This window comes from Anopheles ziemanni, chromosome 2, assembly GCF_943734765.1.
Source record: "Anopheles ziemanni chromosome 2, idAnoZiCoDA_A2_x.2, whole genome shotgun sequence".
Taxonomy (NCBI): Eukaryota; Metazoa; Arthropoda; class Insecta; order Diptera; family Culicidae; genus Anopheles; species Anopheles ziemanni.
In genome coordinates this window covers 87,990,735-88,057,348 of record NC_080705.1, presented here as the reverse complement: position 1 = coordinate 88,057,348, position 66,614 = coordinate 87,990,735, and the positions used below count along the sequence as shown (strand labels likewise).

Here is a 66,614-nt window from a genome sequence, read left to right as displayed (position 1 = left end):
TTTATCAGTTTTAATTAAAATTACAGGTTGAAAGTATTCCAATTCGTTTTTCCACATCATTCATAGTTAATACGATGCTTTAATTCATATGTTTCAAATAAAATGTACAAATGATCTTTAACAATCGAAAGTAATTTGTTCTAGAATAATTGAGTAGGCTTTTCACTGGTTCTGCACTAACACGATTACTTGCATAAATGGAATTCTCTCTTTTCAGGTAGGACAAAGCATTTACAACACATATTTGAAATGAAATCCAAATGCTACTGGAAGGAAATATTTATTCCATTCATGTTTATTCAACAACTAATAAAAATGTTCACCTTTTCGCTCTGCGAAACATGTGAAGCTAGGTACTTTTTCATTCCTGTTACAAGCAGCAAGCCTTTTGCCTTTCCATTGATCCCAAGTATGAGGCCACGATAAATTTTCACTACTGAATGCCTTTTTCCCTCCAGAGCACGAAAACCATACCACAAATGGAAGGCGGCACAATGCAATGCTCGGTTTGTGTACATTCGATCATTAAATTACGCACGGTGGCGGAAATTGGCCGCAAATCAAACATCGGCAATGGCCAATTTTCCGTCGAATTTTCCGTCGGAAGGGTCGGTGAAATCTACTAGAAACGGTTTTCGACGTTGTGATGCAATGGGGTACGGCTCGATTGCAATATTCGGTGAAATTACAATTGTCCCGCACAAACGCCACGGGTGCGACGTTACGTTTCGTTCGTTGTGTACCAGGACCAGAACAAAACAATCCCATGCGCACGACTCCGAAGGTCACAAGGGGGGAGGGGGTTGAGTGGTTCGGTACAATAATGAATAGAACATTAGGGGAAATTCAGCATGAATATTCAACGGAAATGAATTTTAACACCACGCGACGGATGCTGTTTGGTTTCTTCCCGCTTTCCAATGTTGCCCTCCCGCTCGGTTTACAAAGCAGACTCACAGTTGCCAGTTGGCTTCCCTTCTTTCGTTACACGAACTTCATGATAATTTCGTCATTGCGATGAACGAAATCCTCACGCCCAAACCGTTTCCGATGCATGAAAGCGGAACTACTTCGTTGATCCCGTCGTCCGGAATCATGTGACAAATCGAATTTCGCGACGCTGTGCAAGCTCACCGTACACAGACCCCTTTTGGAGTGTCGAAGCAAAATGCTCGGATGCCCGCGGGTGGGAAAAAGCGATTCAATTATTCCACCCTGTGGTTCACATCTGTAGACCCACACACATACACACACGCACAACGCAGCACAACGCAGCACAACGAGCGAGCAAATTTGCATTCCAATTCATCCCAAACTGATTGATATCGATTCACAACAGGAAAACAAACTCATTATCGCCTAATTCAGAGCCTTTTCCGCCCTCCCGTGGCCCCGTGTACGAAAACATGCCAGCGAAGAGTCTGTAGCACGTGTTGCGCATTATTTTTTCCCTGCTCGATTGGCGTGATCGAAAACATACGATGTTTCGGCACGTAACGGTGTGTCGGTATATTTGTTTTCCCCGCCATTAGTACCTCGACAACGCACGATGATGAGAGGTGGCTCGGAAAGGTGGTACCGGGAAGGATATTATATCAATTTATGGTAGCGCATATCCCGTTGGGCCTCCCAAACACCCACAATTCTTTTTCGGCTCGATTCCTCCTTATTAATCTGTACCGTCATGCTTCATGTACAATTAGCAGCTCATAATGCTTCGTAAATAGAATTTCCTGTGACGTGTGAAAAGATTTTTGCCGATGCCGAAAGAAACAAAAAGTTGTGTTACTTACAAAGCTCGCAGAAGAAATTTCGTACTGAAAATGGACATCAAAAATAATTACTTTTTAGTACGTAAAAAAAAATTACCTCAAACAAGTTTGAAGTGAATTTGTAAATATTATGTTTTTAACGCATAACTTAATTTGTAATATTTTCTAGAAGAACTTGATATAAAATTCCTAGTCCAGCCTTTAAGAAAATCAAACTTGTACCTGATTGAAATGAAATTTATCACCGGGGCAAATACATCCTTAATTTGACTTTATTTTGTGATCACAAGTCAAAAACATTCCCACCAACCAAAGTCAATCCAACAATCATTCATGCTGGTGTTTCACAGTGGATAATAATGCAATAAAAAAAAACCTTGGAACTAAATATAACTCACTGGCCATCCGCGTGTGGAATCATCAACCGCCTGGCGTGGTGTAGCTGACCCAGATCAATCATTTGCCGATCGCAAACATGCAAGCGTGTCATGTTAACGCCGTTTTAATTTCATATTTGCCATTCACACCCGAGCTAACCGACCAGTGGACAACCAGTGGAGAGAAAGAAGCAGCGACAAAAAGGAAGGAAAAAAAGTTAGATAAGGTTCGTATCGCTCTGTCAATATTGGTCAAATAAAAACCCGCGGAAACAGAAGGACGGACCCAATGAGGAAACAAGCGAGGGAGACAAAAGGCTCATTGTCAACAGGGGAAACCGTTAGCTTTTTGTTTGCTGCTGGGGTAAATAAAAATACAATATTTACCTAAGAGTGTTATTCTAGAACTGGAAGTTAATTACATGTCTTGCGCTCTCAGAAAACACCATATACCTATTTACAATCTCACAAACGAACCGAATATATACACACATTTATGAAACGAACACATTGTGAAACGAAACTGATCATCATTATAACAATTGTTCCAGGAACTGATTAAATTTATCTTTAAGCCACCTAGGGGTCAACTGAACATTAATCAATTGGCGTAATCCTTTTTTTTAATTTTCGCAAATGATATTTGAACTATATCGTTTCAAATTCCTTTCATCATTAATAATACATTCAATTAATTTTTTACCAAAATATTGCTTTCGCTTTTGTAGTACCTTGTATTGAATTGGACTCAACAACAGAAAATTAAAACAATAAATTGTATGTGATCCGATTGACCAGCTGTACAAGAAATTCATTTAAAACAAGAAGTGCAAACATAAATTACGAGCCCTATCGTAAAAATATTTTATTTTAATCTTTCACCAGTGCTGTTACAAAATTCAAAATTTTCTCAAAGATAACCAAAAAGCTGACAAATGAGGCTGCAATGCTTTGAAAGATGGGACTTTTTTATCTAGAATATTTAGGTTTCTAGGGTTTTTTTATTTTTCACTGAAAAGAACATCTACCGCAAGGAGTAAAAAACCGCCATGTTGAGCCTTTTTGTGTCGTCTTTCGATGTAATACTTAGCGACTTTTAGAAGCAGCAGCTTTTCGTTTCCACCTTTGCTATCAGATGAAAGGCTCAATTCGAGCCTTCATAATGCGCTTCTTTCTACTGCTGTTATCTTTTCCAGCCGGACTGTCTCATAATGTGTCCAGCGGGATGTTAGGAAAGGAACGTGGGAAAAAAAAAGTAAAAACCCACGGATAAAAGCTATTCGAATCGGAAAAGCCCCACTGAAATGGAATTCCCATTTTTGTTCACACAGAACAAAAAAAACTCCGTAACTGCCTCTTGCCGATTGGTCCGTTTCCGGGTGTCGGGTCCGACGAAAAGGACGCTTTTGTTGCTTCAAATCGTTTTACCAGCCCAACCGTCTTGTCCGGGAAAGCATGTTCCTTTTGTTTCTTTGTTGGACCAATCCCGAGAAAGGGACGCTGAGGTCAGGATAGGTTACGCGGGAGCGAAGACAAAACGGAACCTGTGTAACTTCGTTCGATATCGCAAGCTCTTTCCGATTTTGCGTCCGAAGAATGCGGAACCTTAGATACCACCGGAAGTGGGTGCAAAAATATCTGCCAGTAAACATCGCGATGAAAACGATGATGAAGATGATGACGGCGATATGACGATTGTGTGTCTGATTGTGCGATGGATACTGATAGCACGGGCAGCATCTTTTCCGCTTTCCGTACCAAGAACGAACGGGAAAACTGTTGAAATCATATCGAATGATAGCGTGATTTTGTTTTGTTTGAAGGAGTTTCTTTTTTCTGGCCGCCGGAACACAAAAGAGGAAGGAAAAAAGTAAATTCACTTTACCACCTTTGCTCTTTTGTGGTTTCGTTGCTCTTTTTTCTATCTACGATGTTCTTTCTTAGATTTTTTGCTTTCGAATCCATGGGGTTTCTTTATTCAATATTGCAATGTCCATTGAAGCTTTTATTATTTGACCTTATGCCGCGTGTCACAATATTACTTCATCTTTTGTGTACAAACAACCTTTTTCTTACCAACAGAACGAGATGATAAAAGGAACTGTTGTTTTCTTTCTTTCACTCGTTAGTTTAACAAGTTAACTGTTTCTCTTTCCACGACTAAAGTTGATTCCTAGTTCTTTTTCTTCTTACCATGTGCTTTCCCCAAGACTCCCGACAGGTTTCAACCTTCGAGCAATCCTTCGTTCAGCAAGCGTAACCGTTACCTTTAATGGTGTACTTTACGAAACCCTCACGCGAGGAAGATAACTGTAGTTCCAAGAAAACCCTTCTCTATTTGTTGAAACTTGTTGCCGCAAGGCATAAACAGATGGAAACGGTACCAGGTTACCCAAAGTAATTTTTCGAGCACTTAACATAGGTACAGGTGCTTGCTTGTAAAGCCGTTTTTAACAGGAGGTAAAATCGTCCACTTGCTGTAAAGTAATGTATGCTTGTAAGTTTATACTTTCACTTTCTTTCACGGTGGGGAGATCTCCTACTCTTTATTATCTCATTATGACTTACTCTTTTCAGAAGTTTCATAAGTATTGTAAATTAATTGTTTATTATAATAAACTTACTAAACTATTTATATCTATAAAGAAATATGCCATAAAATAGTTTTGCTGCCCCTATAAAATGCGGCTTCGTATATAATATGCCATAAGTATTTCACCCTATTGTTTTGTACGAAAAATTGAAAAGATTGTTTTTAATTCTAACGAAGCGTAGAACATGTTTGTTGGCCTTAATTTCCCTTCAATTGAAACCCTCCCGTGAAGCACTTTCCTTTCTTACCGGTGATGCGGAACGGTTTGGAAAAACTCTTTGCTGCGCCGTTTTCGATTTGTCACCTGATTGTGGCTGCTGGTTTTAATCACCTCGCCCATCCTTTCGCCTTTTACGCATACCTGCACGGGGGGGGGGGGAAGTGTTTAACCCTTTTTGTCCGGTTTTGTGCCCCTCAAAAGAATCCGGTGTCGATGAACGTAACCAGTACCTTCTCGGCTGTAGGCAAATACTTCCCGAGAAGTGAAAGGGCAAGGCTTAGTTCACTTCTTCCCCGCTCGAGTACGGGGATCCGAAAAGGGACCCCGAACGGAAGCCAAATGGTGCCGGAGAGCCACTTTTCGACCCATTATTCATGACACTTATGCTCATCGAAGCCGCAAACCATCCGGCACCGTGGTTTCCTTCGGCCGACCCGATGGAAAGTGAGGGCCACCTAATGTCCTCTTGCTCGACCGCAAGCGACCGGGTGAAGGAGAGAAGCGGAAGCTACCGTTATCGAATGAAAGAAAGAACGGAAAGGGTAATATTGAACCTAAAAAGGTCCTCCTAACGGCTCTAACATTTATATAAAAAATCCAGCCAACCCACCAACGTTAGATGGGCCCAAAAGTAATGGCAATAGCACGACAACGAAGGGTCGTACGTAAAACAGCGCCCGATGCCTTTTCCCCGGGCGAGAGTGGCAGGGGATGGGAGGTAGGGACGATGGCAAAAGAGAACCAATTTCGAGTGCTGCATCATATCGAGAACTCGTTTCATTAGAATGCCATGTTCACAGTTTTATGTCGCTCATTTTCATTCACTTTTCGCCCAACTGTTTTCCCACAGCGCTCTTTAAGCGGCCGAACATGGTGAAAAGCTTGCCAAGTTGTGTTTTCCATGCCTTTGGAATTTTTGCGATGGCGTAGAGTCGAGCGTTGTAGAAAACCAGGTCACATTTCCATGTGTTGTAACGGTTCCCTTTGACATCTTCGGTTTGTCGGTTCAACCGCCTTGCCATATGTTCATTTAAAAAGATTATTTTTGATGACATTTGGTGAAATATATAAAAACTCCAGGACTCTTCTCGATAAAATCCGGAGGTAACAACCTAACATATATTCTAACATTCGATTATCCTTAAAAATAAGATAGTTTACGTAAAACCCCAGTACAGATGTCTTCCAAGATGAACAGAGTAATTTTAACATAATAACAAAATTTCTAAAATAAATGCAAAATACAATTACATGCGTTAGTGCCAAACATTTTTTTATTTAAAATACTTCTCATCATACTGCAAAAGCATGGTTTGATTTCGCCACATTGAAAACGAAAAAGATCAGTCATTTTGTTAGAGCACTATTTTGTATTAAATCAAACGAATGAAAGATTTCCCCGAAACTGGAATTTAACATTTTCTCGTTGATTACATTGTAAGTTCATAGCTTTCATCAGCGTTTCTAAGATGCTTGGGCAGATTGGGGCCAAATATTTACAAATCCATTTCGCCAGGAATGGAGGAATTAATTTGATTAATGAAGTGCAATCTAATCGACAGGGAAGAGCGAAGGAGATTGGCTGGTTAGCAGAAGCTCTGACTTATGGAATTTAAGTCCACCAAATTCCAAAATGATCAAAAAGAGCAATCCTCATCGTCAAGCCTTAAGCTGGGTATACATACTACACCTACACTTGAATGTGTTTCTTCATCTTGAATGTGTTTATTTTTGCGTAAATAATGTTAAATAAAAGCACATGCATGTTTATCACACACGCTATTCTGAGCAATTCTTGGAACATCAAAACACTTTTTGGTCTTACATACTTTCTGAAAAGCGCCATAGAAACCCCAAATGCTGCCGGTGACGGGTTTAATCTGTTTATCGAGACGACAGCCGTGCGTTGGCGAACGATGGATTTGGCGGTATCCACCAGTGCGTTGTTTAGCAAACATTATTCCAACGTTGAGCGAAGCAATTTACACGGCCCATACAAACATGACATCAAAGAGCATCTCATCGACGTGGAGCGCTATTGATGAGAAATTAATTTAGCTTCGACTTGAAAGGCATAATGCAACGATGTACCGGGTCATTAAAAGACATCTGAAGTAATCCCACGCTGCTCCAAATCAGTCATGGAAAGGAAAATTCAACTTTACGTAAGCAACGAGGGTTCTAGTGTTGTACCGGTTTGAGATATTTTTCAAACTGCTCGCTTCACTGTACAGTGGAAAACTTTTTCGAACTGCACTTGAATGAATAAAATGAAACACAAACTGTGCTGGAAAAGTAATTGAAAACAACCGTACACCACGATTTTAACCACAGGCAGCCAGAGTGGCTTCATTAATTATCTTCCGATTTGTGTGCTCGCTTTTCGATTTGTCTTTATCTCATTCCATTAATAAATGTGTTGTTGCGAGCGAAAAGGCAATATTCAATTTCATCGATGTGAAAACATGATTGAAGGGCATCCTACGATTCCGTGACCGCAGCGGAGGCGAAGGAGGAGCAGAAGAGGGAGGGATTCTGCAACCGAATAGTAGACCCGATACTTCATCATTTTTTCCCCCTGATGTCAATCGTGAATCCTCACAGGATAATTATTTTATTTCACAAACGTCCGCAGTATCGCTGATTGGAAAATGTAATTTCCCTTCGAATGATTTAATAACATTCGATAGTAAACAAGTTTTGTCCCAGGATGGGTAAGGTAGAGGGAAAAAATATGGCAATAACACGCTGCGGAAAGAAAAGCCCATTTATTGGCGAGTCGATTGTGAGCGAATTGGCTTTTGAATGCTGATAAAGCAATTTAGAAGGCTCCCGATTTAAATGATTTAATTAATTTATGACAATTTTGTACCATACGTGTATTGTTCATCACAACGATAAAAATAAATCTACAATTTTATAAATTTGATGTATCGCATCGCATGAAAATTGCAAAAAGGGTGACGTGAAGTTATACGAATTAAATTTAAAACTGACAAACCACAGGACCCAGATTCTGATAAAAATACGCCTTTAAACTTGGTGTTTGGTGCCAGTACTACTCTTCCAACACGCATTCGATTAAGCTGCAGTTTTCCCACGTAGATTAACGAACAAAACAAACTCACAGAAAAGCGCTTGACGACAGAAGCCACCGTTCCACGTTTTCCCTACGTACTTCCAGCAGTAACTTCTTGCTACAAAAAAAGACAACACAAACTTTGTGCTTTCTCTTTGCCTTTTTAAATTTATAAATCTCTTCCGCGAAACGGACACCGTACGACCGGTCGGTCCCAACGGTCATTGCTTTTAATAAATCTCTTTAAGCACCCATTCCCCAACCCCCCCCCCCTCCCCCTCCCCCTGGGGGTGAAAAACAGGAAAAAGTTGCACGAATCCACGCCAGCGCCAAAACGTTTACACGCTTTTAACGCGCGTCCCCCTCCCCTTTTGCAAACCCACAGGAAAAAAACCCCATCTACCGCCCGGGAAAACTTCCCACGGCTTACGGCTGGAGCTGATTCAAGCCCTCGAAAAGTTGACGTCGGCTGATGGTCGCCTGGTGGCTGCCGCTGACGGTCGGTCGCTGCAACCGGTGTTGTTGCTTTCCTTGCGGCACGCGGAAAACTTGGCAGAAAAGATAAAAATGGGACGACTCTTTTTTGCTCCCTTTCCATTGCCTACTGGAGTGTTTGGGCAAGTGTTATGTTCCCGCCACGCGTCAAACATGTACTTCACACATTCCCCCCAGCAAGGAGGCGGTCGGGGAGGGGAATGTTTATTTTGGTTACTTCAACATTAACCATTTGCGATGACTAGAAACTCAGCAACACACACAATGTGGCTCATATTCGAGTTCTTAAGAGTACTACTTTAGAGGATCACATAGATAAATTTTAATACAATTCGAAGAAAATGAATAATTGACTGGTTAAAATATAAAATGTTAGCAAAGTGGTGAACAGTAGCAGAAAAACATGTTTTTATAGTGTGTAATAATTACAATCTAATATTTAATCTAATACTTTTTACCTTTTTCATTGTCACTCTAAGCGTCTTTATGATTTACTCTCCATCGTTCCCTCTGTATTAGAGAAAACATCATAATTGAATCTAGCAAGAAAGTTTGTCGCTAAGCTCTTCTTCCGGAAGCACGTACAATGTAACGTAAAATGTAGCTCAAGAAAGTAGATCAACTGCGTAATGGTGCTCGTTATACTTCCTTTTTTTCGTTTTCGCTACATTCCCATAACGAGCAAAGGAACAGGACGAAACAATGATAATGATTTTCCACAAATGGTGCTGCTCCAAGTTGGGGAAAAGTCTGCAGGAAAAGACCGTAAATTCAATGCAAACGTTACATCATTCCTACATTTGTCGCCTCGTGTACGAACTTCCGGGCTATTGCGATCCGACGTGTTAAGCATATCTTCAGCCCTCCGTTTCGGGCGCAAGTGCTTCAAAGTGCAATTCTATCAATCGCTTTTTCGGGACGTGCCGGGAAACAGAAAAAGCATTGATTGCAGTGTTCGCTTTTGCGGCCCACGGAGAACAATTCCGAGCGCAACAAATCTCCGTTTTATGTGCCGTTGTAAAACCCAATGCCGACACTACGGCTTGTTTTGCACGTTTAACTTGTTTATTCTGCACAATAATCATGATATTGAAATAATGTCGAACGGAATCCACCGTCGAAGCGCAAAGATCTCCTCGCGGACGTGTGCACCCACCATGAAAACGTGCCAACATTCGACACCTTCGGCATGGTGTGTTAAACAATTTCCAAAAAAAACCCCGTACCTGCATGCTCCTAATCTCGTTTACGTGCTCGTTGGCGCTATCTATCGCGATCCGTAGTGATTGCGGACGGACTAAACGCGTCCCCAGCCCACTTCGTCATCAGCACGCCAAAGGGAGGGAAAAGCGGGCGCTCTCTTCAGATCTCCACCCCTGTCGCATGTCAACACGCTTTGAATGCGAACTGCAACGTGCAACTTACACGCGCCTGCATCGCAACCCTGCTCTGCGAGTGGTCTTTTACGGGTCGATCGTCGTATTTACCTGGCATACACGGTACGGTGCGGTGTTCGTGTTTCAGTTTTTCCATTTTGTGCCGCTGCTGGGTTGATTTTCCAAAATACCTTGAACGCTGGCTGTGGAGTGCAAAAATTTATGCAAATTGAAGCAATTCACCCTGGCGACCGCGGTGACGATGGGTGTGGGGCTGCGCAGCGAAGCAGTTTACCAAATTGGACAAACTCCGGTCAAACGAAGGGTGCTGGCCCGCATCGTCACCGGATGTCCTTTTTTTTTTGCTGCGGTGAGGCCAAGTGGGCTAACAAGTGGCCCGGGCAGGGTGAACTTTTGCATCCCATCGGCCGACCTTGACCGTCACCAGCTTTCGACGCATTACAGTTGAATGATGGACCAGAAAAACGGAACACAGAGCACACTTCAATGAAGCGTGAGGAGTTTTCATTTTCCGACGAATGGAAGAGTTTTCGGTGATGTGTGAAATGGAAATATGAACCACAATTTGTGGAAAGGTAATGCAACGCAAGAGCTAGCAAACGATGTGTACGGTCAAGAACTATTTTAATTTGATTTACGTCTCTTCCAGACCGCAAAAGGGAAATTAACTGACCTGTAAAAAAGATTACAGAGTGTTTGCTTTAAAACAACTTTATGTGGAATAAACCATCGGGAATGTACTTTTAAACCTACTTGTTCTTTTTTAAAAAGTTTAATTTTACTTAAAAATAAAACCTTATTTGTGTGAATTCCCTATCGTAAAGCCTTTCTTTAACTTTTGATTATTCAATAAACGTATTGATCTTTTGAATGATCATTTTTATTATCATTTATCACGTTTTGAGCGTTTTTTTGTCAAAAAGATTACCTGAAAAACTTTCTCGTCATAATAATGCGTTATTTTCTTTAATTTTATGTGAACGAAAATCGTTTGAAACTATTAAATCTATTTCGTTATCAACTCTCTTTTTTATTTTACTGTATTTTCTGTCATGATTCGAAATTTGTTCCATATTTGAACAGCTTTACACGAAGTGTTTTAATTGAAATTTCATCTTCGGTTCGGTAAGAAGAAAATAGTGGTTTACGTACTTGGTATGAATTAGAACACCTGTTCCTTGATGAAAAAACAAGCGATTCAATTGCCCAGATAGTTATTTATAGCAGTTTATTATTCTTCAAACAACACCACAAATAACACCTTCTAGATTGTCTTCTGGCGTACATATTCTGAATTGTTTCCTGCCAGTTTCTCCTTTCGGGGTCATCACGCAAGCCATATGACACATGTTTCAATTATAAACCTTCAGCCAATGAAATCCTCCAGCAATCAGAAGGCCAAAACGAAGCTGATTGGGAACGGCTATAATTCCTCTGGAATAAATAACAAGCCCCAGCTCAAATGTGCTCATCTTCGCCACAAACACTCGGTCGGACGGAATCGGAAACGAAAGAAAGCTAAAGGTTCCGGTCCTCGCACGTGCGATGTGCGGTGTGGGTTCATTTTCCGATTGTCAGGGGGAGAGAGATAATGATTCTTGCGGCAATGCGGATGAAAAATAAATTAATTTGCTATTGCGACCAAGACATGCCGATCAATAAGTAAAAACAACACCGTCTGTACGAGGACGATTCCATTGCTTCTCCGCTTGATTGCATTCAGGTTCAGGGTGAGGCGGCGTAGGTGAGGACTATTTTACTTTTTTAGATTATTTTCTTCGTGCCAAGATAGAAACAAGTCAACCGAGACAATCCTATCTATTTATCGCTTTTTGCGGAGCGACACGGAGCGATCCACAATCTCATTATTTGGTGTTAGTAGGGAGACTAGTGATGGTGTACGGAGGATGTGATGGGGATAATCAATTAAATTGCATCCTCCGGTAAAAGCCCTCATCAGCGACCAGGACAACAACACCGCGGAGCAATATATTGTGGTTAAAATATATATATTTAACAAACCCTCCGCAAAGCTTCACCACTCCTTGCTTCGGTCCAACCGAAATCAAGGGGGTTTTGTTCTTCATCGTTCCACCCTTGCAAGATAATGTTGCATCCGGTTCGGTCGACGAAAACGGCTCCCTATATGATGAACAATCACCGTTTGCAAATGGGTCGTTTTTTCCTCCCGAGCCTTCCACGCATTCTCCTCGCCAAAATGGCCAACCAGCTGCAAGCGACATCATTATCGTCATTTGTATTCGTTCAACGTTCGAGTGCCATGAATTATGGGTTGCTCCACACACATTCTTCCTCCTTCCGTTCCAACATACACCCCTCCACACAGGACGGCGAAAATTGGAAACTCAATAAATGCAGAGCTCTTCACCATCGGAGTGCACTTGATTGTGGGAACAATTTGGCATAATTAATGTCGAGCGTAAAGTGTAGGCCATTCCCGGGCGCTTGGGCAGGAACTGAGATGGGTGGGAGTGAAGAAAGAAATCGGATGCAGATGCAATCATGGACCACCACGACCCATTTCAGGTGCCCCGCCCCAGCCCCACGCCGTGCGCTGCTTAAACCGGGAAGTGCTCGAGAGGAGAGAAAGTTGTTGATCAAATTGAAAATTAATCCATTCTGTCGATATACCGCGCGGTGAACGGTTGGCCAGCCAGTTTGGATTGCTCGCATCGGAGTGCTCTCGTGAAATTTTGATAGGTAAACTGCAAGCAAAATGAGCACCTCCCAAATGGGGTTCATTTAATTTCACCACATTCCCGTGCCGCACTCAAATTGTCCGAATTGTTTGATGAATTAGCCTACAAGCAATTAAAAATGTGTTTTTATTTCGGCACGCGGTTTTACAGATGATGCACATTGTGGCATGAAGTGATGGTTGACTTATTTTTGGGTAAATATTTCGCTGGCATGCAACCATTATTTTCATTTTTTATCATTCGTTTTATTTCTCTTTACGCGGTCAATACAAATTACAAATGGCATTTTGTTGATCGTCGCATGTGAAAAAAATAACACACCTCAGATTAAGTAAGAAAATACCCACGTTTTTATTTTTTAAACTCATAATGAATAAGTTGCTATACTATGGTATATCACGAAAAATATTTGATAGAAAGTGTATATGGGTCACATACGAATTTCTTAAACTATTTTGCCTTCTTTTAAACGAAACAAACGAGTCACATAAAATCCAATTCTTTTTGCATCGCTAATAGGCAGTAGCTGCTGAGACTCGGTGACGAGAGGACGCAAAACACGAGCAAATCGTATACGGTCAAGCGATAAATTGAGATAAAAGAAACGATACTAAAAGTGACGAGTACAGATAGTGCACACTACCACATAGGACCCACTATGGGTCTAGCAAAAGTTCAAATGACGACGCGCAAACGCAATGCGAGCGTTGCACGTCAAAAAAATCTAGTGACAGGAAAAAACATTGATGCATCTACAGAAAAAAGAATGCAGTTCGAATCTCCAAACCCATTTGAACTGTTAAAAATGGATTGTACTGTCGCACCAAATGTGCAGAAAAAAAGTGAGGTTGAACCAAGAAAAGAAGCGGCTGCAAAGCCACCACCACCAATAACAGTAGCTAGTTCCAACGTAGGTGATATACACCGAAAAGTTATTGATGCCGGAGTGATCAGATACACCACTACGGCTACAAAGATGGGGATTGTCGTACGTGTAACGAACACAAGTGATTTCAAAAAAGTAATGAACTATTTTAAATCTAAAAACGTGGAATTCCACTCTTATCAACTAGAGGAGGACAAAACGACTAAAATCGTATTATCAGGTCTCATGGACATGCCGATTGAAGATTTAATAAGTGCGCTTAAAGACGAACAGTTGGACCCTGTTTCAGTGAAGAAACTTACAATAAAAAACAGAAAATTCCAAGAGCAGGCACTCTATTTAGTGCACTTTAAAAAAGGTGCAGTGTCACTAAACTTTCTAAGAACAATCAAGGCAGTGAACCACCAAATAGTGCAATGGAGATACTATTCCACTAAAGAAGGCCCGATGCAATGCAAAAATTGCCAACGATACGGGCACGGAGCAGCAAATTGTAACCACCCAGAAAAGTGCATCAAATGTGCTGGCAATCACATATCTGCGAAGTGCCCAGCAGCAGCTGCTAGCGACGAGGGTATCATACCCTCACATAAACTCAAATGCGCAAACTGTGATGGCAATCACACGGCAAATTTCTCCGGTTGTCCAAACCGACCAGAAACAAAACCGAAACAGACATCCAAACCAAAGGTAGAAAAGAGCAAAACTATTAGGCATTTTTCAGCCAGTGAGTTCCCCCTCCTACCATCCCAACTCGATCCTCCTCCAGCACCACACACTCCCCGGAATAACAACAATCCATTCAGAGGCGATAACCTTTTTAACACAGCAGAGCTCGGGGATATTATAAAAGATACTTTTCTCCACCTGCAAAACTGTAGTTCAAAACAAGACCAAATCATGGTCGTATTTAAAATTGTTAGTAAATACTGTTTTCCGTGATGACTCTCTCAAAACAACCAAAGATTGCATACTGGAATGCCAATGGCATTTCAATTAAAAGAACTGAAGTACAAATGTTTCTTAAAAAGCATGAAATTGACTGTATGGCCGTCACTGAGACATTTCTGAAGCCAGACCAAGCTTTTTCGATGCCAGACTACTTTACGTACAGACTGGACAGAACAACGCACACTAAAGGAGGAGTTCTTCTGATCATCAAAAAAAAATGTCAAACACGAACTGATGAAATCTTTCAATTTGAAGATCATAGAAGCAATAGGTGTAAAAATTTACACAAACAATAACCACTTTTCCTTAGTTGCAGCATATCACCCTGGAGGCAATACACAAATTGATCTATTCAAAAGAGATATTACCAAATTAACTCTAAGAAATGATAACTTTTTCGTGTGTGGCGATTTCAACGCCAAGCACAGGTCATGGAACTGTGTATCCTCAAATCAGGCAGGTAGATGCCTATTTGAGGAATCACAAAAAGGGCTATTTTCAATCCACCATCCCAACTCTCACACATATATACCGTCGAACGCTTCACGCAACCCATCAACGCTAGATCTAACGATAACCAACAATAATATATCTTTCTCTGAACTTTTAACGCTAACCGAACTAACATCAGATCACTTACCGGTGATATTTGAAATCACCAACACAGAAATAAACCATAGAAACCAGAGGGCCATATACGATTACAACAGGGCAAACTGGAATGAATTTAGAAACTGCATAAATAGCTCCTTGGATTTATCTGTAGTTAATCTGGGCATGATAACAAACACCAGTGATATCGATCTCATGTTAGACACGCTTACCACTGTAATTGTGACAGCCCATGAAAATAGCGTCTCATTAACCATACCTGATAGCTACAACATTATTCTTTCGGAGTCTACTCTCCAACTTATTAAAATTCGTAATAAGTACAGGAAGAAATGGCAAAGACATCGAGAGAATACTAACTTTAAGCAAACATATTATTTTCTCAAGGCAGTTATCGAAAATTCCATATCGAATGAAAGAAACTTTGCTTGGTCCAGAAACTTAATTGAAATGAATGCTCAACAAAATAATAGCAAGTTATGGAAATTTGTTGGCATCATGAAAAAAAAGAAAAAAACAATACCTGTACTCAAAGTTGGCAATGCACAGCTTATAACAAATGTAGAAAAATGCCATGCAATCAAAGAACATTTTGAAAAGGCCCACACCGGCACGTACCACTACCGAAGCGCACTGGATAATAGAATTTCAGCTTCAAACACCAACGCTAGTAGCCATTTTCAGCCAGAGACGACAACTGACAATAATTTTCCCTTATGTAGGCCGAAAGATTTGACAAAAATTATCAAACGGCTAAAATCGAAAAAGTCCACGGGCTTAGACAGAATTAATTACACCACCATAAAAAGACTTCCTACTAAGGCTATCATTTATTTAAACACTATCATTAATGGTTGCTTCAAGTTAGGATACTTTCCAGACGTATGGAAGAAAGCTAAAGTTGTTGCGATCCCAAAACCGGGTAAAGATCATTCCCTTCCAGAAAACTATAGACCAATAAGCCTATTAAGCTGCTTAGGAAAAATATTTGAGAAGGTTATCGCCTTTCGACTAAATCAGCATACAGATACTAACAATATTATCCCAGACTCCCAATTTGGTTTTTCGTCCCCACCTTTCCACCACCCACCAACTACATCGGCTGAAAAACAACATTGTTACAAATAGAAGGGCAAAAAAATCAACTGGTTTAGTTCTACTTGACACAGAAAAAGCCTTCGATACAGTATGGCACAAAGGCTTAATATACAAACTCACGAACTACAGATACCCTACATACATTATTGAGATAATAAATTCTTTCATCACTAACAGAATAAATAAAGTACACATAGGACATCAAGAATCTGAACCTTACAGCCCAATAGCAGGAGTGCCTCAAGGAAGTGTACTATCTCCACTCTTATTCAATATTTACATATCTGATATGCCAGAGACAAGAAACTGTACAAATTACGTGTACGCAGACGACGTAGCCATATCTTGTTCCGCGAAAAACCCGAAAAGCATAATCAAAAACCTAAACACATCACTAAAGACATATGCAAATTATTGTAAAAAATGGAAACTCAAAACCAATAGTTCAAAATCTGAAGCCATTTATTTCACCAGAAATAGATGCAGAAGAAAATTACCTCAAAGTAATTTAAAAATAGATTCCGACTCAATAGAATGGAAAAATGACATAAAATATCTTGGGATGAACTTCGAGAAACAGATAACGTTTAAAACTCAAATTATCAACACTATAAATAGGATTGATAAACTGATAAAAGTACTTTATCCCTTTATAAACAGGAGTTCGAAACTAAATCAGAAAAACAAAATTCTGCTTTACAAAACATGCTTTCGTCCCATTATTAGTTACGCCTTTCCAGTTTGGAATAATTGCGCACGAACTTTCATTAAGAAACTACAAACAAAACAGAACAAGATTCTCAAAATAATTCTCAATCTGCCACCATGGTACAGCACACGGTCATTACATGAAAGAACTAATTTACCTATGATAAGTGACTTCCTAGAAAATCTGAACTGCAACTATTATAACAAGTGTGAAATGAGTAGCATGGACTTTATAAATCAACTTGTTCTGCATAGGAGATAAGTAAATAAGTTAGACTAGGTTAAGATTTAGGTTAAGTTAAATATTATAAATTTTTTTTTTTCTTTTGTCTGAGGGTTTTTTCCTAATTTTTTCCCGCGTTACGGAGTTCAATTATTATCAATTTCAAAATGGCAATGCCAAAAAATATTCAAATTCAACGAGGAATACAACAAGTGAACCCGGTACAACTGTATTAAAAATGATGTAAATCACCAACATATTAATTCAAAAATAAACCATATACTACTACTACATACTTTGCATCGCTAATTGTTTGTCAGTGATCCACTAGAATTACGGTGCGTCATTAAAATCATGACGCCTTCGGTACAACCACTGAGTTTATGTTATCATACCTCCAGCATCCGACATGCGGAAAGATAACTTCCCAAGAATACACCAAGATATTCTCACACTAGCAAACACTCTCGGGGGAAAAAGTGCATAAACGGTCTCGCTAGTGGATCCACATCCGCTGGAAAAGCTGGTGCGAGTAAATCATGCCAAGCAGTCGCTTAGCACCGGCTCGAGATAACGATCATGGCGATAACGTACCCGTAGTTTACAAAGAAAATTACGGTGACTGGGCGGAACCCAACGTGCGGGCGAAAGCACACTCAAAAATCAAAATTAAATGCACACCCATACCGTTAGCAGTTGATGCAGTTAACAAACATACCAACATCCCGCTCTGGTACCGTTTTCCGGCGCACACTTGGCGTATGATTTCGGTGGACATAAACAAATAACAGAAAACCGGTTGGGCGTTATTTTTCCGGATGTGGAAAAACCCCCCCGTGTACAGAACCAAAGGAACACGCAGAAGCACGAAGGCGATCGCAAAGAAACAAATAAAAACTGGCTACGCTAGGGCGAGCATAAATCTGACGCTATTGTTCCGGGCACCCTTGCTTTTCCGTTTGCGATGCACCGTGCAGGGCGTTGGAAAAGTGGTTGAATGCACAAACAAACAAAGTCGAAAGTGAGCTAAAAGTTCTTCACGGCGTAAACGACTCCCAGCTTTGCCAAACAAATCCGGCCGGCTCGCCGAAGGCTGCCCCGAAAACAACCATTCATTTCCTTGAGTCCACCCGTTGAATGCTCCGCTGGGAAGGAAAATTTCTGCGCGATCCATCCCAGTTTTCCCTTGCTTCTTGCGAGGGGCATTCCGGGCATACTGATTTTCACACCCCCGGACGCGCATGCAGCTGGCATGCTGGCATTCGGAAAACTGCAGCACCGAATCTTGCATCGGAAAATCACCAAGCCAGGTTCCGCGCGAACCTTCCCCACCGCATCTGGAACGTTGTGTTTTCCCTTTGAATGCCCAAAGTGCGCTTTCCAGCGTACGTTGTATCGAACCTCGGCACTGGGAAAAGACGGTTCCCGAGAAAAGCCAGCGAGCGCCCCGGAAGCGTTTATTCTCTGCTGCACTGTTTCAAAGCCCCTACCCCACGGAACCGACCCAACCGGAGGGTTGCCTATCCGGATCCCGAATGTTACGGTCTGGTTAGTGAATTGCTTTGAAATTATTGCATCTCGACGAGGAGATTCCCGGGAAATGCTGGTTGCACCAACTATTGCACCCCGTGTCCTATCGAGGGTTTCGCGTATCGAGCTGATAAGATGCTACTTTCTTTCCCTCTTGGGAAAATATATCCTCATAGTTTCAAAAGGAAACAAGGTTTTCGAAGGAAATGGAACAAAAATTTAAAAAGTTTCTATAGTCACAGATTTTCCGTTTAGAAAAATGTATTTCGTGAAAAACTTAACACGCTGAAGCTGCAGCATCTCGAACCACGAGCGTACAATCGATTGAAACCCAGTTTTCCCTTTTGTTCCCCCCCTAGCTATCGGACGCAGTTTCGACATTGGAAAAGTTAAATTAAATACGTCATCCTTTGCCTCGGTGAAGCGTGGCTCATCCTTTTCTGCACTTTTCCCGGCCACTTCCAGTCAGGCAGGCAAGCACGCAGCATGGGGGCACAATTTTGACAAACTTTTCAAAGAAAAGTATAATAAAATTTGCATCCACGTCGTCGTCGTTTGGCGGAATGGCGGGGCCCGCGAGCGCCAATTGCAAAATGTCATCCATCGGGCGTTGAGTAATGAGAGTTTGGATGAAAGTTCAAATTAGCGTTTCAATTGGATCGTTTATTTGACTTCCAATTACGTTTGCTGGTGGAAGTTTTCCAATAAAGGGTGAAATCTGCGAGATAATGTTTAACAAAATGTGTTCTCCTTGCACCAGGATGTGCTAACGGAATTTGATGTTGTATGTGAATATGTGAAGATTATTTATTTGACATTAATACTATATTTTACAACAGTTTTGTTCGATTCGATGATTCCTGCAGTTATTTTTTGAATGAAAATAAATTAATTATTTTATTTGGTTGGATAACTTTGCAAGACTATTTGCTGAAAACTGGGTTTTAAATGGTTTATCTAATGTTGGGGGAACAGTTCATAATCTCATTATAACTTTACACAACTGGAGACTAACCGTTAGCGCACTTCTTGAATATGCTGTTTGTGATTATATGGCTGTATCTCATTCATTCCATCAATGCGAACGATTCCTCATCAGAATACGTCAAGTCTTAACATGCATTAGGGCAAAATCATCATCTTATCATATTGACGGGTATCGAAGCAACTACCTCGGGGTATACAATACTAACCTATCCTTGTAAGCTGCTCGCACAAGGATATTTGCTGATCGTACGGTCTATGATGGTTCCCAACGGCTAAGGCAAGGATTGATTTAAGCGTCAATCAGACAAACAAATCTGTTAACCAGGTTGTTTGTTTTAGCGGACGGTTCGAACCACACCGGAACGAAACGGACACAATGATACACGAGCCTGTGGAATATCAGGGCATTTGGCTTTCCAGAGCCGTTGACGCGCGATGCGATGATGAATAAATAAGCCCCGGCGGAGGGTCGGTGCTTCATTTGCATAATTGATTCGTTAATAGATATGCATTGGCAGGTTTCGAGGTAAGAAAATTATGCCGGACGGACCGCAGACATGGTTCGGAGTGAGTCTCGATTGAAAGCCGAACCAACAAATGGGTGTTAAAATACGATAAGACCTCGCGAAGCATTATGCCTTGGCATCTGGCTCTTAAAGCTATTACAAACTTTCCTCCTCCAAAGGAATTTCCACCCCTAGGATTGCGCAATACTTGCACGAACAATTTTACAAACCCTCTATCCAACCGTGCGGCGTCCCTTTCGCCTACTTTTAATTTCACCCATTCAATGCGCGTCCATGGATGGGAGCTGCGTAATGAGCCGAGGGAAAATCGTGGCTCGAGAGTAACCGCAAACAAGTGCACGAATGGAAAAGCCGCTAATTACAAAATCATCCTAATGAGACATGCTGGTGGAGTGGAAAAAAAAAAAGGAAACATCCCACACCGACCGTCGAGAGTTACGGCTGAAGGGTTTGTTTTTGCAGAATTGCTCCGACATGGAAATGAATTCATCGTTCTTAGCGGCATAACCCATGGGCTCCTCCGAATGCACGGGTGTTGGAGGAAGTCGAGAAGCAAAAAAGAGGCAACCACGCTCGTGACAGAAGACCTATGCCACAAGTTACCGGTGTCGTCAACAAAACCAACGTAATCCCGAACCAAGTGCGCGGATGAATTCAAAAGTTCTCCGGACACGTGATATACATTGCGCTGCTTTACACACGACACGTTCGTCTCGTCCTCCGGAAAGCTTACCTTATCCTGAGGGCACAATTTTGCTGTTTGAAAAAAGAATTACTGGAACACATTAATATCTCCCCACATGAACATGGTCTGAACCGGTTGTTGGAAAAGTGGGCGGAATTAATTTGCCATCGTGAAGGCTCACTCGAAGAGAACACAAGAACGCCAGACGTTTTGTAAGGATGATATTTGAAAAGCCAGAGCCTCCGGGAAAAAGATAACATTAAACGATGCCAATGGATGATTCATGATGTGCCGCCCGGTAATTATTATCATTTGCACATGATGAGCGTCTTATACCAACAAACAGGGGTTAGAGAACGGTTTCATTCGCTTCCTTCATTCACGTAATTAGTGGCATTGGGTGCTGGGATAAACGCTTTAAATTACACCACAGGCAAACAGAGTACGACGCCCCTTGGTGCAAATTCTCATTGAGCTCTGGTTTAATTTTATGCTGCATATGCTCCTCATTACCATTCACAAGGAGCAGAACGGCGGAAAAGATAAAACTGTCGAACGGAGGTCAGATGTGGCTGGTAATATATTCTCCAACAGTTCAATCGATAATTAGCCCAATGCATTGAAAGTCCTCTTAATTACACGCATTAATTTATGCCACCACTAAATGCCGACCGTCTGCTCACTTATCCTGCCGCAAGTTCGTCAGCTCCAGGTCCTTCAGCGTGATGCCATACTTTACCAGCTTGCCTTCGATCAGCGACAGGAGATCGTCGTACATCTTACTCACCCGCGCCAGGTCGTACCGAAGAGCTTGGATTTTATCGTTCTTTTGAACCAGCAGCTTTTCGATCCGGACGCTCAGCGATTGAGGCTCGATGCCGGCCAGCGATAGGACTTCACCGAGAATGGCCTCCCGCTGCTCGGTCTGCTTCTCGATGTACTCCAGCTTGCGCTCGAGCAGCGAGTTCTTCAGGCCAGACTTTTGCTGAAGCTCCAGCATTGATTTCTCAAACAGCCGCTTCAGCTGATCCCGCTCCTCGACGAGCTTTTCGCAACGCATCTGGAGCACGTCCTGCTCTAGTTTGAGGCTGGACAGCTGCTTCTGGGTGCTGTTGAGTCTCGTCTTCACCCGGTTGAGGGTGGCCTTGTCGCGGTCGTAGTACTGGAGCTTCTTCCGTAGCTCCACCAGCTCAGCTTGAGCGCTCTTGAGCGGTTCCGTGAGTCGTTTGTTCTCCGCCATTACCTCGGTGAAGCTCTTCAGGTCCTTGTCCGACTGTAGGCGCATCTCCTCCATCTCCTCCTTCATGCTGTTGATCAGCGCTAGGTTGTTCTGTGTGATCGCGTTGTAGTAGCTCTTCATCTCCCGGTACGCCTGTTCGTTGGTGCTTATCAGTTCAGCGATCTGCCCATTCTTCCGCTCCTCGACCTCCGACAGCTCCATTTCGTGGCGCACCTCTGCCTCCTCCTTGTAGCTGGCGAGCCGCTGCTCGAACAGCTTCGTCATGGCCTCAATCTCGTCCTGGAATTTGGCCCGCTCCACGCTGAGCAGTTCGCTGTGCTTCAGCTTCAGCTGTTGGATCTCCAGCTCGGCATTCTCCTCCTTTTCGCGCAGCAGCCGCTTCAGGTCCCGCTTGTCGTTCAGCAGCTCCCGTTCCTGCAGCGTATGGTCCTCTTGGGCCATCTTCAGCTGCGTCATCATCTCCGCCCGCAGCTCTCCGATGTGCGACTGGTGCTCGTACTGCAGGTGCTTCATCTCCTGCATCACGTTCTTAGTGTCCTGCTCGGCCAGCTCCTGCGCTACCTCAACGTCCCGCTCCTTCCCGCGGATGACCGCCTTGGCCTCCTCCAGCTGCTTGCGCGTAATCTCCCAGTACGTACGCAGCTTGTCGCGCTCGAGCTGGAAAAAATTGCGCTCTTCACGCTCGCGCTCCATCTCGTTCCGCAGCTTGAGGGCGAACTGCTCCAGCTGCTCCCGGGACATGCTGGACGTGTCGACGCCATCGATGACAGCTGCCATAACCGAAACGGTGCAACGATATGGTTACTACTGCTACGTGTTGGAGCTACATTATAAAACTGATACTCACTGCTTCCTTTTGCCTTTTTCGGACCCTTTGGCCGTGGATAACATGGGAATTGGATTGAAATGGAACGGTTTAGAACGGCTATATCAATATGGAGTTAACACTCAAACAAAAAATTGGAGTGTCAACAGATAAAGTCAAACATACCATTTTGCTAGACCTGCCGACAGTTGTGTCAACTCTACTACTCTATTTCGATGTGCGATTTGCTGAACAGTATTCGTAACGGATTCGAGCGCTGTATCGTCCGGATTTTCCCAGAGCTACATCTGGAAGAAGAAAAAAAAGCTGCGGTAGTGTTTCTTTCACCCTCGATACGACGAGCAGCCTAAATCAACAATCAGGGAAACAAATCTCGCCTAGGATCGTTGAGCAAACAGTGCGAACGGAACATTTTTTACACCCTCCGAAGGACGGCCTTCCCGTCCGAGGCTCTTCAACGTGCATCGGGGCTTTACTTACCAAACATCAGCAGGCCCAAAATCCGACGTTTTAACCGGCACCGTCATCCGTGTCGAACGGAAGGCAAATGGTTTGGAAAATAAACTCAGTAACACCGCTCGCACGTTTGCGCAATCCTTTTATCGAACCTGTTGTCAGCACCGGCTTTTTGGCTTGAGCGTATATCGAACAAACAGGTGCAGGCATCAGAGCCTTCGGTGCTCCCCATGGTTACCAGGGACGCGGCTGCGTAGCGTGTACTTACCTGTGCGTTGGTTGCTACGTTAAAGTTGTTGATGTTTATAGCAGTGGTCGAGTGATAGCACAACAACGATGGCATGGCAAATGCATTGAAAAGCCACTGAACGTTGTGGAAAATTTCAGTCATAAAAACACGTTACGTATTTCTATTCGTTTGAAGATTTTCCTTAAAAACCAGTCAATAAAAACGAAACGAACCAGCTCACTTCGGCTTACTGCACGTGCAAAGAAAAACGATTGAATAGCCACTCTCTTGGAAAGGGCGCCATTTAAACACATGAGGATGCCTGATTGAATCCGAAAGTAGAGCACAATATAGAAGCAAACATTCTGTTCAGCTTTCTTCTAGCGTATATTTGTTTGTGTCTTTTCCTGGAAAGGACCAGGCGTAAGCGGTGAGTGCAAACTGCAGTGCAAATGCGCCAACCTCAATAACAAGAGTTGTTCTCGGAAAATTGTGGGACCCCGGCGTGCTGCTGCTAGCCTGCGTCGGAAAAGCAGCATTACCTTTAGTGGAGAAAACTAAATTTTTCTTCTCCAAACCCGGTCCGTACCGGTTTCTAGAATGCACCATACCAGCCCGGTGCTCACCTTTCACCGTTTGACCGTAGCCTTCACAGCAGATTAGAGATGTTCGGGCGAAAAATTCACTTCCAATCAGTGCCAATACACTTGGGCAATCGTGCGAAATCTAACGGGGCGGAAGGGCAGCGACAGCTGGGCTGGGTTCAACACTGCGCCAGAGCCAGAGATTCCTACGAGAAAAACCGATGGAGTGCAGTGCTGGACGAACACACGCCCGACGATTCTACATTCAATTTGAGTTTCATGGATCAATGCACTTACAGGGTATGTCTGCAATCTACGCCATGCCGTCCAACTCACCAGCAGACAAAGGGTCTAGGCTTCGGAGTTTGGGTGAAGTTCCGAGCCTGCATCGTTTTCTTTTTTCCATTTTCTCGATCTACGTCAGTACTCCTGCTTCTAAAATCTGCTATCAAAATTCTCCGTCCACACGGACGCCTCGCTCGAACGATTCTTATCGACCACCTTCCAGACTTTGGTCGTCCCCAGGTTTCATCACCTTTTTTGGAAGCACAGGGGATTGAAAAAAAAGGGATGGAATGCTTTTTGGTGAAGTGTTTTCATACGGCCGCCTAAGTGGAGTTTCTTCGAGCAGGGTAATTCTCGTTGTTTCAGGTGTTCGTTCCGGGTTGGGGACTTTGGAGCACATTGAGCACATCGTATCAAACCGCTACCATATGGTGGTATACCGAAGTTCTACAAGTTCGGTTGTTCCGTGCGTTGAAGATTTCCTTTTTGTTTCAGTGTTTAAACCTCCGCTTTGATAAAAGTGGGTCATTTTCATAATATAAATTGCTTCTTGAGTCTGATGTTTAAGTTTTTCTATTAATTCGGATGGAACTGCCAGGATCGTCGAGATCTAAAATGCATTCTTTATGTTCGATTTGAAATTTTACAGATCTAATAATTGTCCAGTGTACGTTGTTTAATAAAATTATCGGTACCGTGGGCTTCGATGCAGGAAAACATTATAATTCTTTTCAACTAGAAGTTTTTAATCAAATAGCATTCACTAAATTCACGGAATGTGGTTCAAACTTTGAACTAATCAGATAATCCTTCTTGGAATTGATTCCAACAGCTGTGCGAACCTGTAAGCAAATTACATCATATCTCAAGGGATTTTCAATCTTTACTTCGTTCTTAAATTAGCATAATCAAATCACTACAAGTAGGTTCCTGCCAATCTGATTGGAGTCGCCGGTTCAAATCTCAAACCGAAGAGGTTGCTCAACTGAAGCCGAACTAATGCACCGGGCATGAATGTAAATTAATTCCCCCACCACAACCAAACCGGCAAAACCACGAAGATTAATCGTGATGCTTTCCAATTTGTTTGCACACCAAACGGATGAGGCGACCCGAGGCGTCCATAATTCTCACGATGGAATGGTTGTTTTCCATCACCAATCGTAATCCCGGGATTACGCACCAACAGCATCACCCTGGGGCATTACACCGGAGCAGTCGTTCCAATTAGTTTCATCGGCGAACGACTAATAATATCACGTCTTCGAAGTGCACCATGGGGGCCAAACTCACCAGCCGAAGAAGGGGGGGAAAATTGGGCGAAAGGTGAGCAAGTTTCCCAACACCCAGCTAATGCGACGAATCTCGCGAAAAGCCACAAACTCGGTACCGTGTAGCAATCGTTCATCATTTCGGTCCATTTTCTACCCGGGACGCAAACTTTGTCTTACGGTTCCCCTGAAGCTCGCTGCACATTTTCCAGCCTCGCGCCGACGAACAACCCTTGAGCCGTTGGACGCATTTACATACGCGTGCGAAGCATTTATTTCTCTCGGACCCGGGAAAACCAACCGGGAGCAAACGGTTCTTCCTTCCCGCGGTAATTGTGGTGTCGTTTCGACACTGTTGCTCGTGCCGAAGAAATCACTAACGACTCGGTGGTATGCCTAATGACACGGAATTCCGCACGTAATGTAATAAGGGGGCTTTTCTTTCGTTTTTCGCACCACTAATACACTGCATTGGGAGAAAGGCAGCCGCTTTGGTCCTATTCATCCGGGGTGGAACCTTAATGTGGTTTTTCGCATTCGGGGTCACGTTCTTAATTACAATCTTTGAAATTACCATCCAGTGACTCGGACGGGTGCGAAAAGGGGTTTTGAATGCAAAAGGTGGCCGAGCGCGTTACTAACGGCCACGATAGCAGCAGGAAACCATTAATGTGCCCTAATGTCGCATAAATAAATTTTCCACTCGTTGGAAACGAATGGATGTATTAAGTGTTGTGCGGTTTGCGTTTTTTTTTCTGCCCCTACGGATTGCCTCGCCAAAGATGGACAATATATTCGCTTCTCCGAGGGGGAAATGCACGACTTAAACGAACGTGCGCCTGGAGGGACTGCTCGAATCGGAACGGACGGATGGTTCACTTTTATTCGTCGTCTTTATGTTGGGTTTAAGACCACATCCGACATAATTCAAACTAAGCCCGCACATATGCGCACATCGTCGCCGGCATTATCTTCAAACAACCATCGTACGGGCCATCGTTCGTTAGGACAATTCCATTATGAAACGATACCCCGGGCAAGATACCCGCCCCGGTACTGATAAAACGCTCCAAGACGTGGAAATGGAGTCCCGACTTGTCAAAAGCGAACTGCAGATGCAAAGCAACTAGGGGCGTGGGGGGAGAAATAATGCCATGTATCAGAATATTAATAACCACATTACCGAGCCATACGAAACCGCACCGTGGGAGGGAGCAAGTTCGAACTAATTCTGAACTTTCTCGCACGCGGTTGGCGGAATATTCTGACGACGATTGCCAATACCGGAAACCCGGTTGGGAAAAGCTATCATCCGGTGGTTATGTCCGCCCGCCACCATGCGCGAAATCGTTTTGCTATCGACATTAAATTTTCTCCAAAGCCCGCTGACGTCGTTTTGCGTGTCACAGAATGGTGCTCATTTTAATGGAAAGTGCATTAAATTTTACGGGTTTATTATACCTCACGTTCGATGCCCAATCGTTAGAAAAAGGAAGTCTCCAATAAAACGCTTTTAGTCACAAAGTATTCAGCTCGTGTAGATATGAACACTTTCTGACCACATGACAAGGAACGGTGTTAACGAAAGCTAACTTTCTATTAGAAATAAGAGAAAAAAAAGTTTATATTGATCATGCACTCAGCTACTTACTCTATTATGGATCTTTAATCATCGAATTACCAGAGCATCTAGCCTCAGGGAAGGTTAGTCCAGCAAAACACACAGCATAAATTTTAAGCAACCTGGTTGGTCCCGTCTTCGCCATTTCATTTTGCTAATGCATCGAACACACCAGTAAATAAAGCAGACAACCTGTAATCCCCTTCAATGGCCTCTGCTTTCGGCTTTACGTGTTCTCGAAGGCGGACAAACAACCAGAACCGAACCCAACCCAAACCAACCCAATCGGACGTCCGTTTCTTGGGGGTTAATACAATAGATTTTGGATAGAATCGAACAGTAAACGAATCACAAACTCTCGAAGCGAAATGATTCAATTTTAGTTTTCTCACTTCGTATTTTACCGTGCTTTTCTACCGTTTTGTGTTTTTCATTTTGTGAATTCACATCCTTTTGGATGAAGAAAACTGGCACGCACAAAAAAAAAAGCAGTTGGCTTCCACGAGACAGAAAAACGTCCAAAGGATACCCTTCGGTCTATTTACGAATGGCACAAAATATGCTCTCCCCCGTCTTGGGTGCCGCCTTGTATCCTTTCTCACCCATCTACGGATCCGGTTTCGGCAAACATTTGCCGAAAAAACATCATCCTCACGAAAAGGGTCCATCAACCTGAAATGTCCTGCTGCCGCACGGATAGCTTAACACACGGGCCAACGTCCAATGATCCGAGGATTAGTGTGGAAAATCAGCTCGATAGAAAGGTAAAACACGGCCAAACCCTTGAACCGTCGGATCGTGATGAAGCGGAAAAGATTCTCCGGCTCGTTTTTCCGTTCGATGTTCAACCCGACCGTGGACCGCTCCAGTCTGGTAGGAAAACTTTCACAATAAAGAATAAAATTCAACCTAATTCCGTTTGCTTAGGGCGATCCGGATGGCTTTCGACTGTTTTTCTACAGCTGATAAAGATTTTTTTGTTTATTGCAAAGATATAACGATAAACTGAATTGTATAATTTTCGCTCTACGAAGGCGACCGAGCTATTAATTGTATTTATTTCTAATCAGATGAGAAACATTGCATCGGGTGTCCGAAGGTAAAAAGAACCATAATAATATTTTATCAGCTTTTTCTAACCTGTTGCTTTCCGCTGTTGCGAATGTATTATCTTCAAACTAATATTTTGAACAACGTTCGCATATAGAAATTTAAATACCACCGATGTCCTTTTTTGGGGTTTTGACCCTGATGATTCAAAACTCTGCCAAAACAGCTGAAGAAATGATGGTCAACACGCCATCTGTACCTATTATTTGGCAGATCAAAAGAATCCAGCAACCGGCCCTTGCATAAAACCATTCCAAAAACAATGAGTAAATTTTAAGAATCAACAATAACGGAAAAATAATTTGAAATTTCACATCAAACACTACTAACGCAGCCACTAGTCTCCAGTAGTGATGGAATTATACCGCACCCACCGCTCCGAACCACTTCCCTTGGAGCTTCTTTAAACCGGATTCGATTCCGGCTTAGTAAAACCTACGGTTCCTTTAGAGGTGAAAGAAGCCTCCCGGCTCAAAACCTCTATAAATTATTAAATCATCAATCACCTACGGTTCCGTCTGGAGTCGTCCGGAGTCATTCGGAGCCACCGCAGTCGTCGGAGCCACCTTAGCCGTCGGAGCCACCTTAGCCGTCGGAGCCATCGAATTTACCCATCACTAGTATACAGCACGCAGCCTACAGCCTGATGCAAAATGTCAAAACAAGTTGTTTATTCCAGAAAGCCGGGAAAAGCGTAAACAATCAACAATACAATAACCCACCGAAACAGTAGATATATTTTCCAATTTTGATCATGCCATCAGGTTAGTTTCAGCTTAATTGCCTGATTTATAAGTTGCAGTATCATAATCCAGCTGTTATACGTTAATCATTTCGCAGACTATACCGATTTTCGCGACCCAAGCCGTCCAGTTCAGCGCAAAGGTTCGCTGATGAATTTCCGTACGAAGGAGTTCACCGAAATTCCACCAAAAGATGTGGTAAGAGCAAATTTATCAATCCAGCGATATTAGGTACTATTTACTGATATCTCACTTGCAGTTTGGCAAATGTCGCTATGTATCTTCGTTTCAAAAATGCAACCGTGTCGGTGAAGGGACTTATGGGATTGTTTGTATGTTTTAGATCCAGAAAACAGTAACACAATTGTAACCACTGATGCTCTCCATTGATTTCAGTTCGTGCTCGTGATACGGTTTCAAACGAAACAGTCGCTCTCAAGAAAGTACGCATTGATCAGGACATATTCAAAGATGGATTCCCGGTCAGTGGACTACGCGAGATACAGATTCTAAAAAACTGCAAACATGAAAATGTAGTTCAGTTGAAAGAGGTCGTAGTGGGGAACAGTTTGGAGAGTATTTTTCTAGTGATGGAATTCTGCGAACAGGATTTAGCTTCGCTGCTGGATAATATGGACTCGCCGTTCACCGAATCACAAGTGAAATGTATTATTATACAGCTTCTAAAAGGATTGAAATATCTACATTCAAACTACATCATACACCGGGACCTGAAGGTTTCGAATTTGCTGCTCACCGACAAGGGCTGCCTGAAAATAGCAGACTTTGGTTTAGCCCGATATGTCAGCGACTCGGACAAACCGATGACTCCCGGACTGGTAACGTTATGGTATCGACCCCCGGAGCTGTTATTCGGTGCCAAAACGCAAACCACCGCCGTGGATATGTGGGCAACGGGATGCATTCTTGGAGAGCTGTTAATACATAAGCCCCTGCTGCCAGGATTGAGTGAAATTTCTCAGATTGAGCTGATCATCAACCTCCTTGGTACCCCAACGGAAAGCATTTGGCCAGACTACGCCAAGCTGCCAATGGTTCAAAATTTCACCCTCAAAATGCAGCCGTACAATAATTTGAAGAGTAAATTTCCGTTCCTCTCTTCGGCCGGGTTCCGCTTGTTAAACTACCTTTTCATGTACAACCCGAAGAATCGTGCCACCGCAGATGAATGCCTTTCGAGCACCTACTTCAAGGAGGCGCCCTTGCGTAAGTATGGCAGAAGATCGAAAATTACACCTGAGCAATGAGCAATCTTCTACATTCCAGCTTGTGACCCAAAGTTAATGCCCACGTTCCCGCATCATCGAGATCTCAAGAAAACATCGGTAGGAAATACGGGTGATCATAGCAAACGCACCAGCAGCTCCACGCACAGCCGTGCCTCAATCGATGGAGGACATGTGCCCACTATTTCGGATTTACTTGGTTCACTCATAAAAAAACGGCGTGTCGATTAACAGAATTAATATAATCGTAAACTAAATGCTTTACTTTATTCTTCCACCAAGGGCAATTTGGCTCGACGAAATAAACACTCCTTCACTACAGATATTCACGATCCATGGGTGTTTTCTTAGCACGCTTATCACGAGCCCTTGGGAACCATCGGTGCTTTGTCGTAAACGTTAGTTTACTCAACTCCTGGCGCACGAATTCCGGGTGTTTTGCCTTCAACGCGGCGCGACTGTTGGCGATTATGTCATCCCGTACAAGATTTGCGTTCGGTTCCGGAACGGTCACCTCGATCGGTTTGCTGAACTCGTATGGAAAGTCCGGCTTTGGGTGCCATGCGACGAAAACCTTGCCACCTTCGGCCACGGCTACTTTCTCTACCAAATCCTGCGGGTTTGCTCGTGCAACTTGCACATTCTCGTACTGTTTGAGGGTGAGAAAATGATTTCCGCGACGGAAAATCCGCCCCACGAAAGCCATGTTGATGAAAACAAACTTGAGCACGCTTGTGACACTTGTCAAACAACTGACGTGACGATGTTTACATTCCAGCTGGCAGCAAAATAGTGAACGTCATCGGTATTTTCTATTTGCAGCAGAAATTAAAGTGTTTTCAATTATTCCTCATTATTTTCCACAATGACCGAAGAATTATGTGATAAGATCGAAAAAGATGGTGAGATTTTCTTTGTACATGTTGTAGTGTTACGCATTTAACACGTTGTATTCGTTTTCGCACAGAATTCTTCAAAAACTTTCTTGCCGATAAACCCAGCCCCGAGCTGCAGCTGACCGTCGCAATCAGTGATCAAATTGGCAAACTCTCCGAAGGCATCGAACAACTGTCCAGCGCCCTCCAAAAGCAAGTTCGCGAACAGTACGGTGCGTTACTTTCGCAGGCCAAACATGCCGGTACGCTGAACTCATCGATCGAATCGATATCGAGCCACATCGAAACGCTACGCTTTGGTGCGGAACGTCTCCGGCGGCAGATCACTGTGCCATACGAATTGCTCGAAACACAGACCAAGGTACTCGGTCGGTTGCACGAGGCCTCGCATGTACTGCGACAATGTGCACGATTTCTTCAGGTGCACAAGGAACTGGCCCGTACCAGCGATCTAGCCGAGCAAGCCGGTATCGTGAACGAACTCGAGGGCCTCATGGAAGATGTGGATCTGACGAAAATTGACTTCCTGCGAGAAGAAATTGGTACCGTAACGAAAGCTAAACAGCGCCTGTTGAAGGTGGCCAATCGGGATTTATTTGAGGGAATATTGAAAAACAAGCAGGAACAAGTTGACGTGTGTTTGCGAATTTTTCACAACCTAAAGATACTTCCAAAGTGTCTCAACAATGTGCTGGAAACATTCAGCACTTACCTGAGAGATGCGATAAAGGAATCGTTCGCTGGAACGGATGTGGCGAAACTACGCAAAACAGGTGCCTCATCCCCGGCCAAAGAGCGTCAGGATGCACGGCAAATGAAAGGTCCCGGCAAAGCGCCTGCACTGACCAATTCCTCCAACTTTCGGACGAAGCTATGGCAAGCTCTGGAGTGGCTGTTTCTAGACGAAATGTTTGGCCACTGTACCCAGGTGTTGTTTCTTCAGAAGTGCCTTCTGCAGCTACCGCTTGGAGACGACTACACGCTTGCCAAAGAGTTTGATCGTCAATTTTGGGATAACCTAGAGAAGCTGCTGATCAAATCATTCAAATCGGCACAGTCGCACGTGACACAAACGCTTCAGCAGGGACTTCCGAAGCTTCTTTCGCTTGCGCGCGGACTGGAGACGAAAGTCGATCATCAGTTCACCTTTGGCGAGAAGGTGTTTAGCTCACTGGAGGCAGGCTATCTGGAAAAGTGTGCCAATAACTTCAAAGTAGCGCTGGCTGATGTCGATTTTCCCAACCAAGAGGTCATTGATACGTTGGTTCGTGTCGCTTCTACCGAACTGAACGCAGCCATTGTCGATCCACGTTTGATCGATCTCGTGACAGGCGTTTTGTGCGTGTCGAATAAAGACCTTTGGAACAAAATTGAACGCAATGTTAAACTGGGGTCCGACACACAACAGGTGGTTGGTAAGTTTTTTAAACAATTGATTCATAAAAACTGTTTAATATTCTTTGAATGGCTTCTCTTTGTCTAGATAATCCAAACGTATCGCAATCGCAGAACATTACCCTGGCAAATATCATTCATTATCATCATGAGGCAATCAATAGATTGGTTTTGAACCTTGGACCGAAATTCGCCGGTCTGGAAGCTTCGAAACGGTTAACATCTAGCCTGATCGAAGGAAAAACTATCACCTTGGCTATTTTGCAACCTTTAATCGGTAAGATATAATACCTTCTCCGTTGGGATCTCATTTTACACATATCATTACTAAAGGATTTTTTCATTACAGCTTCTATACATTCTGCCGTGAACGTTATCCTTCTCTCCATGCACCGTGAACCGGGTCTAAATTCGAACAACATTTCAACAGCCGGGCCATCGCTATACATGAAGGAACTGCAGGACTTTATCATTCGTTCGTGGAGCACGCACATTTTGCCTTACAACGATCGGGCGGTGATCGAGGAAGCGGGTCAAAGTTTGGCCATCCGTTGCATTGAGCTGTTTGTACAGAATCTGGTCACCATTCGTCCAATTTCCTTCGCGGGCAGGCAACGGCTGAAAGCCGACTGTCACCACTTGGAGGGCGCACTCAAACCCATCGTACCGGACCTGTCGTCGCTGGGGAAAAGTTTTCGTCTGCTGCGCGCCATGGCCTCACTGTACACGGTCACACCACAGGAGCTAGTTAATCAAACGACCGACGTTGGTGGAGTGGTTCCACCGTACATTGTGCTGTTCATGTTGTTCGGGTACGCCGGTAACGATATGGCGAGCCCGCACGTCACGGCCGGTTGGGGCAACGAGAAGCTGCTACAGTGGCTCGAAAGTCATTCCTCGGAGAGGGACCGGCTGGAGCTTATCACCGGTGCGCTACAAAAATACCGAACCGTGGTTCGACAGAAGAACATTACGCAATATGATCCTATCTTTCCGATTGTTACAAACTACTTGGAGAACGTGAAAAAACATTTAAACTAAACAATAGAAAAATATCAAGTATTATAAAATACATGTAGATTATTTTTTTCTTTTTTTATTTCGAACATTTCAATAGTAAGGTTTTATTGGTAACCCTTCCACAGTTTCTTCGTAACTTCGACTGGACGTTTTTGTTCGCGTAACTGCCAGAGCGTAGAGTAGGTAAGTTTTTAGAAATATCCACATCTGCGTTATGAATGCCACCACCACAAACGCCTCAAAGGATGTAATGTGACCGAAAAATCCTAAAAATTGATAGGTTATATTTAGCACGATTCCGTTCAGTTCATTTGTTGAGTTAACGTTCTTACCAATTTCGTTGAAATATTCTTCCCACCAGCCTGAAGATTTCTCCATCCGGGCAATAGCTGTTGTGTTATTCTCTATTTGTGCCTGAGTAATCGTCATTTGCATGATGATCGCGGTGCAAAGGAACACGTGAAACATCCTTTCCGGAAGGCTAAACAGCACTGATTGATAAATCAAGTTCACTTCACCATGCACATTATTTATTTGCTTTAGCTCGGCAATCGAAGTAAAGCGTAATGCATGTGATAATTTCTTCGCGGTTATGCTAGAGAAAGCTGTGAGACTTTTAACTCTTACTGCGGCAAGCAAAGCAAAGGGAAAACAGGACTTAACATAGAAGACATAAACATATTTATTCAAATAAATAATTAAATAAGTAAATAAATTAATAAACAAATAAATACAATCAATTTAATTGGTTTCAGTCTCGCAACATAAACTCAAAATGTGACGCCACGTGGTAGCGTCCACAACTATCAGCCCCAACTGTTGGATGGAGGATACCTACATGGGTGGAAGAAAGGACAGTTAAATTGTATTATTTTTAGACATATTCTAGGGGTTTTTTTCAGTTTTACTTAACACTTACCCCCATTCACTATTAGCAGGCACGGAGTACACTTCTGGGAGCGACGGCTCACTTCGCTGATACACGATCGCTTGCAAGATCGTGCTGAAGTAGGTTATGAATAGGACCCACGCAATCACTTTCGCTTTGATGGCCATTGTTACCGGGAACGTCCAATGTCGGTACCCTGCGGACGGTACGAGCCAAACGGATTAATATCATTTCCGCGGGAAAATTTCTGTTATTCGACATTACACAGCTCGTCGTAGTATTTATCTGACCGTGCTGCAACAGCTGTGTCATCGTTTTCGCCGCCGTGCACCACTGTCACAAGCACTCCAAGAAACCCCAGCACCAGGAGGTATAGCTTCATAGCGTAATTCGAAGTTGACGATCGTCGTCCACACCATGGGAACAAACCCGAGCCAACGGTCTATCCACCCGATATATACTACTCAAGCCCGTCGTGATTTACTAGTTGGAGTCCATGGAAATCGAAAGTGGTCGTAGCAATTAACGCCTCCAATTAGCATCCGATTCCGATCAGTCGGTACCACCGGAGCAGACTGTTATAAAAGACCCAATCTTCCAGCTCGGTGCGTTTTGTTGGTATTACATGTCAGTCGTGTGACCATAACATTCCAGAGATGGACATCCACAGGATAGTACTGTGTTTGGTATTAGGAGCGTTGTTTGTAGTCGAAGCTCAGGGAACGGCGGAAATAGAAGAGATAAATTACAGTGATCTTAAAGATGTGGTAACCGCCCGTCAAAGAGGCCCTTTTAATTGGGCAGGTAAGTCTTAAATGCAGCAACCAACAGCAGAACGAATTCAAAAACTCATTTCATGTCTATTTATCTTTATCATCACAGTGTACCCATTCGGGTGGGGTTGGGGCATCGCAGCGTTCGTGATCGCCATCGTGAAGGGTGCCTTCTGGCTCGGTATTATCATGATTTGGGCATTCTTCAAGGGCTTCCCGGCCAAGCACGGATGTGCACCCATTATCCTGCGGGAATCCGTGCCGTACTATCACGATCATCATCACGACCACGAGGAGATCATCTGGGACAAACCCCCACATCGCCGGCGACGCTCCGCCCGGCAAGCGGTCCAACCGGGCGCAGAGTCCGATCTGCAGCTGACCGACATGATAACGGATCTGGCGTTCAGTTTTCTCGGTGTGCACACCACAGATTGTCGGAAGCGGTTCGTATGCGAAGTGGATATGCGGGCGAGGAGTGATTTCCTGCTAAAGCTTGGCACTCGAATGCTTGGGTTGGACATCTTCCGGAAGTACCGTTCGCCGAATGATGTCCCCGGGGCGACCATGGAGCAGTGTGCACAGCTGTATCCAAAGTGCACGACGAAGGGTCCATCGATCACGATGAACGTTTTCGAAGGGCCTGGGCCAGGATCGATCGATGATTATGACGAGGCTGTCGCTAGTCAGGATGATCAGCAGTAAAAACGTAGGAAGAGTTGATAATTCAACCTTTCTACGATGTACAGTATTTATTTTACAATTTAAGGATTTATTTATTACAACCAAATAAACGAATACCTAATAGATATACGCGTCCCGACTCATGTTTAATTTTCATTTTCACGAATAAGTTAATAAGAACACGAAAATAGTAAATAATTGATCGATAAGTTGAATTAATATTCCCGATAAAATAAAATCTACAGTCTCCTTCAGAACAGAATTCCTTATTGCTTTTGTTGCAATATTATTAATTTTATTCTTAAAAATTACCTTCTCTTCTTTTCGTTTTCTTTGTGTACACCTCAAGGATTACAAATGGTTTTATGATTAGCATTATGAATCAATTTATTTTTTCTTATTTCATTTTCAAAATAAATTACCAATAAATATAAGTATCAACTAGTCTTCCTTAAAATAATCAGCCACCGTTTCTATTTTATCAATCCAGTACACAGCGTCGTCCTCTATACTTCTCTGCCCGAATCCTCTGAAATGGCTGCAAAATGGTACAAAACAAAGTTTTATGTTGCAAGTTGATATTATTGTCGACTAGATTTTTCTAAACTCACTACACAGGTGCTCCATGGTCGACAACAACAGGCTCACTTTTCCAAGCGGAAAACCCTCGAAACGCAAGCAACAACATCAAACCGGCGAAAATCAAGCCCATCTTCAGGAAGCCCCACACGTAGGCAGCACTGACCCAGTGCAAGGGCCATACTGAAACAGAACACGAAAAATAATTTATTTCAAATGGACACCGGCTTTCGATCGACAGATGGCTTTTCAACTTACATATTTCAAATCTAGGATAATGTGGTCGCCGGCGACGTATTTGTTGGGCGGAAGTGTGCTTGAACAAAACCAATAAAACCAAAATAACTGCGAACGATTGACGAAGGCCTTTCGAAAACATTTTCAAACGTTTCGGAAGTGAGCACGCAAGATTATCCTGGATGAAGAATCAAAAACACACTGATTGTACCACCATCCGCAGTGCTGGGAAAATTGGTGAGTGTATTCCTATAATAATATTGTGCATCAACACGCCCTCGTACTAATCAGTGATAAACGATCGTGTTCAATTTACGCCACCGTTCGAAAGAAATGCGAAAGAAAGTGCTAGATTTGCTTCCGGTTTGTGAACGGATTAAGCGAATGGGAGGAAGGGGTCGCCTTTCCTTTTCCAATCACGAACTATTTGATAACATTAAAATTACGTAGGGATTCAACATTACCCATGTTTCAAGGATGTCTCTACGTGATTTTGTATCTGTTTTAAGGTATCGAACAGGAACAAATGTTTTTGTATAAAACATAAATAAAAATTCAAGCCTATTTCTCAAATCATATACATATTTCTTTGAGCATAATTGATGATGGTGATTCTGAAATATTTCTCACAAAGTATGGTAAGTAATACAAGCGTTTTTCAACTTTTTTACATTATTTTTCATTAAAGAGAAGAATAAATTATTAACAGTACAATGTTTACATCAATATCTTATTCACTATATTACTGGTTAAATTTATTTACAACGGCTTCTATGCGATCACTCCAAAAGAGCTTTACGTCTTCTATGTTGCTCGCCTTGAACAGATTATGCTCCGGTGCATCCAGTGAACGGTGATGGCTGTAAAAATTCAGTTGATAAATATTAAAAATTAGAATCCACTAAGAACGACTTAAGTCATCAACTCACTAAAACTCAGGTCCACTTTCGATCACGACCGGCTGACCTCGACTATTCCATTTTTTGGCAAACAGCAGCAGAAGTAAGGCCCCCAAAATAAACCCCAGCTTAACGATGTACCAGATGTATAACGCAACGGTCCAGCTAGTGGGAGCATCTGCAAGGAAATGGGTTTTCACACCAATGGCCTTCGCATTGTATGACGTTCGGTTTTCACTTACAAATCCCATAACTGTACTTTAGAGGTTCCGGATGACGATGATGTCTTCGAGCCGAAACGCAGCTAACGAGCCACACTGAGCTGATGGTGAGGATTATACAGAAACGTGACACTCTGCATCCCAACATCTTGTTTCCGGTTTGGGCGCTCTGTTCAGACTACTTCCGATGGGCAACTTGATCACCGGAAAAAGCTCCATCCTTCCGAATGTTTACTCGAGAGGGGATTATTTAGAGGATTCATGCTAATTATTTTCGTCTCAGAAAATGTTGTTGTCCATATAATTTTGTACAAAACACGTGGTTTGCAGCGAATAAACACGTGGCTCACAACAAGACATTTTTATGACAAAAAAAAATTTTAATAATTTTCTTCTTTTCAACGTAATGATCTAGTTTTTATTTTTTCATGTGAAATATGCTATGATTTACATTAGGTACATGTTACATTAGTTTTTCATAAATAAATAAATAATATAAATAATTAGAAACATACCACTTTTATAAGTCACAGATCACAAATTTGCAAGTTCATTCATTTAAGCCTAGAGCTTCCATTCCATTTGGGTACACCAAATAACGATGGTCTTCATAACTTCTCCCAGACCAATGGGTTTCTGCTTCCCGTTGTCTCACCAGACCTAAGTGAATCAGTAGAAATATTTTCAGGAATATCACAATGTAGTAGGTATAGGCGGCAATGGCCGCCGCATGTGATCCAAATATTAGCTCCGGAAAACCTGAAATAATTGTCCCACATGGCTGATGAGTGCATGATAGTTCAAAGCGTGATTGTATTACGTACCTTCCTCGTTGAAATGATCTCGACCAGTAACGGTAAGGCCTGTGGCATCGTTGCTATCCTTGGCAAAGCACAACGCGCCAAAAAACGGAACGAATAGGAAAAGAGAGCGCATGGCTATCGTCCGCTTCCTGCAGTATCTGTAATCGGACAATCACTAGAGGCGACGGTATGATTCAGGTGATGCCAGGGTTCCGATCCCGACAGAGAGTGAAAGTGCTTTCTCCACGGTGGGGATTAGCTTCAATTAGAGCGTTTATTTTGTTTATCCCGATGTGAGCTGCAGCTCTTTGGAGTAGTCTGGAAATGGGCATCGACGAGGAGTAAATCCCGCAGTTTCAAAGGAAACGTTTAATCGAACCCATGCCGATCAGCCATGTCTTGCTCTCGTCTGTATTTGATAATTGTTGTTTTGATCGTTACCTTTCGAGCGGTGCTTTGTGATCCAGATGATTTAGCAATCGAGCCCAGACGTTCTAGCCGTAAGTTTTAAAGCACAAAACCATTTTTACAACTTTAATATACATTTTATCAACCATTTCCAGCCTATCCGTACGCGTGGCGTTGGTGGATTGCTCATAGCATTTTGTGGATCTTGAAGGGCGCCTTCTGGTTGAAGATCTTCATCATCGTGATCCTATTTAAAACTTTCGCCAAAAAGCACGATTGTAGTTCACCTATAATTTTGCACGAACCGATTGCTTACGATCATCACCCGTCGTCGATCGGTTGGGCTCGAAAGGGTGAATCATATTTTCCCTCAAACGATTGGCAACTGTACTGGAGGGATAAAATGCTTCGCTTCGGGCAAAATGTTCACAAATCTTCGTAAAATCTACTTAAGTTTTAAGCACTTATTTATGAAAAGAAAATAATATAAATCGTTGTTACAAAAAGAACGTATCTCTATAACTGCCTTTTGAATTTTAACAATGGAGAAAATTTCCAATGGTTCCGAGTCGTCTACCATTTTTTTTTGGGTCACGCAACATTCACTGACCCGTGACTTGGGAAGAAGTCAAGACCACCGTTTATTGGTACACAAACAATTCATTTAGGTGCCGTCTGTTCATACGGGCAGATCAGCGTGGAAGATGTGGATCAAATTTAGTTTTCTTGTAATTCTCGTATCGTTCACAAGCAGTTACGCTGGCAGTGCAAATGAAACCAACTTAACATCAAACTCAACGAACATCAACTCTACGCATCATGTCCGGCCGTTAAAATACTCCCTAAAACCCACTGGTATGTTCCGGTGCTGATAATGTAACAATAGATTTAAAACCAGCCAAAAAAATTAACCCACAACCTATTTTCTTCTTGCAGACATTGTGTATGCCATAGAGCTTGTGTTCATAGTTGTGTATGTTACTCAAATTTGGTAATTTTTTAAAGTAGTGCTACTACTAGCCGTATGGAATCCCACTTTAACAAAAGAATATTTTGACAACACTCCGTACACTTAACTTTTAAACCGCTTTTTGCAATTTATTGTAACACGTGGATAAAATAAACAATAAATAACTTATGCTCTAAAGGGTATAGTTCAGGTTTCCTTATCGTGGCCACCTCCAATCACTATCAAAACTATCACTGAGCACCGATTTCAAGCTGTTCCTTTCCACTAGCCGACACCGATGTAGCTTACGACAATCTGACGAACGCGCCACGGACTCCAGCGGACGGTAGGCACCAAAAACCTCATAGCCAGGAGCACTGAGAGCTTTCCAAATCGTCGGCACCCGTTTCCCTTCCACATACAGCTCGCACACGATTCGTTTACGGCATTCGTCATCTTCGATATCGAGTGTGTCGAATATGACCTCCGCTAGATCGTCCGAGGAGTTCGGCGAAGAAGGAGTGGAACGTCGCCTCCGCCGACCCCAGCTGGCTCCAGGCGGTGTCTGTGCCCACTGGCTTTTCTCGAAGATGCTCGAGCCGGTCCACTTGGACCAATAGTAACCGTCGCCGAAGACAAGCATCGCCACCAGGATTACCCAGATCTTCAACTTGATCGCGACGACCGTTGCCAAATCGCTAAACCATGGCCACCCTGGGAAGAAAGTAAACAAAAGAGAGCAAGGTGCGGGGTTAGAAGCTGCGTATTATGGTGCCGAAAGACGGCGATTTCACTCACAATATCGAAATATGTCGTAGTATCGATCGTATCGCGCCTCCACCAGTGCTGTGTCCGAGCGGGTGGGAACTTCTACGCCCCGTACGACGCCGGACACCGTGACGACGCAAAGAAACGAGACTAAAATGGGCAACTCCATTCCAGGACGAACATAAAGCTACTGGCAAGCGCAGTACGGTTGCTTCATTCTTCGGCAGCTCGGCACGAAAACATCTGTCCCAAAGTGCTAAACATCTTCAAACGACTAAACTCACCAACCCTTTGGAGGAAGGTGAGGGAAAAAATAGACAAATTGACGCATGATTAGCATCAGTCTGCCTGTTTTCCGTCCGGAGGTTGCGGAAGTCCCGCGAAAGTGGTACACATTCACTTTCGTTTCACGCTGTTGACACTTTCTGATCGATGTTTTTCTTCGGTGCACCCGATTCTTCCGGCCTTTCCGGAAGGCGTGCGCAACGACGATTCACCCATCCCTATTAGCACCTTATGCAATGTGGTGAAAGGGATCCATACCACCGGAAGTGGACGTGTGTGAGAGCAGGAACATTGCGCAATCAAGCAGGCAGAAGATTATATAAAACAATTCTAATTCTAGTTGCATTAAGTTGGTTAAAAAAATCACGAATATACGAAGTTGTTATGGCATGACCGTAGAAAAATATTTGAACAACAAATTCTCAAAAGGAACTTTTATTAAAAATCTTACCTCCTTATAGCAAAATATTCTTTTGCATTTGGATCTTTATTAAAAAAGGTTGTTTTTAAGTTCTTTATATTATTTTATGAAAAGGATTAGTTTTCAGTTCAGATGGAATAAATGGAATTTTGCAAGCAGATAACGGTTAAACAAATTATCTACCTCGAAACAAAGCAGGATAAATCTAATATCTTTCCCCTGAATTCTGCTTCTCATCGAAAAATAATCAAATCCACATTTGGAAGTACCGAAAAGAGGCGGTAGTGAATTTACAAAATTTCCAAACTGAGGCAAAACAACTTTGGAACCCTAAAAATAAATCCGTCCGGTGCGCATTTTAATATGGTTGGATCGTGCTCCATTCATTTCCACCCCGTTTCCACACGGAAGTCGGCAACGGCAAAGGAGAAATGCGCTCGCACAAGGTGGCAACCATGCACGCGGAACCATCGCGGGGAGCGAGCGCATTATCATTGAATTAGCTTCAATTATTGTAACCCCATCGGGATGGATTTTTCAGGTGGAACGTCTGGAGGTTGGATATGGCCATTTAAAGACCGTATAAAACGGCGCACACCGGACGCAGGGCACACCAGTCGAGTCACTTCCGGGAGGTAGTTAGGATCGTTCGAATGTGAATAGAACTGAGTTGCGGGAAGTGAACGCATCTTGGACCAATCGGTAATGGTGGTCGGGCAGGAAAAGGAAGTGAAGTGAACGAAACCTATTTTCTTGTCAGTGAAGTGAAGAACAAAGTGTGATCAGCATAAAAGAAGTAGTCAATCGTGACTTCTATCGTGCTCTTAAACTGGAACATTTTAAATCGACAAAATGTCTTTGTTCAAACAATTGTTACTGGTGGCCGCAATGATGGCGCTTGCTGTGGCCGAAGAATTGGCGGAAACAAGTACCGGTAAATCGGTCGAAGAGGGTCGTCGGCGAAAGCGGTTCTTCAAGTTCCTAACGCACGCTAGTAAGTGGTCCTAAATCCTGAGCTCTCCGGACAAGAATCAATGCCTCGCTCTCTTTCTCTGTTCCTCGCGCAGTTGGGCCCATCATGTCCACCCTCACGACGGTGCTGCTGGTGAAGGCAAAGATTGTTCTGGTGGCCCTTTTTTTTGCTGGAATCTACTTCTTTGGGCACAAAATATTTCCGGGTGGATTTTTCGGCTCGTCCATCATTAGTGAAACGCCTCCGCCGTTCATCGATTCCAGTCCGTACACGAGCTATCACTCGGATCACGAAATCATCTCCAGCTATCCCGGCCCGGAACCGTTTTCCAGCTACGGGCCCCCATCTTCCTCTTCATCGAGCGGAACGCCTTACAATAGCTACTTACCGCCCGCTTCTGGATCCGGTTCATACTCGTCGTACTCCAAGTATAGTGGTGGAAGCCGCCGAAAGCGTGCCATCGTGGACGATCGCCAAGCATCCGGCAGTGATGCTCTTGATAACGGTGGTGACCTGGAAGAAAATGAGTAAGGTTTAGTATGGAGATATGAGGAGTCGTTTAACGGTTACTAACCTTACGCTTTATGCAGAATGTACTGGACTGATTCACTGACGGACATCACCTTTCGCTTTCTTGGAGTGAATCGACGCGTCTGCCGCAAGCGGTTCGTTTGCGAGTTCGACTTCCAAGCCCGAAGGAATCCCATTCTGCTGTTTGTGACGCGCGCGATTGGGTAAGTGGAACAAATGGTCCTTTAATGCCGAGCTATCCTTAATCATTCTTTTTTTCCTCTAACACAGACGAGATATTTTCCACAACTACCGTGACGAGACCGACGAAAAAGCGAACAGCTACAAGGACTGTGGACGTATCTACGAGGAGTGTAAGGTACCGAAGAGGAAAAAGTTCGCACGTCGCCCCTTCGGACCGCTTCCGATGGCCGTTCCTCCGATGCAAAAACGTCCGGAGGCAATTCCGGATGCCTCGCTCGATGCGCAGGAAAATGAAGTCGTACCGTTGGATGCAGACACAATCACCACGACCTTGCCAACCGATAGTCTTGCACGCGGAAAACTGATTCTTCAAAAACCGACACGCGCCAATCGCTTCCGTCGTAACTGAGAAGACTCGTCATGTGATTTAGATTGTACATAAACTAACTTATTTATTTATTTATTCAACAAAAGCAAATCTTCTAGTGATAGAGGGGATCGAGAAACCTTTAATAAAAGATGAAATAATTTAAAAACTGTTAAAGTCATACTTTTTAACGATGTTTAATCTTTCCTTATTTTCCTTTTAAATCTCTATTCAATTAAGAAACGTCCTGAAATGAATAATAATAATTTTGGAAAATTTCATATGATGACAATTCAACTGATTTGATTCCAAGTTTAATTGAAAAATGATATGCATTAATCGGTGGCTATTCTCAGTTTAGCTTTAAAATCAACGTTAAAAACGAGTGTTTAAATTTGTCTACCACGCACCGGTTGTTTATTTCGAAAATTGTTCGACTTCGACTCGCGTTACACTTTTCTCGTTCGTATGAGTCTTTTTTCACCCGGAATGTTCCGGAGCATCACGCCTGGCTACCTACCGTTATAGGCCGCGATTGGGTTCCTTTGCTTAGGAAACCTTTTTGGTTTTCTTCTTCTTCACACCGTCGATGTTGGATGCGAGTGCATCGATATCGCGTGTATCAATGTACCCGGCGTCGTTCTTAAGATCCTTCCCTGTCGCTTTGTTACTGCTAATCAATCCGCCCGCAACCGTGCCCACCTTGGCCCACAGAAGGCCCAAAAGCTCGAATGCAAGCTCTTGCTTGAAGAACACGAAACCAATGATCGCGATCAGTACGATCGCCGACAGCGAGCTCTGATTGAGATCACCTTCCGTTGTGCGCAGTTCCGGCGTGAACTGCAGCTCCGCATAGAAACTGCTCGTGTTGGCCACAAACGGTACCGCCGAAAGGCTGTAGCGGTAGCTTTTCTCCGATAGCGTCGACGTCAGCTCGATGTGATAGTTCTTGCCGTCGAAGGGAATGCGCGGGAAGAACACCATAATGCCGGGGTTCACCTTGGACTTGGGATTGAGCGGTGATTCGATGCGCTGCGAATGAACCGGCGAATCGCTGCCCTTCTTGTACAGCGCGACCTTGAGCGTTTTGTAGTGGTCGAGCTCCGACGCCACTACGCGCACCGTCACATCCACGAACGCGAGCGGACTGATGGCGATCAGGTTGACGTCACGCGTGTCCGTCTTGCCGATGGTGACGTCGCGCTGGCGGGGAATCGATCGGTCAACCGTTGCCGATGGTCCGGTACCGGTGCGTACGCTCACACGGTACTGACAGCCGGGAGTCAAGCCCCGAATGCGGTACTGGCCGTTGAATTCGCTCGTCGCCTCTTCGAGCGCGTTGCCACATTTTTCGTCCGTCATCGCCTCGACCGCCACGTTCGGGAAGGGTTCACCGTTGAGCGAAGTGATCGAACCGAAGATTGAAAACTGTGTCCGAGTGCCAACCAGCTCTTCCATCACGGTAGCCCCTTCACGTACCTCGATCAACTTCGAGTTCGGTCGGAATTCGTACTCCTTCATCATCGCCCGCAGGTAATATTCGCTAGGAGACAGCGAGTGGAACTTTATCGTTCCGTCCTCCCCGGTGACTAGATTCTTGCGATAACTTTCCGCCCCCGACAAGGACAACAGAACACCCGGAAGCCGGTTACCAGCGTCATCCTTAACCGTAACGATGATTTCACAAAGCTTGTGTCCGTTAAACGAGCTTGTGGCACGGTCGTAGGCAGAGAACACGTACGATTCCTTCTCAGCGGACAGTTCGACCGGGAGCGTGGGATCGATAGGACCGAATCGGAACGTTCCTTGCTCGTCGGTAAGCGCAACCAGTGGTGCATGCTCCATGTGCTTCGGAAACACCAGCGTTATGGTAGCGTCCTTGACTGGTGGGTTAGTGCGACCGTTTATGAGTAATCCCTTCGTGGCACGCAACTTTGAGCCGACCTCCGTACAATCGTTTCCACCCATCACTTCCAGCTGGGTCGGGTTGAAAAGCATTACTTCACTCTGCGGACGGAGCGTGATCCGTTCGCCGTGTTCGAGGAAAAATTCCTTACGGTAAACGTAACCACTTTCACCCGCCGAGTCCCGTTCTCCGGTCAGTTCGAACTCGACCACCTCGTTGCTGGTCGCCCCACCATCCCGCAGCACCTGCACGTGGAAGCGTTCCTTTTCGTCAGCGATCAGTCTCACTACGTTCCGGTGGCTTTTGGCGTTCACGGCTATCGGGTCCGAGCTGTCGGTGCTGAACTGCGACGGGGTCGCTTCGTCAAACCGATGGCAACCACTCAGTCGCATTGTGTACTCTCCAGCACGCTTCACGCAGAACATGTTCATGCCGGCGGTTAGCACGATCTCCTCTTCCTTCGCTTCTCCACCCGCTGGAGATGATCCCTTCCACCGGTAAGCCATCGATGCACCATGGCTAGAAAGCACCGACACGATGTAGCCAGTTTGCACAAAATCCGGTACCGTTTCCTGGGTCGATTTGATGTTGATTTTGACGGTGTTCGATTGCCAGCAGAGTTTACCGCTTGGGACGCTCACTTCGTAGCTTCCCGGGAGCACACTTTCGAACTTATAGCTTCCCGAGCCGCGGACCACCTGAGCCGTCACCGGCAGGCCAACCGTATTTCCATTCACATCGAGCGCTTGCAATGTGACGGGCAGATCCTCGCACGAAGATGCATCGGCAAGGCAGCGCACAGCTCCCGTTACCGTCGCACGAAGCTGTGAAAAGACGATCCCCTTCAATGGTTCGTAGTTAACTTCAATGTTTTGCGTCGCCGGGAAATATTGAAGACCACTGGCGCGGTCCCGTTCGGTCGTTTGCACCTGCACCGTGTACTCGCCGTTCTCCAGGAAAGTGCACCATTCGTTCGTCCTGCCATGGCTTGGTACCTCCACCATCATCGTGGATCCCTTCCTGTTTATAACGACGGTGTACGACGACTTCGTCACGACATGTCCGCACACCTTAAACGCGGAGGAAACAACATCCGGCAGTGATGGGTTTGCGAACGAAACCTTCACGATATGATCCTTGAACTGGAAGTCCTCTGCAGTCACCTGAATCGTGTACGTTCCAGCCTGGATGTTGTCCAGCGTGTAGGTACCGTCCGATCCGGTCAGTGCAATTTCACGACCATTTAGCTTAACCTGAGCGTTCGCAACACTTGGACCACCCGGTGCGCTAAGCACGCGACCCGATACGCTAAAACCGGTCACCTCAAAGTTCTCCCGCAGCCGTAAACCATCGTTGCCAACCTCGAGCTCGAGCACTTCGGGACGAATGTGGAATTTGATTTTACTATCGCTAAAGTGCGGCCGAATGAGATATTTTCCTTTGGATATACCGGCGAAAACATAGCTGCCTGTGTTTTTGTTCGGTGTGGTGAAACAGAGTGGCTTCGAAGAGTAGGCCGCGTTGCCTGCATCCAGTACAATCGTTTCCTTATCGTTTGAACATTTTACCATGGATTTTTGCTGGAAAACGAAAAGAGAATGGTAAGTTTCCTCGAGACGAATACAGTTCGTATATCAATTTTGCTTACATTTTTCGCCTCATACAGAAAGAGTCCCACATTACCAAACGGCTGTCCATCACTGAAGACACTTCCCTCGACGTCGTAACCCGAAACGACCAGTGCACCGGAAGGTATCTCAGTATTGCCCTTCGCAACCGTAACCTTGTACTCCGGGTGGACAAAGTGCCACTTCGGGTGCTGTACCTTCACCACGTAACGACCGGGTTTGATAGGAGTGAACGAAAACACTCCATTGCCGTTGGTGGTCGTTTGTCCAAATGTATTACCGCCATCCTCAGCGACAAGCTCCACCCGTACACCTTTCGCTCCCTCGGCCGGCGATGTACCATGGAATTCTACTCGGCCCGTAATACCGAATCCTTTGAACAGGAAATTCACGTCCTTACCCTGGCTGCACACGTCGGACTGGCCGTCGAATTTGATCTCAACCTGCTCCGGTTCGAAGCTCCAACCGGGCGGTGGGATAACCTTCAGCACGTAGTCGCCCTTATCATAGACCGGGATAAAATAGTACCCGTTCGAGGGGGAACATTCAGTTTTGATTTTTAAACTCCCCTGTGGGGTGTACCTAGAACCGAAGAAAACTACACATCAGCAAACGTCCCTACCCGTAGCCCTAATGTTTAATTTAATTAAACAGTACTTACAGCCCGACTTCCACTTTGCTCGAGTCGAGATCGGAGTTGACATTTTTCACAAAGCCCCCACAGCCGAACACTTCATTTGCGGAGCTATTTTCGCACAGAACCAGCAAGCACAATGCAAGCACCGCAGAAAAGGATATGCTCCGCGGTTGCCTCATGTTAGAAATTCACCGAAAATTCGTAACCGGTGTGGAGTCTGTGAAAATTTGTAACTTTCTGAGCTCCTCGAGGAGCTGATGACAATCTTGTTGGGCCAGCTGACACGACTTGACAATATTTTGACAGATCACAGTCTTTTTCCGGACAATTCTAAACGCTTTTTTCGTTTTAATATTTTGTGACTATTGTATCATTTAGAAGCTCGTCTGTATTTTTAATATTTTAAATTTAAATCAATTTATCTTATTTCATAGCTTCATCGTTGAACGAGATTTATCGGATTATGAAAAATATGTTCAAAGAACTCATAGTTGTCACTCTTGACGTTTAAATGTTTTGGTACCGATGTAACGGGCTTGAAAAAATTGATCAACAAACCGAATGCCGGCTTTTGTGCGTATAGTGTTGTGGCAAAAGCGTTTTCAACTTCGTCATGGCTGAAAATAATGCGTTCATTTTGGATAATGGTGCCTTCTACGCAAAATTGGGAATGGCGGACGAATCTGAACCGAAGTGAGTGCGAAATTTGCTGCCGAATGCCTTGGAAATGTATTCTTACTGCTTCTTTGTATTTTTACAGAACCATCCTGAACTGCATCACGAAAGCCAAATCCGAACGGAGACGACCGTTCATAGGAAATCAAATAGAAGAGTGTCGCGACGTGTCGGGATTGTTTTACATACTCTGCTTCCAACGAGGCTACCTTGTGAACTGGGATGTTCAGAAAACGGTTTGGGACTACTTCTTCAGTACGGATTGCTGCCCGGTGCAATTCTCCGATACTCCGCTGCTCATTACGGAACCGTTGTTCAATTTCGGATCCATTCAGGAAGCGATGCTTGAAATTCTCTACGAAGAGTACGACTGCGATGCCGTATGCAAAACAACGGCCGTCGATCTAGCAGCCTTCAATTTCACTCACGGAACCGTTTCCACAACAGAACAACAGAAACCACTATGCTGCGTGGTGGTGGAAATGGGTTATAGCTTCACACACGTGGTGCCCTTTGTGAAAGGGAACAAGGTGAAGGAGGCTATCCGGCGGATCGATATCGGAGGTAAAGTGCTCACGAACCACCTGAAGGAAATCATCTCCTACCGCCAGCTGAACGTAATGGATGAATCGTATGTGATTAACCAGGTGAAGGAGGACAGTTGTTTCGTGTCACAGAATTTCAACGAAGATATGCGAATAGCACGCAAACGATTCCCGGACAATACGATCGTACGAGAGTATGTGCTACCGGATTACACACAGATTCGCAGAGGGTTTCTACGAAAACCGAACGAATCTTCATCCGCGGATGGGAGTGATGAACTTCAAACGATCAAATTGGGCAACGAGCGGTTCGTTATTCCCGAGATTCTGTTCCATCCTTCGGACGTAGGAATCCCTCAGATGGGCGTACCGGAAGCGATACTGGATGCAATCAACCTATGCCCGGAGGAAACACGACCGCATCTGTTTGCGAATATCGTCGTATGCGGTGGTTGTGCACTTTTCCCCGGCATGAAAACACGTTTAGAGAAAGATGTTCGTGCTCTTGCACCAGATGAGTACGAGGTCAATGTAATGGTACCTGATAAGTAAGTGTTTTAGTATCTGAAACCTATAGCCGGTCGCTTATTACAGAAGTTTGTTTTCTTCCCTCTCCTAGCCCTATTAGCTACGCTTGGCATGGGGGGAAAAAGTATTCACAATCGCTGAGTTTTTTGAAATCCTGCATGAGCCGCAACCAGTACGAGGAGTACGGCACCAAACATCTGGTGGACAAGTACGACAGCTAGCGGTGTGGGAGAAGTAAAACGAGGCGCCAGGAGGACATTTCAGGTAAATGAAGTTACTTTATTTTTGTTTTCCTTACTTGTACAAAACATCCGTTCACCGGTCTACATCATGGCTTGCTTGTGAGGGAAACTAACATGCGGAAATCGTGTTTCACTACCGTGTTTAATGTGATTCGTTTCGTTTAACACATGTACTCTACAAACACAAAGGCTAACTGCAGTGATGGTTTTAATGGCAACTCTGCGTCGTGCATCGGATACGGTACATTTAGGAGGGATAGATTTGAGTTTCCCGTTGTTTTTAGTTTCGAACATCCACGAAGACGAGGATAACCACGGTTTGGCGATTAAACTAGGTGGTACCACCTACAAACGGTACGGATAAGACGGTCCTTGGATGGGTGAAGTAGTAGTTGCGACCGGAAACTATTGTGCACTATTGAACATGAAAGTATTTGAATGTGACGTGAGCTAGGATATGTAATTAACGATAAAGAATATTATTAAACAAACAAAACAATACATATAACCTGTCCTACCAAATGAGATGACTATTTTTCAAGATAAATGGGTGGTTAATATGAGAATCTGTTCCGACGGTAAACAACACAAATAACATGAACACACAGACACGAATCGTTCGTGGTAGGGACAGTGGGAGATAGAGAGGAGGTACTAACTAACGGACGCATCGAACCACCATTATACGGTTAGGCGGCATATTGCGAACTTTGGCGGGGGCCCATTTCCATTCCGTAACCTTATTTGCTACGGGAAGACAATGGCAAACGACGAGGGTGGTGGGTTTAGTACTGTTGGCGTCTCCGAGCGGCACGTTGCTTGTCGAAGCGCAGTTCCATCTCCTCCAGCACCTTCGGGGTGTAGCGGACGACCAGCTTGACCGAACCGACGGCTTGCTTCAGGAGCTCCACGGCCTTTTCGTGGTTTTCCCCTTCGACCGATACACCGTTGACGGAGAGTAGTTGATCGCCCCGCTTGAGTCCCCCGTGACGATCCGCCACGCCACCGGGAATGATGCGCGAAATGTAGATCGGCGAGTTCTGTTCCTTGCCACCCATAACGTTGAAGCCAAGCCCCTCTTCGGTCTTGGGCAGCTCGACAACGCGCGGATGGGCGTGTCCCTCGCTGGCAGCGAACGCTGCAATGGTGGCCTTTGCCGTAGCTGAGGCACGCACATCGAGCGATCCCTGGATGTCGACCGTTTCGTACACATGCTCGTACACCTCCCGCACGGCATTCAGGAAATCGCTTTGCAGCACCTTCTGCAAGGCGGCCAGCTTGGTGGCCGGTACCTCGCCACTCATCTGCAGCTTTTCCAGCAGCTCGATCGAACGTTTCACGTCTGCAACGAAGGAATTGGGCATTGGGAAATGAATTCCATTGCTTCAGCATATTGTTGCTGGGGATTACCCTTGGCCAGCGTTAGTGGTTCGCAGACGTTTGCCATTATTGATTTGTTTATTTTATCTGTCCACTGGATATTCGGCAGGAACTACACTCGTCGAAGCTGAAGCGATTCTTTAACGATTGCTAGCGAAATCGCTTATTTCATAAATGCAAGGTCCACACGTATGTTTATTATTATTTTCAGCACCCCAGTCACACACTTTCCGACCCGATTGAACCACTCTATGAATAGCAAACTGGATGATACGTCAGGGGCAAATAAAATAAATTTTCCCAGTTTATTAGGGGAACATGTTCTAAAATACTCCTTTGGGGCAAAATGCTCCTACAATTTGAAAATGGGGTTTTGATTCGTATTACAGATCTGGGTATTGACGTGATACATTTTTATATCAACAATTCAAAGTAAAGATATTTGAGGATAAATATAACTATTTGAAGATAAAAACGCTGGTTAACACATTTGAGTAGCTCATTGTAGATGCAAATTGTAAAGAGTTTTTTGCCATCATCTTTTTATTCTTGGTAACCAGATTATAAAAGCGTCCTTTAGAGGAAAAGATATCCAGATACATTTGTTACAAATACCATTAAAAACGCGAATAAATGGATTATTAAGTTTCGGAAATTTTTTCATCAAATTTGCGTAGGATCAGGATTGCCTTGTTTAATATTTTTTTCGGTATTATGTTAAAAAATCAAATTGTTGCCATATAAAATACATATATTTTTCTTCATCAAGCGAGTGCATAGACGACTCTCCCTTTTCGGGAAAAACTTCTGCAAACCAAGGTTTGTGAAGAGGAATGGAATCAGCTAGTTTGTAAAAACCTTACGCATTTTTAACAACCTTAACCTCTACACATTCATATAACGGACTTTTATAATTTTAATTTTGTAATTTTTGTTCTCCAAGAGCTAGAACATTGAATACAGGCATTCAGGTATAATATAATTCAAAGAAAATAATATTGAAATTTATCTATATACTTAAGCAGGGGGAAGAATTACACTTTTGGCTACTTTACGCAGGTCCCCAATGGGATGGCCGATTCAGTGCCACTTATGTTGTTTTAATTTTATCATCTGTAATAAAATGTAAATTATCTGCTAATTGGTCAAACATCAAAGTACAGGTTGCACCAGTAGCTTTAGATTTTTATTTATTTCTTTACCCAAATAGAGCTTTAGATAACACATAACGCTTTCAGTTTTGTTTTTTCAATACAGAGAGCCAAAATGTTTTATTGATAGCAAATGTGCCGAACGCGGGCACGCGTCATCAACTTATCTTGCGATATCGATTAATAATCAAGTCCGGGACAATCTTTAATGTGCGTTTCGAGCGTAAGAAAATCTCCAAACACGTTGTTGCAGTGAGGGCAAGGTTCAATCTGCCGCTCAAAAACCCCGGGTGATGTGCCGTATAACTTGCTTCGTTCCGAGGGCTCCGAGAGCTGGGACGTTTGGTCTCCCCTGGTGACATAAAACATCGTGTTGAAATTTAGCGGTAAAAACGGTGCAACGGTGCTAACTTACCTGGCCTGTTCTTGGTTCATGGATAGCTGATGATTTTTGTGTAGCAACATTTGCATCTCGGAAGTTATTCGATTTTTCTCGATGAGCAGCTCCTCATGGGCGGCTCGTTGGTCATGCAAATCATTTTTACAAACTTCCAGCTGTGCCTGTAGAGTGACCACCGCCATGGTGCCACTGATTCCGTGCTCACTTTTCGTTTCATAGGCCGTCATTATCATATCTTGACTGAGAATATCGGCACGGCACTTCATGAGAAGATCTTGTAGGTTTCCCAGAGTCGATTTCATAGTGTTAAGATCATCGACGTACACCTTCCGCTGTTGAACAGAGTTTTGTGTTCATTGAAAAAAGTTTATCCTAATAATATCCACCTGTATTCCTTACCAACTTTTCTTGCTCTAACAGTTTATCGCGTAACGCCACGTTTGTAGCCTCCAGATCCTTTATACGCTGGGCGTACTCATGGAGAAGGTTTTCCATGGAAATGGTTGATTAGGAGTGGAATAACCACTAGATGTCCTACAAAATCGATCTCGTCCTTCCTTCCTTCAATCTGTGTACACACCGAAAGGTATCGCGTGTCTAAATCAGTAGCAATGAACCCGCGGGCGTCAGGGTTACTGAAATGTTTTTTTTTTAAACTTATCTTTTTGTTCTACGCAAGCTATCCAACCTTAAGATAAGGTGATATTTTGATAAAGCAAGGGGTCAGAGAAACCCCACAACTCATTGCTAAATTTGTTATGGCGCCTGTCGTGCTAAATATTTTGAATGTTTTCTTTTCAAACATAAATCTCTAACGCCAATATTTTTTTCTAATCTTTCGATTATGTTTAAAAATCTCTTATATCTTATGTCGTTCAAAAATATATCTATGCTTTTGAAGCTGAGTAGTTGAGAGCATGATTATGAAACACGTGGCAAGCGATGGCTTCCGCGATAGTTAATCGCTGTTTATTTCCTACTATCAGTTCGAATCAAATAGTTTATACCTCTTGAAGCGTTATCTTACACCAGCAATTATCTGTGGCTTTGCAAACAATTTTTGCTTACTATTTTCTGTTTGCGTTATCACTTGGCGCCTCCATTTCCGTAATTTCTCATTGTATTGTGTCATTGAAGTACACTTGCGTTTTAGTCTACTTTCTGAAACACGTTTAACTTTATTTCCTGTGCATTCTCTAAAAATATCAATAAAAAGCATGTAACGAAACCATGCGACACAGGGACGATGAAGATTCAAATGCACACATTTTATGGTAACAACGAATGCATGAACTCTATTGCACTGTTCTGTACGCCGGCCACCCCGAGTAACACCAACCGTGAGGTGAGGAGAGTCGTGGGTTAATATTTTTTGGATGGCGTGTTTGTACCAGTTTACGTTATAACGGTCGGTGCGTTGCGGCCGGTGTAGGTTGGCAGTTTCGAAACTTCCAAAGCAATATCGATCAAAGGTTTGAGCATGTCGGACGCACTGCCCAGCACGTTCTCCTTCTCGTACGAGTCGATGTACAGGCGTACGGTGGCGCCGGAACTTCCCGTACCACTGAGACGCATCACGACCCGGCTGCCATCGCTAAACACAATCCGCAAGCCCTGCTTGGTGGATACTGACTTGTCGATCGGATCGTTGTAGCTGAAGTTATCACCCAGCTTCACCTTGTAGGTCTTGCCGCCAGCGGTAAATTCCTTGCCGACAAACGCCGGATCGGTGATGGTTTTCTCCAGTGTGTCCATCATCTCGTTACATGGAGCCAGATCGCACTCTTCGTAGTCGTAGCGCGTGAAGTAGTTCCGTCCGTATCGTTTCCAATGTTCGACGCAGATTTCCTCAATGCTCTTGCCCGTCTGTGCCATGATCGAGAGCCAGGCCAACACCGCCCAAATGCCGTCCTTCTCGCGGATGTGGTTAGAGCCCGTGCCGAAACTTTCCTCGCCGCACAGACACAGCCGCCCGGCATCCATAAGATTGCCAAAGTACTTCCAGCCCGTTGGCACTTCGAACATTTCCTTGCCGAGCGCTTCGGCAACACGGTCGACGGCCGCTGCGGTTGGCATGCTTCGGGCCAGACCTTGGATACCGTTGCGCTTAAAGTACGGAATGCTTTCCAGGTAGTGCGCGATAACGGCCAAAGAGTCGCTCGGCGTGACGAAGAACGCATTACGTCCGATGATCATGTTACGATCACCATCGCCATCGAATGCGGCTCCGATGTCGTAGTCTCCGGCACGCACCGCATCTACCAGATCCTTGGCGTAGGTCAAATTCGGATCTGGATGGAGTCCACCGAAATCGGGCAGTGGGGTCGTATGAACGACACCATCCTTCGGAGCTCCCAAACAGTTAACGAAAATTTCGTTCACATAGTTTCCCGTGACACCATTCATTGAATCGATGCGCATCTTGATCGCCTGCCCGCCGGGACGAGACTTGCCGCTTACAAACTCCCGCAGACGGTCAAAGTCGAAGATTTCCTTCATCAAGAGCACGTAGTCGGCCACCGAGTCGATCACTTCTACCGTGAACGGTCTTCCGTTGATTTCCGTATTCGTCACACCCACCTTGCCGATGTCCACCGACACTGACGCGGTCCTGTACTGCGTGATTTCACCCGACAGGGCGTAGATCTTGTTTGTGAACGCGTCCGGTGCGGGACCACCGTTTTCGCAGTTGAACTTGATGCCAAAATCGTTCTCCGGGCCACCCGGGTTGTGCGAAGCGGTCAGCACAATGCCACCGAGGGCCTTGTGGCGCCGGATCAAGCTCGATACTGCTGGTGTCGAGAGGATACCGTTCTGGCCAAGCAAAATCTTGGCTACCCCATTGGCCGCACAGATGCGTACGATCAGTTCACTCGCTTCCTTGCAGAAGTAACGGCCATCGCCACCAACAACGAGCGTCGATCCGACCAGAGCAGGACCATTGGCGTCAAGGATGCATTGCACAAAGTTTTCCGTGTAGTTCTTCTGCATGAACACTTTAACCTGGCGTTGCGTAGGTGGAAGGAATCAAGAATAGTAACACCAACATTGGAGCAGATTATCTCGTTTCAATAATTTACCTTTTTACGGAGGCCACTAGTGCCAGGCTTTTGTCCCTCGAAGGGAGTTGTAGCGATCGTTTCGATCGTGCGTGCCATGATGCTATTGAGGTATTGCTTCCAAAACTCGACCCTAAGCTGACGTGAAAAGAGGCGTCCAACCTGTTCCACCAGATCGCAAAACCAGTTACCAAATCCTAGGCGTTCTACTTAATCACTGCAGCGATTAACTAACGACTAGAACGACCGTATCGCTAAGAAAATCTCCTTTCTATTATTTTGAATGACAAACCAAGGTCATCTAACCAAAACACCGGTAAACGTCCAAAAGTAGGTGCCTAGTGAGTGATGATGTGATATTTGCTCGTTGACACCTGAGGTGAATACAATATACTTTTTTCACCTTGGTCGAGCTGACTAGTGTTGGGAAAATCGATTCTCGGTTGGGATTCCAATCTTTCGATTCAAATCCATTTGGAGATCCGGATCTCCGAATCCGAACCCCAATCCATCAAACAGTCGTGATACGATATAAACCATTCAGTGCCGGTCAGGAAATCGTTCTGAATCCCCATCAAATTACAACTGATAACTCGGTTTTTCCGCAATAAATACATGCCACACATTTTCGATGTGAGTTTCACCGTTGATAGCAGTTCTGTTGATCATAATAATCTACTAACGTAAGGAAACGATGTTCTTCGCAGGTATCGAGAAGCGGGCACAGTTATTTTTGTACGTAACATTGTCTAAGAAGATTATCAATGTAGAGTGATAGTTTTATTCAAAATCCGGTAAACATGTAAATCAGGTGCTGGTCTGAATAATTGTTCACTTTGTATTCGTATCCATTCTAGTGTATTTCTTTGTAAAAATAAGTTCATGAATGTTTTTCGAACCTAGGTTAAATCGTGCAAAAACCTTTATCTATGTCCAATCCATTATAACCAGCGCCCGAGTCGAGTAAACTGAAATCAATCACATTGTCTCTAGATCTACTAGTTAGGCTGGTGTCATTGCTTTACCGCACGATGTTTTGTCGGACGACAGGTCCGCCAATTTTTCTGTAATTTTTTTAAATTCTAAGACGATTAAATGAATTTTATTATTTTTCTTAGATGAAAGGCTCAACTCCGAGTTTATAAAGTCCAACTTTGTTGACAGATAAAATCGGATGCGTCCATCCGATAAAATCAAATGATTTTGATTTTGTCGTGCGGAGAAATCGTGCGAACCTTGCAGCTGTCAAATCCCATACATTTTCGTCTGCCAAAAGATCGTGCGGTAAAGCACTGACACCAGCCTTACGTGACTAATTCAACTCACCTCGTGTCTAGATCCAGTGATATGAAATTCAAATAGATTGGGATCAAGTCAGAACCGAATCAAATCGAGTCCCAAACAAATCATAGGTGATACGAATCCCTAACAAATCAAATCTGATTCGAATCCCAATCTAATCCAATTTTTAGAATCCCTCAAATGGGATTCAAATCTTTGGAATCCGTCTAGGGATCGAATCTTCAAGTCTTCCAAATCTCGATTCTGCCAACTTGACAGCAACGCTACACGTACTTTCGTGTTTGTGCATCGTTGGACCGCCGCTGTGAAAAGTTGTCAATTTTGCGACCGTTCAACATCACATTAGCCCACAGGTCCGAGACGACGACGTGTACGGTTCGTTCGGAAAAGAACATTTTGTTTTGTGTCGCAAAGACGTGCTGTTTGGTAAGTGAGGATTGATACAAGTCCCTCGTTACACTCGTAAGTGCTAATAAAAGTGTACTGTTTTCCGGCTCAGAGTAAAAATGAAAAGCTTCGTGTATGTAATGCTGGCTCTGCTAGCGGTAAGCCAGCTCGGATTGGCCAACGAGGACAACACTGCACGCCTGCTGGTCTCGAAGCACATTCTGAACAAATATCTGGTCGAAGCGCGTGACATCGTGGTAAAATACACACTCTACAACGTTGGTTCTGGCCCGGCCGTGAACGTTCGCTTAGGTGAGTAAAGAAAGCCGGCTATTTACGGTGAAAGCATGCGTTAATTACAAACTCATTACAGTTGACAATGGATTCCATCCGGAAGTGTTCGAAGTCGTCGGCGGTCAGCTGTCCGCCTCGATCGATCGCATTGCCCCGCAGACGAACGTCACGCATATCGTCGTGGTTCGACCGAAATCCTTCGGATACCTAAACTTCACCGCCGCCGAGGTCAACTACCTGCCGACGGAGGACTCGACCGAGCCACAATTCTCCATCAGCTCCGAGCCGGGAGAGGGTGCCATCGTTGCCGAGGCGCAGTTCAACAAGCAGTTCAGCTCGCACTATCTCGACTGGCTGGCATTCGCCTTCCTGACGTTGCCCTCCCTGGCTATCCCGTACGCGATGTGGTACAGCTCAAAGACGAAATACGAGTTGCTCTCCAAGCCGGCAAAGAAGCTGAACTAAGAAGTGGGCGAGTTTTCTCGGTTGTCAAATCACACCCTCCCCGGCACAACCGCACAAAACAGCAGCATCCTCAGTGGCTGGCAGGCAGCATTTGAGTGTAGGGTGAATGGTGCGAGTAACCGATTTTTCCTGTTACTCTACCACCTCCGGTGAACCATTGCATCCATCTTGAGAAGACTAATTTAATTTATAAGGAATCCTTTATTCACTCGCCCCTCAACGTGAACCATCCTGATCCAGCCAACCTACCTACCGAGCAGCCACTTTCATTTGACCACCTCATTTGTATTTCCCTCCTCCACCTTAGAAAAAGGCAAACAAATTCCAACTGTACAAGCGACGCATCCGCAACGCGTACTATTTCTAGCAGGACCTCCGTACTATTAAGAAAGTGCTAGTAAAAAGATTGTTAATCGATCATCTTACCTGCTTTGTTTTGTTAATAAAAAGCGAGCGGATCTGTTTCGTCTTAATAATGTTGGAGTTGTTATTTTCATTACTCAATTTTATTTCATTTTCGAGGAAATAGTTTACAGCAAATGTACCGGTTACATTAATTCAGTATAGTTTGTAGTAATTCGTGCAATGGATAAGAAATGAGTCTGATCTATTTGTTAAATTTACGCTGCTTTGATCGGACATACTTGAGCGCAGCATTGTAGTTCGGTGCAATATTTGGTAAGCGGTAGCTGCAGCTACCTTGCACCTCATCCCTGGAGCTATGACCTGCGGCGGATTCTTTCGTTGAGCCCGAAGCATCACCTCCAACTTGCGCGGAGAGTGGGGTGGAAATGCCCTGCGGGGTTTGAAACTGCTGCTGGGACTCTCCGGAATGGACCGATTCGTTATCCAACGGATCGACAAGCCCCATCTGTCGGAAGCGTTCGTAGCAGCTCATGCCCGGCTCGATTAACTGGACCAGCGGGGTACGATTCTGCTGTAGCTGCCTGGTTCTTTGCAAGCATTCGCCTATGGTAAGCTTCGGTCGCGAGGATTTTTCTTCCTTCGTCCAAACCAACTCACTGAGCCCATCGGAAACATTGCGCAGTATCTGCTCCACGGTGGGTGTTTTGTCACACTGTTTTGTTTTCGATGGGATACTGCCTGGCGCAATGGCTTTGACCTGAACCGGAGGTAGCGAAGTGGCACCTGTTGGCTCCAAAGGGGCCCGACAGTCCAAAAGGTAGTCGATACCCTCCACAATGTCACGATTTTCCAACACCTCTGCCCGGATCCGGTTGAACAGCGGACTGATGTGTTGCAGAATTTCGTACGGTACCCCTTCCAGATGGTCGACGGAGTGCATAATATCGGTGTAGAAGAACGAACGCAGCGCTTTCGCATCCATATCAATGTCGGGATTTTGGAGATGAAACGCTTCCCAGAAGCTCAAACTCCAAGCGTCCCGGCCGATGGCCTTACTTTCGTAGAAGTAATGTATCATCCGGTGCGCGACGGTTTGTGGTGCTGTTGAGGTGAAAATAGCAATTACTTGGGATTGTACGTTGACCTAAACAGCCAAAACATTCACCTACCTTCAATGTGTTCCTCTTCTGACATGATTTTCGACGCAAGTGTTTCTAAAAAGCCCAAAATCTTCGTTCAAGAAAGTATAACCACACTTAGCAACTTGATCGCGAATTTACTGTTTTATACCGTTAGCTTCCAGTTAGACGTGAGTCTAGGTCGGTTTGAAATCCAATAAGAACTGTACAAAAAGGGGGGGAGTAAATTATGGGTTCAAAGTTTTGAATTTGTATTGGCAGTTACATTATTTGTTTGCAATGGCAGTTATAATATTTGTTAACGTAACAGTGGAACATAATTTGTTGATAGTAAATTAAAGTCGTTAATTTTAGCATATATTTATCTCTGTTGTTATAACTGTTACCGCAATATTGTAGCAACAAGAATAAGACTTTGAAATTTTTCGTAAATGAAACAAACTGTTTAAATATTACTGTGTCTGATTTCTTGTCTGATTTATCCATTGGACATCTTCGTAATCACTCCTAACGGGCGTAGTGCTGAATGCAATAAATCGCCGTGATGTTGCATCCCTTCGATCCCTTTGTACACCTTGGCGACAAGTTCATTGATCCAGGTCAACGTACACTGCGATGCATCACCGGCTATGCACTTTGCAGCGCGAAAACTATTGATATTAGCGATTACGTCAATATTAATCTAGATGGTCATGGATTCCTCCCCTTTCTTTCAGAGTCCGCTCAACACCAGGTTTTATCGGCCGGCCCGAGCAGCATAATTATATCAATGTATCATCGATCTCGAGCGTTCAATGCCGTCACGGAGCTGGGAGTGGACCTTTCTCGGATCCAGGTCCGCTGGGCAACAGGTTATGGATAATATTGTTGCGTAAACGGCGCTCGGTAGCCCAGTGGAGGCCGTGTCGAGGGGAATGTGATAATCAGTAATTACCTGGCGCCGGGATACATCAGCAGAATGAGCAGCCTAAAGTGGAACCACGCAGGAATGACGTAGGGTGAAGAGAATTCAAAGTTTAAACTTCAACAAAGAGGGGCAAGTTCAACGAAAGTGGTTCCCCATACCCGAGACTGCGGAGGGGGTTGGGACACAAAAGGACAACGATACGATAAAGGTAGGTAGGATAGGAAACCAGCTTCTTTTTCCAACCCTTCACGCACATCCGATGTTATCTGGTTCAATGATCCATCGCACAACCGGCACATCCATCCGGATGGTCAATGTTTGTGGAGCATGGGGAATCTATAAAAAGTGCAATCACTCAACGAAGCCCAACATAGCGTTCCCGTCCTCGTAGCACAATAGGTTTGCTCCATCCTTGCGTGTTTGCACAGTGAATAAACATAGTTCCAGTTATCAACATGATGAGAAGTGTAAGTGGACATTTGTTTTATTTAATAGAAGTGACGTTGGCCTCAAAAGCGTGACATTAAATCCTGCCGTTTAAACTAATCCCGGTTTTATTTTTAATTTCAGCTCGTGTGCCTCCTGTGTCTGGTGACGGTGGCATTCAGTAAGCCGTTAACGATCATAACGCCTGCCGCCGCATCTTACGAGCTCAATGATCCCGTCGCGGTTGCATCTTCCGGATTAACCTTGGCGGTACCGGCGGGTTCAGTTGCCTATCGTGAAATAATGCCACAAGCACCCGGAATCAGTAAGGTGACAGAGTATCAAGGAGTACCGTTTTATTCCGTTCCGCTGCCGATGGTTTCGAATGGATTTTACTATTAACACGGGCTCAACTTGTAAGCAAACTGCATGCAGTGAAAATGCGCATGAGAAAATTGTATTTATTTGAATAAATGTACGCCCCATTGGCAGTTCGAAATCTTGATCACGCTCCACGTAAGTCTTAAGGCTTCCAGCCGATGCCATGTGGATCGGTATCACGATCCAGATGAGCTGTATTTACCTCGGGGACGGCTACGGTGAATGGTTGCGGTACACACAATTGTCGACCGCGTGAGATGAAAAGTCGACTCGGTACCCAAGCATCGGGCTTCATCCACTATGACGCGTTCCCCCCCCCAGGGATTTCCACCGCGCGCCACCATACGCCGGTGCGGGTGCCACCATTTTGGGCGCCACGTGAGAAGGTCCTGCACGTGAGGGCAAGCTTTGCCCGGTGAAAGTGTGAAAACGATCGGTTCCTTGCGACTCTAAAGTTCGAAACTCAAGGCAAACTACACCGTGACTTCCAACCGTATACTTTGGCGAAACGTGAAGCAAAGCGGTCAGTGGTTGGGGTTGGTTGGCAATCGCCATTGCTGGGAAAAACTTCCGTTCTGGATACCAGTCAGGTGGAATGGTGCTGTTCAGTTTGCTCGAACATCCAGAGTACGAGCCTGATTGACGTAGTTCGCGGGCAGTTTATGTAATTATATAATAGAATCACATGGCCTGTTTGAAGAACAAACGTTTTTCAGGATCCAGAATGTATTTTTCTTTATGCTGCCGTGCGTACGAAGCGGGTTGACGCGGGCTTTGTGATTTTTATTCTGTGTGATTTTGCTCTTTCCGACTTCCTATAAAAATTACTATTACGACTTTGGACAAGGGAAAAAAAGTGTATTATGCTAAAGTTAAGCATAGTAAACGAAAGAATGCACTTCTAAATATCATGTCTTTATTAGATCAACTTTGTCAGTTTTGAAGTTAAACAAATATTTTTTGTTGTAGACGAACCTATGGTATAATTTGAGTTCCCTTATAATTTCCATTAGATTATAAATCGATCCTGAGTATGTTATGTTAACTGTTTCAAAAGATTTAATTTTCATTTCGTGTACGATTTTAACTAAAATATTTTGTATCTTTACCATTTATGTTTATGGTTCTGCAGAACCAAAGGATTGGATCAAAGTGCAAAGTGTTTTATCTTTGAAAAAAAAACTTTAAAATGTAATTTTCTGCAATCCAGCAACTCCTGCGAAAATATCCAGCATTTATCATCTAACGAGGTAAGTTCTTTTTTACTGCACAGAAACAAATGCTTATTTGTTGCGCAACCCTGAGTATAATCGTTGGCCATTTATTTATGATATTTTCTGTAGAATCGGGTCAAACTATCTCGCAAATCACAAATCTTGATTGCTTCGAAACTACGGATGTTTCCGTTCGGCTCGTACGTAAAAGCCAACACAGACCAATTTGAGCAAGACCATCTACCGCTTGCCGGGTGGCCGCTATTATGGTGTTATTCTGTTGAACAGCCTTCCGGTAAGCTGGGAAGAGGACGACAGGATAGCCGGGACGATTATAATAATTGTGTAGACACTCACAATTTTTTCTGAGAAAATTAAATTAAATTGTGTACCGTTTTAAAGTGGATAAATTGTCCAACTATAAAATGATATCAAATAGCAACAATTAACATTAGCGATATGTAGTAAGTTCGAAATTATTGGAAAGACGTAAACGTAACTATACTAAACGTAGAAATCTATGTGTAGTATTATCTCGTTCTTTACTAGAAAAGACGTTGGTCTTAGTTACTTGAAAGCCATGTTTTGAAAAACAGTAAACCAACTTATTTAAAAAATATTCAAAATTCCGATTCCTACGATTCACTTCGGGTCATCTTCGGGCCCTGTTCGATCTCACTCTCGCCCTCTCTTGTGCTCTCAATATTCAACAGAACCATGCCACCGGATGTCCGGAGAAAGTTTTCCCACAAGGCCAACGGTGGATCGGGCTTTCACTCTCATTTCGGTTCCAAGAAGTTGGAAGTTGGAAAGAAAAAAAACCCATCTCGTTCGTGCGTACGCAGCATCCAGCATCCGTTTGGCGTTCGGCATCAGTTCGGGTGCCTCTATCCTCGGTTCGGGTCGAGGAAAACTATATAAGGCGACACGCGGCCATAGAACAGCTATCAGTTAGCCAATACTACTGAGCCTACAAGTGCAGCCCTGATAACCAATCGGATACCAAGAACCAACGTATTCCTACGTGCTAAACATTGGATGTTGCGTACGTGACTGTGTGCCAAAGTGAGACACCGATCTTAAGACACGGATTACGAGTGAAAGAGCAAAGTGGATTTCAGCAGAACCGGTGCTATTAGTTGATGCTACTCCTATTGAGGCCGTATTGTTGAGTGAAAGTCGTGCCTGGTAGTACCGTTCCGTAGTGTTGTAGTGTACGGTTGCAGCAGATAGCATGACGATGACGCTGGACAAACTCGACATTGGACGGCACCGCCGCCACGCCGACAGTCCTTGCGCACCGATGATGGTGGACGGTTTCTACATCGACATTCCGACACCCTCGGCCCGGAGTATCTCGCCCATGTCGGCGTCGGTGTCCCCCGGGAAGGATAAAACGTTCAGCTTCTTCAAGAGTGTCTACCGTAAGATCAGCCTGAAGTCGAACGACGAGCTCGACCAGCTCGGTGTGCATGGGGATGAGGACTCGCGCAGCTCCTCGGTAGACTCCTGCTCGTCCATCAGCGACCGGGACCGGGACCAGCAGCTACTGTCGACGGCCGGTGGCAAGGAGCACGGACAGGAGTCTTCCCGATGCTCCAGCGCCTCCAAGCTGCAGCTGAAACTGTCCAACCTCGCCCTCTCGAGTGCCTCCAGTGACTCGGCGGTCAGCTCCTGTTCGCGGGCAGAATCCACCAAGGAGTCCCTGGACGGGCACGGTCCGGAGGAGGGTGAAGGTGGCTCGAAGGAGAACCGCCGGAAGTCGCGCCGCTCGTCGGTGCTGAAGCTACTCGAAAGCCTTGCCATCCATGCGCCCATGCGCTCGCGGTCACTCTCGTGCAGCAACAGCTCGGTCAACAATCTGCTGCACTCGAAGGGCCGGGAGTCGCGGGCGGAGTCGAAGTGCTCACTGTTCAGCACCAACAGTGCCAGCCACGGATCGTCCGGTGCCGGCAAGGAGTCGAGTAAACCGCCCCCGAAGCGTATCCTCCGACGGCCCGTGTCCTACACCTATCTGCGGGGCATTTCCGGCCTGCCGACGCAACGGGTGCCACGATCGTCGATCTGCTGCAGCTACTACGGGCGCTAGAGGTCCTGAGTCCGGCTCCTTCAACACGAATACCATATCATTGATGAGAAAACACGCTCGGTGTGTGACGGATTACTCCAAGCCAAAAAACTGAACTGAAATGCATTTACAAGCTGACGCTACGCAACGATTGGGAACAGATACATAAGTTTTCTAAATTAGCACTACCGTTTTTCTTCCGTACGAAAAGTGGCTTGGGGGAGCGACCCCCCCAAATGGGTGATAGCATTAAAATTAAAGAAAAAGTACCTTAGCTAACCAAACGCGCAGAAAGTAGCAGAAAGCAGCATAAAGCAGCGGAAAGCGATCGACGAAGCAGCAAGCCTTGTAAAAAGTAACACATATTGCTAAGGGCGCCTTTAGGGATGGATAATGCAACCATAAACTACGTTTGCGATAAAAAGTGCAATTATCCTACTCGCGACGGCTACTTGCAACTCCGCGTCGGGAGCGGAAGGAAGTAGGGCCTTTTTTTTCTAGCCACCGGAACTTGTCTGTGCACCTCTGGTCCAATCGGCATATGCACTTGCACCTGCACTTTGCGGTCTCGAGGAAGGAAAGGAGTTAGAAATTAAAAACTCGTTATCATTATTATAACAAAGTAAGAAGGGTAGTGTGATGTGGGTGGGAGTACGTAATCGAAGATGCATTTTTCACTCCCACTAGGGGAGCTACCGTTTATCTTATTCGAGCGTCGGGAGGAAGAAAGCATTTCGAGCGTAGAATGTAGGAGTACAGTAAAAGCGAATCGAATGATGTTGCATCGTTTCTAAACTAGGTCCTTTCGACGGTGTTTATCCGTTTCTGTAAATAAACTTCGATAAAACAATTAAAAAAAAAACCTCTTGTACTGACTTCCTTGCAAAACATCCGAAAATTGTATTAACTTTTGCCAACTTTTGTTTTCACCTTATATGATTGTTCAAATGTCAATACTTGTTTTATTTGCTATCATTTAACTGATCTTTTATTAAAATGTCATCATAAAAGACTTTACTGCTTATACAAACTAAGGTTAGTATTTTGAAGAGGAAATTCTATAAATATATCACATTGTTTTTTCGTGACATCTAGGTCTAAGAATTAAAAAGAACAGTGATCATTATAACTAACGACTCGTGTTTTCTTGGCTTACACGAGTAAACAGTCAAACGGTCAAGACCTTTTGTTTTGCTTTAACCTACTTTCTACTCCCATTTTCTACTTTGGACTTGAAAAATGGTGAATGGTGAAATGGAAAACCTTCAATGGTAATTTTTTGGCTTTGTTTCTAGTATTCTCATACTTTTCGTCAAATTAGTTTGTAGCTCCTTTATTCGTCGATATTTGTTTTATTTTTAGTAACAAATCTAAGAGCTGTTTAATGTTTAACAAAGTAATGATTTTATAATGAAATTAAAATGTTATTAACATTAATTGATTAATTTAACTGTCCTTTGTATTTATTTTATTTATTTAATTGTTTTGTCCCACACGGATGCATTTGGTCCTGATCAGTTACCAACAATTAACTTTGGAGTAAACAAGTAACGCAGCAAGGTAATCGTGGTAAACTCATTGAATACGGATAACTTTTTGCTATTAGGGCTGGTTTACCATTAAGGGAAATTTTTTCTCCATTTCCCCATCACTTATTTTTCGTCGTGACCTTGTAGGATAAATGTAAACAGAAACAAATTACCCGAGCTGGGGAAACTTTTGTTTTCATGTCCTCCCCGATAAGGCGGTATCCTTACGGAG

General features: G+C 44.2%; 17 protein-coding genes across 17 annotated transcripts; 7 read left to right on the top strand and 10 right to left on the bottom strand.

Moving 5' to 3' along the window:
- Positions 1-21,539: 21,539 nt before the first annotated feature.
- LOC131282074 (dynein regulatory complex subunit 4) lies at positions 21,540-22,966 on the bottom strand. The gene is made up of 2 exons (XM_058311464.1): positions 22,948-22,966; positions 21,540-22,870 (listed from the first exon to the last, which is right to left on the bottom strand). The coding sequence occupies exon 2, from the start codon at positions 22,839-22,841 to the stop codon at positions 21,540-21,542; it is 1,302 nt and encodes a 433-aa protein (XP_058167447.1). The 5' UTR covers positions 22,842-22,870; positions 22,948-22,966.
- LOC131294676 (cyclin-dependent kinase 10) lies at positions 22,840-30,956 on the top strand. The gene is made up of 6 exons (XM_058322720.1): positions 22,840-22,900; positions 23,162-23,201; positions 29,339-29,423; positions 29,485-29,557; positions 29,622-30,452; positions 30,513-30,956. The coding sequence occupies exons 1-6, from the start codon at positions 22,840-22,842 to the stop codon at positions 30,701-30,703; spliced, it is 1,281 nt and encodes a 426-aa protein (XP_058178703.1). The 3' UTR covers positions 30,704-30,956.
- Positions 30,704-31,188, bottom strand: LOC131293999 (large ribosomal subunit protein mL42). Its single transcript, XM_058322081.1, has one exon. The coding sequence runs from the start codon at positions 31,176-31,178 to the stop codon at positions 30,789-30,791; it is 390 nt and encodes a 129-aa protein (XP_058178064.1). The 5' UTR covers positions 31,179-31,188; the 3' UTR covers positions 30,704-30,788.
- Positions 31,189-31,293: 105 nt separating this feature from the next.
- On the top strand, positions 31,294-33,809 carry LOC131291625 (conserved oligomeric Golgi complex subunit 5). Its single transcript, XM_058320735.1, has 4 exons — positions 31,294-31,374; positions 31,440-32,783; positions 32,852-33,040; positions 33,113-33,809. The coding sequence occupies exons 1-4, from the start codon at positions 31,338-31,340 to the stop codon at positions 33,802-33,804; spliced, it is 2,262 nt and encodes a 753-aa protein (XP_058176718.1). The 5' UTR covers positions 31,294-31,337; the 3' UTR covers positions 33,805-33,809.
- A 780-nt stretch (positions 33,810-34,589) lies between these two features.
- LOC131294675 (uncharacterized) lies at positions 34,590-35,054 on the bottom strand. Its single transcript, XM_058322718.1, has 3 exons — positions 34,937-35,054; positions 34,703-34,868; positions 34,590-34,617 (listed from the first exon to the last, which is right to left on the bottom strand). The coding sequence occupies exons 1-3, from the start codon at positions 35,052-35,054 to the stop codon at positions 34,590-34,592; spliced, it is 312 nt and encodes a 103-aa protein (XP_058178701.1).
- A 274-nt stretch (positions 35,055-35,328) lies between these two features.
- LOC131294674 (uncharacterized) lies at positions 35,329-36,150 on the top strand. The gene is made up of 2 exons (XM_058322717.1): positions 35,329-35,476; positions 35,555-36,150. The coding sequence occupies exons 1-2, from the start codon at positions 35,329-35,331 to the stop codon at positions 36,148-36,150; spliced, it is 744 nt and encodes a 247-aa protein (XP_058178700.1).
- A 1,537-nt stretch (positions 36,151-37,687) lies between these two features.
- LOC131294673 (uncharacterized) lies at positions 37,688-38,213 on the bottom strand. Its single transcript, XM_058322716.1, has 3 exons — positions 38,087-38,213; positions 37,875-38,022; positions 37,688-37,805 (listed from the first exon to the last, which is right to left on the bottom strand). The coding sequence occupies exons 1-3, from the start codon at positions 38,211-38,213 to the stop codon at positions 37,688-37,690; spliced, it is 393 nt and encodes a 130-aa protein (XP_058178699.1).
- A 2,229-nt stretch (positions 38,214-40,442) lies between these two features.
- Positions 40,443-41,162, bottom strand: LOC131294671 (uncharacterized). Its single transcript, XM_058322715.1, has 2 exons — positions 41,024-41,162; positions 40,443-40,939 (listed from the first exon to the last, which is right to left on the bottom strand). Exons 1-2 carry the CDS (start codon positions 41,160-41,162, stop codon positions 40,443-40,445), a joined length of 636 nt encoding a protein of 211 aa, XP_058178698.1.
- A 1,389-nt stretch (positions 41,163-42,551) lies between these two features.
- LOC131294670 (uncharacterized) lies at positions 42,552-43,795 on the top strand. The gene is made up of 4 exons (XM_058322714.1): positions 42,552-42,693; positions 42,767-43,199; positions 43,263-43,406; positions 43,474-43,795. Exons 1-4 carry the CDS (start codon positions 42,552-42,554, stop codon positions 43,793-43,795), a joined length of 1,041 nt encoding a protein of 346 aa, XP_058178697.1.
- A 305-nt stretch (positions 43,796-44,100) lies between these two features.
- Positions 44,101-48,147, bottom strand: LOC131282401 (BOS complex subunit NOMO1). Its single transcript, XM_058311856.1, has 3 exons — positions 47,949-48,147; positions 47,308-47,869; positions 44,101-47,239 (listed from the first exon to the last, which is right to left on the bottom strand). The coding sequence occupies exons 1-3, from the start codon at positions 48,101-48,103 to the stop codon at positions 44,303-44,305; spliced, it is 3,654 nt and encodes a 1,217-aa protein (XP_058167839.1). The 5' UTR covers positions 48,104-48,147; the 3' UTR covers positions 44,101-44,302.
- A 344-nt stretch (positions 48,148-48,491) lies between these two features.
- LOC131282662 (actin-related protein 6) lies at positions 48,492-50,427 on the top strand. The gene is made up of 4 exons (XM_058312185.1): positions 48,492-48,617; positions 48,685-49,692; positions 49,764-49,936; positions 50,104-50,427. Exons 1-3 carry the CDS (start codon positions 48,538-48,540, stop codon positions 49,891-49,893), a joined length of 1,218 nt encoding a protein of 405 aa, XP_058168168.1. The 5' UTR covers positions 48,492-48,537; the 3' UTR covers positions 49,894-49,936; positions 50,104-50,427.
- Positions 49,933-51,537, bottom strand: LOC131282663 (protein lin-7 homolog C). The gene is made up of 2 exons (XM_058312186.1): positions 51,325-51,537; positions 49,933-51,256 (listed from the first exon to the last, which is right to left on the bottom strand). The coding sequence occupies exons 1-2, from the start codon at positions 51,359-51,361 to the stop codon at positions 50,700-50,702; spliced, it is 594 nt and encodes a 197-aa protein (XP_058168169.1). The 5' UTR covers positions 51,362-51,537; the 3' UTR covers positions 49,933-50,699.
- A 1,088-nt stretch (positions 51,538-52,625) lies between these two features.
- LOC131282146 (optineurin-like) lies at positions 52,626-53,340 on the bottom strand. Its single transcript, XM_058311546.1, is given in 3 exon segments — positions 52,626-52,755; positions 52,786-53,177; positions 53,245-53,340. Coding segments are annotated over 3 exon segments (618 nt in total).
- A 581-nt stretch (positions 53,341-53,921) lies between these two features.
- LOC131282753 (phosphoglucomutase) lies at positions 53,922-56,163 on the bottom strand. The gene is made up of 2 exons (XM_058312291.1): positions 55,926-56,163; positions 53,922-55,848 (listed from the first exon to the last, which is right to left on the bottom strand). Exons 1-2 carry the CDS (start codon positions 56,001-56,003, stop codon positions 54,241-54,243), a joined length of 1,686 nt encoding a protein of 561 aa, XP_058168274.1. The 5' UTR covers positions 56,004-56,163; the 3' UTR covers positions 53,922-54,240.
- Positions 56,164-57,500: 1,337 nt separating this feature from the next.
- Positions 57,501-58,578, top strand: LOC131284949 (translocon-associated protein subunit beta). The gene is made up of 3 exons (XM_058313810.1): positions 57,501-57,632; positions 57,706-57,905; positions 57,967-58,578. Exons 2-3 carry the CDS (start codon positions 57,713-57,715, stop codon positions 58,350-58,352), a joined length of 579 nt encoding a protein of 192 aa, XP_058169793.1. The 5' UTR covers positions 57,501-57,632; positions 57,706-57,712; the 3' UTR covers positions 58,353-58,578.
- Positions 58,579-58,959: 381 nt separating this feature from the next.
- Positions 58,960-59,941, bottom strand: LOC131294669 (uncharacterized). Its single transcript, XM_058322713.1, has 2 exons — positions 59,888-59,941; positions 58,960-59,819 (listed from the first exon to the last, which is right to left on the bottom strand). Exons 1-2 carry the CDS (start codon positions 59,910-59,912, stop codon positions 58,960-58,962), a joined length of 885 nt encoding a protein of 294 aa, XP_058178696.1. The 5' UTR covers positions 59,913-59,941.
- Positions 59,942-64,025: 4,084 nt separating this feature from the next.
- On the top strand, positions 64,026-64,874 carry LOC131294668 (uncharacterized). Its single transcript, XM_058322712.1, has one exon. The coding sequence runs from the start codon at positions 64,026-64,028 to the stop codon at positions 64,872-64,874; it is 849 nt and encodes a 282-aa protein (XP_058178695.1).
- The last annotated feature ends 1,740 nt before the right edge of the window (positions 64,875-66,614 follow it).

Coding starts and splice junctions, on each gene's coding strand:
- LOC131294676 (XM_058322720.1), top strand. CDS start 22,840: ATGCTGGACGTGTCGACGCCATCGATGACAGCTGCCATAACCGAAACG. Junction 29,424..29,484: donor AAATTCCACCAAAAGATGTG/GTAAGAGCAAAT, acceptor TCTCACTTGCAG/TTTGGCAAATGTCGCTATGT. Junction 30,453..30,512: donor CTTCAAGGAGGCGCCCTTGC/GTAAGTATGGCA, acceptor TCTACATTCCAG/CTTGTGACCCAAAGTTAATG.
- LOC131282074 (XM_058311464.1), bottom strand. CDS start 22,841: ATGTCCCGGGAGCAGCTGGAGCAGTTCGCCCTCAAGCTGCGGAACGAG.
- LOC131293999 (XM_058322081.1), bottom strand. CDS start 31,178: ATGGCTTTCGTGGGGCGGATTTTCCGTCGCGGAAATCATTTTCTCACC.
- LOC131291625 (XM_058320735.1), top strand. CDS start 31,338: ATGACCGAAGAATTATGTGATAAGATCGAAAAAGATG. Junction 32,784..32,851: donor CGACACACAACAGGTGGTTG/GTAAGTTTTTTA, acceptor CTCTTTGTCTAG/ATAATCCAAACGTATCGCAA. Junction 33,041..33,112: donor TATTTTGCAACCTTTAATCG/GTAAGATATAAT, acceptor TTTTCATTACAG/CTTCTATACATTCTGCCGTG.
- LOC131294675 (XM_058322718.1), bottom strand. CDS start 35,054: ATGAAGCTATACCTCCTGGTGCTGGGGTTTCTTGGAGTGCTTGTGACA. Junction 34,869..34,936: donor TAAATACTACGACGAGCTGT/GTAATGTCGAAT, acceptor TACCGTCCGCAG/GGTACCGACATTGGACGTTC. Junction 34,618..34,702: donor CCTGCTAATAGTGAATGGGG/GTAAGTGTTAAG, acceptor CCACCCATGTAG/GTATCCTCCATCCAACAGTT.
- LOC131294674 (XM_058322717.1), top strand. CDS start 35,329: ATGGACATCCACAGGATAGTACTGTGTTTGGTATTAGGAGCGTTGTTT. Junction 35,477..35,554: donor AGGCCCTTTTAATTGGGCAG/GTAAGTCTTAAA, acceptor TTATCATCACAG/TGTACCCATTCGGGTGGGGT.
- LOC131294673 (XM_058322716.1), bottom strand. CDS start 38,213: ATGTTGGGATGCAGAGTGTCACGTTTCTGTATAATCCTCACCATCAGC. Junction 38,023..38,086: donor AAAGTACAGTTATGGGATTT/GTAAGTGAAAAC, acceptor ATTTCCTTGCAG/ATGCTCCCACTAGCTGGACC. Junction 37,806..37,874: donor GAAAGTGGACCTGAGTTTTA/GTGAGTTGATGA, acceptor GAATTTTTACAG/CCATCACCGTTCACTGGATG.
- LOC131294671 (XM_058322715.1), bottom strand. CDS start 41,162: ATGGAGTTGCCCATTTTAGTCTCGTTTCTTTGCGTCGTCACGGTGTCC. Junction 40,940..41,023: donor CTACGACATATTTCGATATT/GTGAGTGAAATC, acceptor CTTTCTTCCCAG/GGTGGCCATGGTTTAGCGAT.
- LOC131294670 (XM_058322714.1), top strand. CDS start 42,552: ATGTCTTTGTTCAAACAATTGTTACTGGTGGCCGCAATGATGGCGCTT. Junction 42,694..42,766: donor CAAGTTCCTAACGCACGCTA/GTAAGTGGTCCT, acceptor TTCCTCGCGCAG/TTGGGCCCATCATGTCCACC. Junction 43,200..43,262: donor GGTGACCTGGAAGAAAATGA/GTAAGGTTTAGT, acceptor CGCTTTATGCAG/AATGTACTGGACTGATTCAC.
- LOC131282401 (XM_058311856.1), bottom strand. CDS start 48,103: ATGAGGCAACCGCGGAGCATATCCTTTTCTGCGGTGCTTGCATTGTGC. Junction 47,870..47,948: donor AGCAAAGTGGAAGTCGGGCT/GTAAGTACTGTT, acceptor CTTCGGTTCTAG/GTACACCCCACAGGGGAGTT. Junction 47,240..47,307: donor TTCTGTATGAGGCGAAAAAT/GTAAGCAAAATT, acceptor TTCGTTTTCCAG/CAAAAATCCATGGTAAAATG.
- LOC131282662 (XM_058312185.1), top strand. CDS start 48,538: ATGGCTGAAAATAATGCGTTCATTTTGGATAATGGTGCCTTCTACGCA. Junction 48,618..48,684: donor GCGGACGAATCTGAACCGAA/GTGAGTGCGAAA, acceptor GTATTTTTACAG/AACCATCCTGAACTGCATCA. Junction 49,693..49,763: donor AATGTAATGGTACCTGATAA/GTAAGTGTTTTA, acceptor TCCCTCTCCTAG/CCCTATTAGCTACGCTTGGC.
- LOC131282663 (XM_058312186.1), bottom strand. CDS start 51,361: ATGGCAAACGTCTGCGAACCACTAACGCTGGCCAAGG. Junction 51,257..51,324: donor ACCACTAACGCTGGCCAAGG/GTAATCCCCAGC, acceptor CCTTCGTTGCAG/ACGTGAAACGTTCGATCGAG.
- LOC131282753 (XM_058312291.1), bottom strand. CDS start 56,003: ATGGCACGCACGATCGAAACGATCGCTACAACTCCCTTCGAGGGACAA. Junction 55,849..55,925: donor CTAGTGGCCTCCGTAAAAAG/GTAAATTATTGA, acceptor ACGCAACGCCAG/GTTAAAGTGTTCATGCAGAA.
- LOC131284949 (XM_058313810.1), top strand. CDS start 57,713: ATGAAAAGCTTCGTGTATGTAATGCTGGCTCTGCTAGCGGTAAGCCAG. Junction 57,906..57,966: donor GGCCGTGAACGTTCGCTTAG/GTGAGTAAAGAA, acceptor AACTCATTACAG/TTGACAATGGATTCCATCCG.
- LOC131294669 (XM_058322713.1), bottom strand. CDS start 59,912: ATGTCAGAAGAGGAACACATTGAAG. Junction 59,820..59,887: donor AGAAGAGGAACACATTGAAG/GTAGGTGAATGT, acceptor TCACCTCAACAG/CACCACAAACCGTCGCGCAC.
- LOC131294668 (XM_058322712.1), top strand. CDS start 64,026: ATGACGCTGGACAAACTCGACATTGGACGGCACCGCCGCCACGCCGAC.